The 72,089-nt window shown below is 34.4% G+C and overlaps 3 protein-coding genes across 3 annotated transcripts; 1 reads left to right on the forward strand and 2 right to left on the reverse strand.

Moving 5' to 3' along the window:
- Positions 1 to 24,566: 24,566 nt before the first annotated feature.
- Positions 24,567 to 30,800, reverse strand: LOC127719284 (uncharacterized). The gene is made up of 4 exons (XM_052225300.1): positions 30,767 to 30,800; positions 29,553 to 29,692; positions 28,445 to 28,606; positions 24,567 to 25,871 (listed from the first exon to the last, which is right to left on the reverse strand). The coding sequence occupies exons 1-4, from the start codon at positions 30,798 to 30,800 to the stop codon at positions 25,293 to 25,295; spliced, it is 915 nt and encodes a 304-aa protein (XP_052081260.1). The 3' UTR covers positions 24,567 to 25,292.
- On the reverse strand, positions 29,697 to 32,476 carry LOC127720568 (uncharacterized). The gene is made up of 2 exons (XM_052227180.1): positions 30,767 to 32,476; positions 29,697 to 29,750 (listed from the first exon to the last, which is right to left on the reverse strand). Exon 1 carries the CDS (start codon positions 32,435 to 32,437, stop codon positions 31,058 to 31,060), a length of 1,380 nt encoding a protein of 459 aa, XP_052083140.1. The 5' UTR covers positions 32,438 to 32,476; the 3' UTR covers positions 29,697 to 29,750; positions 30,767 to 31,057.
- Positions 32,477 to 32,615: 139 nt separating this feature from the next.
- Positions 32,616 to 36,626, forward strand: LOC127720570 (uncharacterized). Its single transcript, XM_052227184.1, has 3 exons — positions 32,616 to 32,823; positions 35,417 to 35,479; positions 36,160 to 36,626. The coding sequence occupies exons 1-3, from the start codon at positions 32,726 to 32,728 to the stop codon at positions 36,467 to 36,469; spliced, it is 471 nt and encodes a 156-aa protein (XP_052083144.1). The 5' UTR covers positions 32,616 to 32,725; the 3' UTR covers positions 36,470 to 36,626.
- Positions 36,627 to 72,089: the final 35,463 nt, after the last annotated feature.

Genomic DNA, 72,089 nt, shown 5'->3' on the forward strand with positions numbered 1-72,089 from the left:
CTACTGTCCATTCCATTTGCTTTCTTAGGATATATATAGAGATTATATACCTGTTATTAAGGGATTCAAGGGCTAAAAACTCGATCATATCGTGCTTGGTCATGTATTTTTTCTTTGGTGAGTTTGACCGTTTTCGGTATGTTGGCGCTCAGTTATCCTTAACCCGGACCAGTGCACTCTGTTCAATACTTAACATTTATTGCCCAGTATATTATCTTTCTTGGGATATATAGGGTATATCCGTTTTTTGAGGATTCAAGGGTTCAAAACTCGATCATATTGTGCTTGGTCATGTATTTTTTCTTAGGTTAGGTTCAGCCGTTTTCGATATGTTGTCAATCAATATTCCTTAACCCGGATCTGTACACTGTATTCAGTACTTAACTATTGTTGCCCATTTCATTTGCTTTATTAGGATATAGAGGATATACATGTTATTAGGGGATTCAAGGTCTAAAAACTCAATCATATCGTGCTTGGTCAGGTATTTTTTCTTAGGTTATGTTCGGCGATTTTCGGTATGTTGTCAGTCAATTTTCCTTAACCCGGATCTGTGCAATTTATTCAGTGCTTAACTTTTGTTGCCGAATCCATTTGCTGTCTTAGGATATATAGGATATACCTGTTATTAGGGTATTCCAGGGCTAAAAACTAGATCATATCATGCTTGTTCATGTATTTTTTATTTGGTAAGTTCGACCGTTTTCGGTATGTTGGTGCTCAGTAATCCTTAACCCGGATCAGTGCACTCTATTCAATATTTTACTTTTTTTGCCCAGTATATTAGCTTTCAAGGGATATATACCTGTTTTAAGAGGATTCACGGGTGCAAAACTCGATCATATCGTGCTTAGTCATGTATTTTTTCTTAGGTTAGGTTCGGCCGTTTTCGGTATGTTGTCAATCAATATTCCTTAACCAGGATCTGTGCACTTAATTCAGTACTTAGCTGTTGTTTCTCAGTCCATTTGCTCTCTAAGGATATATAGGATATACCTGTTATTAGTGGATTCAAGGGCTAAAAACTCGATTATATCGTGCTTGGTCATGTATTTTCTCTTTGGTAAGTTCGACCGTTTTCGGTATGTTGGTGCTGAGTAATCCTTAACCCAGATCAGTGCACTCTGTTCAATACTTAACTTTTGTTGCCTAGTATATTAGCTTTCTTGGGATATATAGGGTTTACCTGTTTTTAGGGGATTCACGGGTGCAAAACTCGATCATGTCGTGCTTGGTCATATGTATTTTTTCTTAGGTTTGGTTTGGCCGTTTTCGGTATGTTGTCAATCAATAATCCTTAACCCGGATCTGTGCACTTTATTTAGTACTTAACTTTTGTTTATTAGTCCATTTGCTTTCTTATGATATATAGGATATACCTGTTTTTAGGGGATTCAAGGGCTAAAAACTCGATCATATCGTGCATGGTCATGTATTTTTTCTTTGGTAAGTTTGGCTGTTTCCGGTATGTTGGCGCTCAGTTATCCTTAACCAGGAACTGTGCACTCTGTTCAATACTTAACTTTTGTTGCCCAGTATATCAGTTTTCTTGGGTTATAAAGAGTTTACCTGTTTTTAGAGGATTCAAGGGTTCAAAACTCGATCATGTCGTTCTTTGTCATGTATTTACTCTTATGTTAGGTTCGGCCGTTTTCGGTATGTTGTCAATCAAGTATCCTTAACCCTGATCTGTGCACTTTATTCAGTACTTAACGTTTGTTGCCCAGTCCATTTGCTTTCTTAGGATATATAGGGTATACCTGTTATAAGGGGATTCAAGGGCAAAAAACTCAATCTTATCGTGCTTGGTCATGTATTTTTCCTTTGGTAAGTTTTACCGTTTTCGGTATGTTTGCGCTCAGTTATCATTAACCCGGATCAGTGCACATTATTCCGTACTTAACTTCTGCTGCCCTGTCCATTTGCTTTCTTAGGATATATATAGGATATACCTGTTATTAAAGGATTCAAGGGCTGAAAACTCGATCACATCGTGCTTGGACATGAATTATTTCTTTTGGAATTTTGGCCGTTTTCGATATGTTGGCGCTCAGTTCTCCTTAACCCGGACCAGTGCACTCTGTTCAATACTTAACATTTATTGCCCAGTATATTATCTTTCTTGGGATATATAGGGTATATCCGTTTTTAGAGGATTCAAGGGTTCAAAACTCGATCATATTGTACTTGGTCATGTATTTTTCTTAGGTTAGGTTCGGCCCTTTTCGGTATACTAGTATTGTCAATCAATAATCCCTAAACCGGATCTGTGCCCTTTATTCAGCACTTACCTTTTGTTGCCTAGTTCATTTGCTTTCTTAAGATATGTAGGACATACCTGTTATTAGAGGGTTCAAGGGCTAAAAACTCGATCATATCGTGATTGGTCATGTAATTTTTCTTTGGTAAGTTTTGCCGTTTTCGGTATGTTGGCGCTCAGTTATCCTTAACCCGGATCATTGCACTCTGTTCAATACTTAACTTTTGTGGCCCAGTATATTAGATTTCTTGGAATATATAGGATATAACTGTTTTTAGATGATTCAAGGTTTCAAACCTCGATCACATCGTGCTTGGTCATGTATTTTGTCTTTGGTAAGTTGGCCGTTTTCGGTATGTTGGCGCTCAGTAATCCTTATTCAGGAACTGTGCACTTTATTCAGTACTTAACTTCTATTGCCCAGTCGATTTGCCTTCTTAGGATATATAGGATATACCTGTCATTAGGGGATTCAAGAGCTGTAAACTCGATCATATCGTGCTTGGACATGTAATTTTTCTTTTGGAATTTTGGCGGTTTTCGATATGTTGGCGCTCGGTTATCCTTAACCCAGATCAGTGCACTCTGTTAAATCCTTTACTTGTGTTGCCTTGTCCATTTGCTTTCTTCACGTATAGAGGATATGCCTGTTATTAGGGTACTAAAGGTCTAAAAACTCGATGATATCGTGCTTGGTCGTGTATTTTTTCTTTGGTAAGTTTTGCCGTTTTCGGTATGTTGGTGCTCAGTAATCCTTAACCCGGATCAGTGCACTCTATTCAATATTTTACTTTTTTTGCCCAGTATATTAGCTTTCAAGGGATATATACCTGTTTTAAGAGGATTCACGGGTGCAAAACTCGATCATATCGTGCTTAGTCATGTATTTTTTCTTAGGTTAGATTCGGCCGTTTTCGGTATGTTGTCAATCAATATTCCTTAACCAGGATCTGTGCACTTAATTCAGTACTTAGCTGTTGTTTCTCAGTCCATTTGCTCTCTAAGGATATATAGGATATACCTGTTATTAGTGGATTCAAGGGATAAAAACTCGATTATATCGTGCTTGGTCATGTATTTTCTCTTTGGTAAGTTCGACCGTTTTCGGTATGTTGGTGCTGAGTAATCCTTAACCCAGATCAGTGCACTCTGTTGAATACTTAACTTTTGTTGCCTAGTATATTAGCTTTCTTGGGATATATAGGGTTTACCTGTTTTTAGAAGATTCACGGGTGCAAAACTCGATCATGTCGTGCTTGGTCATATGTATTTTTTCTTAGGTTATGTTCGGCGATTTTCGGTATGAAGTCAGTCAATTTTCCTTAACCCGGATCTGTGCAATTTATTCAGTGCTTAACTTTTGTTGCCGAATCCATTTGCTGTCTTAGGATATATAGGATATACCTGTTATTAGGGTATTCCAGGGCTAAAAACTAGATCATATCATGCTTATTCATGTATTTTTTATTTGGTAAGTTCGACTGTTTTCGGTATGTTGGTGCTCAGTAATCCTTAACCCGGATCAGTGCACTCTATTCAATATTTTACTTTTTTTGCCCAGTATATTAGCTTTCAAGGGATATATACCTGTTTTAAGAGGATTCACGGGTGCAAAACTCGATCATATCGTGCTTAGTTATGTATTTTTTCTGAGGTTATGTTCGGCCGTTTTCGGTATGTTGTCAATCAATATTCCTTAACCAGGATCTGTGCACTTAATTCAGTACTTAGCTGTTGTTTCTCAGTCCATTTGCTCTCTAAGGATATATAGGATATACCTGTTATTAGTGGATTCAAGGGATAAAAACTCGATGATATCGTGCTTGGTCGTGTATTTTTTCTTTGGTAAGTTTTGCCGTTTTCGGTATGTTGGTGCTCAGTAATCCTTAACCCGGATCAGTGCACTCTATTCAATACTAAAATTTTGTTGCTCAGTATATTAGATGTCTTGAGATATATAGGGTATACCTGTTTTTAGAGGATTCAAGGGAGCAAAACTCGATCATATCGTGCTTGGTCAGATATTTTTTTCGGTTAGGTTCGGCCGTTTTCGGTATGTTGTCAATCAATAATCCTTAACCTGGATCTGTGCACTTAATGCAGTGCTTAACGTTTGTTGCCCAGTCCATTTGCTTTCTTATGATATATAGGATATACCTGTTTTTAGGGGATTCAAGGGCTAAAAACTCGATCATATCGTGCATGGTCATGTATTTTTTCTTTGGTAAGTTTGGCTGTTTCCGGTATGTTGGCGCTCAGTTATCCTTAACCAGGAACTGTGCACTCTTTTCAATACTTAACATTTATTGCCCAGTATATTATCTTTCTTGGGTTATATAGGGTATATCCGTTTTTTGAGGATTCAAGGGTTCAAAACTCGATCATATTGTGCTTGGTTATGTATTTTTTCTTAGGTTAGGTTCAGCCGTTTTCGATATGTTGTCAATCAATATTCCTTAACCCGGATCTGTACACTTTATTCAGTACTTAACTATTGTTGCCCATTTCATTTGCTTTATTAGGATATATAGGATATACATGTTATTAGGGGATTCAAGGTCTAAAAATTCAATCATATCGTGCTTGGTCAGGTATTTTTTCTTAGGTTATGTTCGGCGATTTTCGGTATGTTGTCAGTCAATTTTCCTGAACCCGGATCTGTGCAATTTATTCAGTGCTTAACTTTTGTTGCCAAATCCATTTGCTGTCTTAGGATATATAGGATATACCTGTTATTAGGGTATTCCAGGGCTAAAAACTAGATCATATCATGCTTGTTCATGTATTTTTTATTTGGTAAGTTCGACCGTTTTCGGTATGTTGGTGCTCAGTAATCCTTAACCCGGATCAGTGCACTCTATTCAATATTTTACTTTTTTTGCCCAGTATATTAGCTTTCAAGGGATATATACCTGTTTTAAGAGGATTCACGGGTGCAAAACTCGATCATGTCGTGCTTGGTCATATGTATTTTTTCTTAGGTTTGGTTTGGCCGTTTTCGGTATGTTGTCAATCAATAATCCTTAACCCGGATCTGTGCACTTTATTTAGTACTTAACTTTTGTTTATAAGTCCATTTGCTTTTTTAGGATATATAGGATATACCTGTTTTTAGTGGATTCAAGGGCTAAAAACTCGATTATATCGTGCTTGGTCATGTATTTTTTCTTTGGTAAGTTCGACCGCTTTCGGTATGTTGGTGCTCAGTAATCCATAACCCAGATCAGTGCAATCTGTTCAATACTTAACTTTGGTTGCCCAGTATATTAGTTTTCTTGGGATATATAGGATATACTTGTTTTTAGAGGATTCATGGGGTTCAAAACTCTATCACATCGTGCTTGGTCATGTATTTTTTCTTAGGTTATGTTCGGCCGTTTTCGTTATGTTGTCAATCAATAATTCCTAACCCAGATCTGTGCACTTTATGCAGTATTTAGTTTTTGTTGCCCATTCCATTTGCTTTCTTATGTTATTCAGGATGTACCTGTTATTAGGGGATTCTAGGACTAAAAACTCGATCATATCGTGATTGGTCATGTATTTTTTCTTTGGTAAGTTTGGTTGTTTTCGGTATGTTGGCGCTCAGTTATCCTTAACCCGGATCAGTGCACTCTGTTCAATAGTTAACTTTTGATGCCCAGTATATTAACTTTCTTGAGATATACAGGGTATACCTGTTTTTAGAGGATCCAAGGGTTCAAAACTCGATCATATCGTGCTTGGTCATGTATTTTTTCTTAGGTTATGTTCGGCCGTTTTCGGTATGTTGTCAATCAATAATTCTTAACCCGGATCTGTGCACTTTAGTCACTACGTAACTTTCGTTGCCCATTCCGTTTGCTTTCTTATTCTATTCAGGATGTACCTGTTATTAGGGGATTCTAGGGCTAAAAACTCGATCATATCGTGCTTGGTCATGTATTTTTTATTTGGTAAGTTCGACCGTTTTCGGTATGTTGGTGCTCAGTAATCCTTAACCCGGATCAGTGCACTCTATTCAATATTTTACTTTTTTTGCCCAGTATATTAGCTTTCAAGGGATATATACCTGTTTTAAGAGAATTCACGGGTGCAAAACTCGATCATATCGTGCTTAGTCATGTATTTTTTCTTAGGTTAGGTTCGGCCGTTTTCGGTATGTTGTCAATCAATATTCCTTAACCAGGATCTGTGCACTTAATTCAGTACTTAGCTGTTGTTTCTCAGTCCATTTGCTCTCTAAGGATATATAGGATATACCTGTTCTTAGTGGATTCAAGGGCTAAAAACTCGATTATATCGTGCTTGGTCATGTATTTTCTCTTTGGTAAGTTCGACCGTTTTCGGTATGTTGGTGCTGAGTAATCCTTAACCCAGATCAGTACACTCTGTTCAATACTTAACTTTTGTTGCCCAGTATATTAGCTTTCTTGGTATATATAGGGTTTACCTGTTTTTAGGGGATTCACGGGTGCAAAACTCGATCATGTCGTGCTTGGTCATATGTATTTTTTCTTAGGTTTGGTTTGGCCGTTTTCGGTATGTTGTCAATCAATAATCCTTTACCCGGATCTGTGCACTTTATTAAGTACTTAACTTTTGTTTATTAGTCCATTTGCTTTTTTAGGATATATAGGATATACCTGTTTTTAGTGGATTCAAGGGCTAAAAACTCGATTATATCGTGCTTGGTGATGTATTTTTTCTTTGGTAAGTTCGACCGCTTTCGGTATGTTGGTGCTCAGTAATCCATAACCCAGATCAGTGCAATCTGTTCAATACTTAACTTTGGTTGCCCAGTATATTAGTTTTCTTGGGATATATAGGATATACTTGTTTTTAGAGGATTCATGGGGTTCAAAACTCTATCACATCGTGCTTGGTCATGTATTTTTTCTTAGGTTATGTTCGGCCGTTTTCGTTATGTTGTCAATCAATAATTCCTAACCCAGATCTGTGCACTTTATGCAGTATTTAGTTTTTGTTGCCCATTCCATTTGCTTTCTTATGTTATTCAGGATGTACCTGTTATTAGGGGATTCTAGGACTAAAAACTCGATCATATCGTGATTGGTCATGTATTTTTTCTTTGGTAAGTTTGGTTGTTTTCGGTATGTTGGCGCTCAGTTATCCTTAACCCGGATCAGTGCACTCTGTTCAATAGTTAACTTTTGATGCCCAGTATATTAACTTTCTTGAGATATACAGGGTATACCTGTTTTTAGAGGATTCAAGGGTTCAAAACTCGATCATATCGTGCTTGGTCATGTATTTTTTCTTAGGTTATGTTCGGCCGTTTTCGGTATGTTGTCAATCAATAATTCTTAACCCGGATCTGTGCACTTTAGTCACTACGTAACTTTCGTTGCCCATTCCGTTTGCTTTCTTATTCTATTCAGGATGTACCTGTTATTAGGGGATTCTAGGGCTAAAAACTCGATCATATCGTGCTTGGTCATGTATTTTTTATTTGGTAAGTTCGACCGTTTTCGGTATGTTGGTGCTCAGTAATCCTTAACCCGGATCAGTGCACTCTATTCAATATTTTATTTTTTTTGCCCAGTATATTAGCTTTCAAGGGATATATACCTGTTTTAAGAGAATTCACGGGTGCAAAACTCGATCATATCGTGCTTAGTCATGTATTTTTTCTTAGGTTAGGTTCGGCCGTTTTCGGTATGTTGTCAATCAATATTCCTTAACCAGGATCTGTGCACTTAATTCAGTACTTAGCTGTTGTTTCTCAGTCCATTTGCTCTCTAAGGATATATAGGATATACCTGTTATTAGTGGATTCAAGGGCTAAAAACTCGATTATATCGTGCTTGGTCATGTATTTTCTCTTTGGTAAGTTCGACCGTTTTCGGTATGTTGGTGCTGAGTAATCCTTAACCCAGATCAGTACACTCTGTTCAATACTTAACTTTTGTTGCCCAGTATATTAGCTTTCTTGGTATATATAGGGTTTACCTGTTTTTAGGGGATTCACGGGTGCAAAACTCGATCATGTCGTGCTTGGTCATATGTATTTTTTCTTAGGTTTGGTTTGGCCGTTTTCGGTATGTTGTCAATCAATAATCCTTTACCCGGATCTGTGCACTTTATTAAGTACTTAACTTTTGTTTATTAGTCCATTTGCTTTTTTAGGATATATAGGATATACCTGTTTTTAGTGGATTCAAGGGCTAAAAACTCGATTATATCGTGCTTGGTGATGTATTTTTTCTTTGGTAAGTTCGACCGCTTTCGGTATGTTGGTGCTCAGTAATCCATAACCCAGATCAGTGCAATCTGTTCAATACTTAACTTTGGTTGCCCAGTATATTAGTTTTCTTGGGATATATAGGATATACTTGTTTTTAGAGGATTCATGGGGTTCAAAACTCTATCATATCGTGCTTGGTCATGTATTTTTTCTTAGGTTATGTTCGGCCGTTTTCGTTATGTTGTCAATCAATAATTCCTAACCCAGATCTGTGCACTTTATGCAGTACTTAATTTTTGTTGCCCATTCCATTTGCTTTCTTATGTTATTCAGGATGTACCTGTTATTAGGGGATTCTAGGACTAAAAACTCGATCATATCGTGATTGGTCATGTATTTTTTCTTTGGTAAGTTTGGTTGTTTTCGGTATGTTGGCGCTCAGTTATCCTTAACCCGGATCAGTGCACTCTGTTCAATAGTTAACTTTTGATGCCCAGTATATTAACTTTCTTGAGATATACAGGGTATACCTGTTTTTAGAGGATTCAAGGGTTCAAAACTCGATCATATCGTGCTTAGTCATGTATTTTTTCTTAGGTTATGTTCGGCTGTTTTCGGTATGTTGTCAATCAATAATTCTTAACCCGGATCTGTGCACTTTAGTCACTACGTAACTTTCGTTGCCCATTCCGTTTGCTTTCTTATTTTATTCAGGATGTACCTGTTATTAGGGGATTCTAGGGCTAAAAACTCGATCATATCGTGCTTGGTCATGTATTTTTTATTTGGTAAGTTCGACCGTTTTCGGTATGTTGGTGCTCAGTAATCCTTAACCCGGATCAGTGCACTCTATTCAATATTTTACTTTTTTTGCCCAGTATATTAGCTTTCAAGGGATATATACCTGTTTTAAGAGGATTCACGGGTGCAAAACTCGATCATATCGTGCTTAGTCATGTATTTTTTCTTAGGTTAGGTTCGGCCGTTTTCGGTATGTTGTCAATCAATATTCCTTAACCAGGATCTGTGCACTTAATTCAGTACTTAGCTGTTGTTTCTCAGTCCATTTGCTCTCTAAGGATATATAGGATATACCTGTTATTAGGGGATTCAAGAGCTGTAAACTCGATCATATCGTGCTTGGACATGTAATTTTTCTTTTGGAATTTTGGCGGTTTTCGATATGTTGGCGCTCGGTTATCCTTAACCCAGATCAGTGCACTCTGTTAAATCCTTTACTTTTGTTGCCTTGTCCATTTGCTTTCTTCACGTATAGAGGATATGCCTGTTATAAGGGTACTAAAGGTCTAAAAACTCGATCATATCGTGCTTGGTCGTGTATTTTTTCTTTGGTAAGTTTTGCCGTTTTCGATATGTTGGTGCTCAGTAATCCTTAACCCGGATCAGTGCACTCTATTCAATATTTTACTTTTTTTAACCAGTATATTAGCTTTCAAGGGATATATACCTGTTTTAAGAGGATTCACGGGTGCAAAACTCGATCATATCGTGCTTAGTCATGTATTTTTTCTTAGGTTAGGTTCGGCCGTTTTCGGTATGTTGTCAATCAATATTCCTTAACCAGGATCTGTGCACTTAATTCAGTACTTAGCTGTTGTTTCGCAGTCCATTTGCTCTCTAAGGATATATAGGATATACCTGTTATTAGTGGATTCAAGGGCTAAAAACTCGATTATATCGTGCTTGGTCATGTATTTTCTCTTTGGTAAGTTCGACCGTTTTCGGTATGTTGGTGCTGAGTAATCCTTAACCCAGATCAGTGCACTCTGTTCACAACTTAACTTTTGTTGCCCAGTATATTAGCTTTCTTGGTATATATAGGGTTTACCTGTTTTTAGGGGATTCACGGGTGCAAAACTCGATCATGTCGTGCTTGGTCATATGTATTTTTTCTTAGGTTTGGTTTGGCCGTTTTCGGTATGTTGTCATTCAATAATCCTTAACCCGGATCTGTGCACTTTATTTAGTACTTAACGTTTGTTTATTAGTCCATTTGCTTTTTTAGGATATATAGGATATACCTGTTTTTAGTGGATTCAAGGGCTAAAAACTCGATTATATCGTGCTTGGTGATGTATTTTTTCTTTGGTAAGTCCGACCGCTTTCGGTATGTTGGTGCTCAGTAATCCATAACCCAGATCAGTGCACTCTGTTCAATACTTAACTTTGGTTGCCCAGTATATTAGTTTTCTTGGGATATATAGGATATAACTGTTTTTAGATGATTCAAGGTTTCAAAACTCGATCACATCGTGCTTGGTCATGTATTTTTTCTTTGGTAAGTTGGCCGTTTTCGGTATGTTGGCGCTCAGTAATCCTTATTCAGGAACTGTGCACTTTATTCAGTACTTAACTTCTATTGCCCAGTCGATTTGCCTTCTTAGGATATATAGGATATACCTGTCATTAGGGGATTGAAGAGCTGTAAACTCGATCATATCGTGCTTGGACATGTAATTTTTCTTTTGGAATTTTGGCGGTTTTCGATATGTTGGCGCTCGGTTATCCTTAACCCAGATCAGTGCACTCTGTTAAATCCTTTACTTTTGTTGCCTTGTCCATTTGCTTTCTTCACGTATAGAGGATATGCCTGTTATAAGGGTACTAAAGGTCTAAAAACTCGATCATATCTTGCTTGGTTGTGTATTTTTTCTTTGGTAAGTTTTGCCGTTTTCGATATGTTGGTGCTCAGTAATCCTTAACCCGGATCAGTGCAGTCTGTTCAATACTAAACTTTTTTTGTGGCCCAGTATATTAGATTTCTTGGGATATATAGGGTATACCTGTTTTTAGAGGATTCAAGGGTTGAGAATTCGATCATATCGTGCTTGCCCATGTATTTTTTCTTAGGTTAGGTTCGGCCGTTATCGATATGTTGTCAATCAATAATCCTTAATCGGGATCTGTACACTTTATTCAGTAGATAACTTCTACTGTCCATTCCATTTGCTTTCTTAGGATATATATAGAGATTATATACCTGTTATTAAGGGATTCAAGGGCTAAAAACTCGATCATATCGTGCTTGGTCATGTATTTTTTCTTAGGTTATGTTCGGCCGTTTTCGTTATGTTGTCAATCAATAATTCCTAACCCAGATCTGTGCACTTTATGCAGTACTTAATTTTTGTTGCCCATTCTATTTGCTTTCTTATGTTATTCAGGATGTACCTGTTATTAGGGGATTCTAGGACTAAAAACTCGATCATATCGTGATTGGTCATGTATTTTTTCTTTGTTAAGTTTGGTTGTTTTCGGTATGTTGGCGCTCAGTTATCCTTAACCCGGATCAGTGCACTCTGTTCAATAGTTAACTTTTGATGTCCAGTATATTAACTTTCTTGAGATATACAGGGTATACCTGTTTTTAGAGGATTCAAGGGTTCAAAACTCGATCATATCGTGCTTGGTCATGTATTTTTTCTTAGGTTATGTTCGGCCGTTTTCGGTATGTTGTCAATCAATAATTCTTAACCCGGATCTGTGCACTTTAGTCACTACGTAACTTTCGTTGCCCATTCCGTTTGCTTTCTTATTTTATTCAGGATGTACCTGTTATTAGGGGATTCTAGGGCTAAAAACTCGATCATATTGTGCTTGGTCATGTATTTTTTATTTGGTAAGTTCGACCGTTTTCGGTATGTTGGTGCTCAGTAATCCTTAACCCGGATCAGTGCACTCTATTCAATATTTTACTTTTTTTGCCCAGTATATTAGCTTTCAAGGGATATATACCTGTTTTAAGAGGATTCACGGGTGCAAAACTCGATCATATCGTGCTTAGTCATGTATTTTTTCTTAGGTTAGGTTCGGCCGTTTTCGGTATGTTGTCAATCAATATTCCTTAACCAGGATCTGTGCACTTAATTCAGTACTTAGCTGGTGTTTCTCAGTCCATTTGCTCTCTAAGGATATATAGGATATACCTGTTATTAGTGGATTCAAGGGCTAAAAACTCGATTATATCGTGCTTGGTCATGTATTTTCTCTTTGGTAAGTTCGACCGTTTTCGGTATGTTGGTGCTGAGTAATCCTTAACCCAGATCAGTGCACTCTGTTCAATACTTAACTTTTGTTGCCCAGTATATTAGCTTTCTTGGTATATATAGGGTTTACCTGTTTTTAGGGGATTCACGGGTGCAAAACTCGATCATGTCGTGCTTGGTCATATGTATTTTTTCTTAGGTTTGGTTTGGCCGTTTTCGGTATGTTGTCATTCAATAATCCTTAACCCGGATCTGTGCACTTTATTTAGTACTTAACTTTTGTTTATTAGTCCATTTGCTTTTTTAGGATATATAGGATATACCTGTTTTTAGTGGATTCAAGGGCTAAAAACTCGATTATATCATGCTTGGTGATGTATTTTTTCTTTGGTAAGTTCGACCGCTTTCGGTATGTTGGTGCTCAGTAATCCATAACCCAGATCAGTGCACTCTGTTCAATACTTAACTTTGGTTGCCCAGTATATTAGTTTTCTTGGGATATATAGGATATACTTGTTTTTAGAGGATTCATGGGCTTCAAAACTCGATCATATCGTGCTTGGTCATGTATTTTTTCTTAGGTTATGTTCGGCCGTTTTCGTTATGTTGTCAATCAATAATTCCTAACCCAGATCTGTGCACTTTATGCAGTACTTAATTTTTGTTGCCCATTCCATTTGCTTTCTTATGTTATTCAGGATGTACCTGTTATTAGGGGATTCTACACTAGTAACCCGAATTTAGCTTGAACGGACAAAAACGTATTAACGCTATTTGAATGAGATTAATCGACATTTGATAAAGATTGACAAAAATTAAAAATTATTTTTAATTCATTTCAATCCATATCAAATTATTTTAATGCCAGTCAAATAGATTCGCTTGCAGTCATTCAATTTAATTTCAGATGGTGGTAAGTTGCGTCAAAATAATAGGCCACGCCCCCGTTAAACTATTTCAAACTGGCATCAATTCGTTTTAAACATTGTTGAGACCCGAGCTTTGTACAGGTAAATCACTCAAGCAAAACAACCTCGATGTATCTATCGTTTATGTGTTTCAAATTTTATCGACTTTAGTTAAATGCGTGTATTCTTAGTAAAGTCACATGCTTCACAATTTAAACAAATGAATGAACAAAACACGTGACATATAAGGAATTTAAATAAAAACATTAAAATATTGATGCACGGTTTAAAAAATGAAAAACTCGTGAATCTGTTGAAAATAAAATAGTTAGATGTATAACATAATTTTAATTTGCCCAAATGCAGTAGATCTTTATCTCACATATTCGTTTCAAAAATTGCTAAGTGCTATGAAAACTCGTGGCATGTAAGTAACGTGTGGTCCCTTGCAATTACTTACGAAACTTTATGTATTCCTGTATATTTACCGTTTCTCTTTTTTCTGTTTTACTATATTGTACTCGTAAATTAAATGTCACGGAAATAAAAGTAACTTCACAGAAATTATTCATTGTGTACATAATTTAAATCGATGTATCTTATATTTTCGGTAAACAACAAATATTCATTAGCTGTAAATTGATATATGGAATAGCATGTAATGAAAAAAATGTTTTGTTAAATAATAAAATTGATGAAGATAATGTTGACATTTGTTGAATTTAATAAACAGTTTAGTCTTGCTCAAAATTGTAAATGAAGTAACAGTTCAATGAACCTTTAAAACTGTGTTAAATTGTTACCGGTCACTGGAGCAAAACAGGCGTAAATTGTGGAAGAGCAGCAAAATCAAACGAAAATATTGAAGCGTGGTTACGATTCTGGAAAGGGATTTTCGTGCTGTCATGCACCGTGACGTACAAAAATTCTTGCAATAAATGAACATGTGTTCTGTATATATGAGATAAATTTTAGTCTGCGATAACGATGGGTAGGTTTAAGTTTAACGATTTGACTGGCTATTAGTCGGCATTCTCTTACGCCTTTTAATGCATTTCAAAAAACTGATATTTACGGTTGGGGCATTTTATATAATTCTACCTTATAAATTAAAATGAAAGTAAATATTGTAAAAAAAACAAGAATGGAAAAGAAACAATTCTGCAATGTTGCTCTCATATAATTTTATTAACTATATTTTAGCGGTAATTTCTAAATAAAAAACTAATATTTCATCTAGGTGCTCTCGTTGAAGTCCGCGTTACATATTGAAATGAATTTCATTGGTCGGAACGTTTGCAAACTTTCAATCCAGGTGTTCTCATCGAAGTCCGCGTTCATGTTTCAATTCGATAGATACACAATATGAAGTCCAATATGGTAAAAAATTTCAATTTTAGACTCTACGATGTCCGAGTTAACAAATAGAATTTAGAAAAATAACACTTTTACGATTCTTCCAACACAAAAAAAGTAACTATCTTTTTCGCTGGTGAAAATTATTACTATTTATATTAGAACAAGCTAGGATTTGTATACTATGCAATTTATTCCTCGAGAAAATAAATAGTATTTATTCACTTAAATCAATAATTGATCAACTTGAACTTTGAAACAGTTACATTAATATATCGTTTCGCACCCTTTAATCTAAGGCAATTAAATCCAAATAACTAAATAAAATTAATTGTATATTTAATTAAATAAACTAAAAGAATTGCTTCGATATACCATAATCTGGGACTATCCTATAGGTATACTAGTCAGGAGACTGTACAGTGGCGGATCCAGTGGTTGTTCCATAGATAAGAACTCCCGTTTGTTTGACGAGAAATGCTTTTTAATTGGGACATATGGTTTTTTTGCTGTAATCAGTGGTTGTCGTTGTTGTATATTATTTTTTTTATAAGTGTCGTACATCAATCAGGCCGTTAGTTTTCTCGTTTGAATTGTTTGAATTTATATTTGTAATTTTGGGAACTTTTATAAATGATTATGCGGTTTGGGTTTTGCTCTTTGTTGAAGGCTGTATGGTGATCTAATTATATAAATGTCTAAGAATATAACTTAAACACGCTAAATAATACATTAAAAAAGTTCTATTAGATTTAAATAGAAATGCGCAATATTTCGCTAAACAAATTAGCTTCATCAGGCGTGTGCATCTCTCAAGGTGAAATCATATATAAAGGCACTTATTTATAACTTATCTTTTTATATATCTGTTATAAAACAGACAAGATTTTACGACCTAATGTAACATATATATACGTCCGCGTTACACATGCCATAGATGTAATGGTATTACGTCTATGCACATTTTAATGTCTCTCAAACGACGAAAGATTATCGTTAATTATGTCGTATACGTATTAAGTGATTGTTTTATGAAAAAGCTTTTTAAGGGGGTGTTTGTTTATGTCAAAAAAACTATGAATATCTACCACCACTGTCGCCAGCTTTAGGTATCGGCTAACACCAGCTGTTCTCTCGAGCTTTGAATAAACAAATTCAAACCAAAACATGTACATAAAATGCATATTTTTTATCACAATCTGTATATACAAACACTAAATTATTATTACATATTTTTATGAATTTGATCAAGGATTTGTATAGTTAACTATACAAATCCTTGATTTGATTAAATCTTTGTCAATCGCGCATGCGCAGCAACATGTATTCTTCCATATTGTGACCTTATTTGACCTAAAAGAAAAAGAAGAAGAAGAAGCCTGAGATCCTGGCTAACTGTACGACGATCTATTATAGTGTGTTTTCGATCTAGGTGTTCTCGTTGAAGTCCGCGTTCAAAATTCAAAGCATTTCATTGGTCGGTAGATTTGCAATCTTTCAATCCAGGTGTTCTCAAAGGGGTCCGCGTTCATGTTTCAATATGATGAACCAGATTGTAAAAGTTTTCTATCCGAGTTAACAAAATAAAATTTGAGCTGTTTTATAAGTATATAATAACTTGGACTTGTATAACAGTCCCAGATAATAGTGCCTCATAAGTCTTTATAAGGCTGGGTGCTGAAATTTTTTCAGCGATTGTAACTTTAATAAAAATAAATTTATCTATTTATCCATATACATTTTTTTGTTAAAATACACTGTTTCTCCTTTTTTTGTCTTTTGGAAAATGTATTTTTCTGTGCTGTATTTAGACCCCTATATCAAGAATGTTGTTTTGCATGAATACGCATGAAAATTGCGGTTTTTATCCAACGTAACCCTAGGTTTGAACGTTGTTTTCAATTTAGACTTTTAAAATATGTAATATGGTTCATCAGTAGTTATATTTATGATAACTTATAATTATCGGTAGATGTGTAAATATTGACACCTGTGTGTATAGATTAGTATGTAAAGATTAATAGGTAAAATCTTCTGATCAGGAAAGAAATTACAAACTAAAATCTGTTTTAAATGAATATGTACAAATAAATGTTGAGTGGCCAGTAGTACCGATATGCATGTCTTCATAATACAATTCTCGCATTACCATTTCTTGCATTTTTTTTATATTTCGAAACTGTCTCTTTTGTGAATTTATTCCACAACAAACTTTTTTCATACACGATTTGTTTTTAGAACTGAAGGTCGTACTTTGTTCTTATGTTGAAAAGAAACCAACAAATGTTTTGTTTTAAAAAACACTGACCCCCAACCCAAATGGATTGGCATTGTCTAGTGTATGATTTTAAATAAAATGCGCCTGTATTTTTATAAGAAATACTTTATAACACAATCTGGGACTTATAAAATTATATGCATCTATTAGTCCAAGCATATGCATACAGTAATATATGACGGTATATTTTTCCTGTTCCAAATACCATGTACATGTACATATATGAGGCTATGAAAGGGTGTATATAAATGGTATTTACAGAAATAAAGAGAATAATGGGATAAACACAATAAACAGAATAAAGAGATGAAATATAAAGAATAGATTAATTGATTGATGGTTGCTTAACGCCCAGTGACAAATATTTCATGCATGTCTAGGACGAATGACGAATAAAATAGGCATAATAATAAAGAATAGAGTGGGATGGTGAATTTTTTAATGTCATAGAACTATAGAAACTATTATCTGACACCCCTCCCATATAACCACCTACACTCGCACTTATACATCTCTAAATCAATATCTAATTTTCGTTTACTGGTGACCCCTAACCCCCACCCCCGGACATCAAGGTTCTAAATCCGCCCCTGCTTCTTGTCATCTGTTTTAACATCTTTTTCATGATATTTTATATGAATATTGCTTAATACAAACACAAATAAGAGTGCTAACTATTCTACAATTCTCTACTTCTCCATTTCTTGTAAAGCTGTATGTTGGTTCGGGGACAGATAAAAATCACTATTTGTTGCTTTATATTTCGGTGTATAAAAATGTTTAATAATAATATATAGTGACATGTGTAATAGGTAATATATAGTGTATATATCCTTGGACTATTATACTAACAGTATGATAGTCCTAGATATATCTCAATGTTATGAACATCACGTGCTATTATACACTTCTATGCTGTCGATTTAAAAATCAAATTACGACAAAACTACATTATGTACTGGCAAAAATATCAGAAATATTATATTGAGGAAATACTACATCCGGCAGTATATTTTTTTTAATTCGTAACACCATCCCATCATGGGCTTAGTGCAGTTTCAAGTGCCGAGTGCACTAAGGCCGCCTAGGTGGTGTTTAGACGTCCCATTAAGCTTATATGTATACTTTATCATGTGTTGATCCCTTAAGCTTGTACACATTTGTGTCTGAGGAAATAAAATAAATTGTGACGTCTTGTCTTTGTCTTGTATATCAACAGTAATTACTTTTAGTTATAGTTTTTCTTTTAATTAGTATGTGGACATTGATATTACAAGGACAAGTTCTTACGACCTTATTTGTGTTTGTGTCCCATAAGTGATCATAAGTAGGCCTAGTTGATCTAATAAAACAAAAAAGGATTAACCGTTTATCATGTTGTTAACTATTTCGATTGGATATAAGTGTTAGTTTTACAACTAGTTTTCGTTAATGATATTCATTAGGGAAATCATTTTATGAAGAAAGAATAAAATAAAAAAAAAGGAATAATTTCCAATGATACAACTCTCCACCACAGACCTAATGACATATAAAGTTAACAACTATGGGTCACCGTACGGACTTTAACAATGAGCAAATTCAGTTATATATATGTTTTTAATGCTTAAAAATATCACAAATATGGTATTGATGTTATAGTAAAATTATGAATAGCCAAAGACAAAATTGTAACATAACATTTTTTTTCGAAATGCACTGTAACTATTGGTATCGACTATTTATCCACATCAAAATTAATATCCAAATTGTAATTCTTAAATTCAATTTGTCGTCAAATACATCATAAACAAAATGACAGTATTTTCACGGTATTTATAAGAATCGATCTTGTCAGGGCATGTATCTATTTTACTTATAAAAATAAATTATATAAAACATTTCGTTTTAATGACTTCCTCTAATTTATTTTTGGAAGATCAAGGAGATTCTATTTGAAAGAAACCTTATCGGCAATGGACAGATGCGCCGCATTGTAGTAGTATTTTTAATGAGGCAAATGTATTAAAGAACTGCCGAAATATAATAAAATAATCAGTTCTCTTTGTGATAATTCTAGTTATAGACCAATATTTAATGATGTATACTAAAATTAGATGAGATTGAATATTAACTTTTTATTAGAACACTGTAATTTATTAAATAGTAAATCTAGATCCAGAAAGCACAACTTAAACCCATGATTAAATACTATTTTCTTTTTTCATTACTTAATTTGTACACTAAAAAACGCTTTTCAAATGCAGAACTAAGAAGACATAAAAATGCATGAATTAATTAAAATATTCTAAGAATCGTTCTCTGACTAATTTAAAGTTTATTAGATTGTTTGTTCTGCATTCGATGAAAATTTTCAATTGATATTGCGTAATTATTGTGCGTACCCCTTTGTATAATCAAAACATGACATGTATGCAAGCCATAATGAAAGTTCCGGACGCGAGTAATTGCCTATTAATCAGCTATAAAAACAATGTCAAATCCGAAGCCATAGTGAGAAATTATTGAGACTTTCTCCTTGACCATAAAAACAAAAATATGTACCACTATCGACATAACACTATGAATAGCTCAAGTATGCAGCCACGTACTTTCTGTAACCTCGGTTGCGTGTGTTGTGCTCGGTTAGTTGCTCATAATCAAACCTGTCCATGTTGGAGACCTCCTGTAACGGTATCAGTTGGCATACAGACAGATGATGGCATCAATTATGGTTACGATTCAGATTCTTACTTCACTAAGGGCACAGCAGCACATACTATGTTACACGTAAGTTTAGTTTAATGCATTAATTGATTCAAGTTGTTTATATTTTAAATAAATAGTATTAATACTATCATAGAATATATTGTATTTATCTGGGGTTTTATTTTAACATGTCATTTTAACAAATCCTACTGAAAATTCATAAACTTCGCTCAAGTTTTTTGTGATAAATAGGGATTTTTTTACATGTATAATAGATGTGTTGTTTACGTAAACGACGACAGCAACACAACGAGAAATTAACTCAATGAACAACATAGTCTTCGTCAAAGGAAAAGTATATTGTCAAGAAAGTATAGTGACTATTTAATATAAACAAAAAAATTTAAAGATACTCTATTAAATGTTTTTATTGTTTTCACTATTTTTCCTATTTTGTCATAAACAATGGTTTAATCTGGTTATATGTAAGAGAACCACATTCAATAAAAAAGTTTTATATCGATAACATTTACATACGTGGGTTGTAGACAAGTAGGATATTTGATTTTAATATAGAAATAAAACTTATATTAACAAATAAGAATAAGAAATTTTATCTTTGCTTAACACTTTTAATGAAAAGTTACCTTATAATATAAAAAGCTTTTGACTTTTCGAAAGTAAAATGAAAGTAATAATCAACTATAGAATTCAATATATTAGAATGTTGTCAATTTTCGTTACCGCACCTACATTGAACGCTTCAAAGGAATAAGTTTAATATCATTTTGTATATACACATTTGGTTTTAATTCGATTATTATAAAAATATTTTGTTTAGTTTACTATCCATCTTGTGATATATTATTTTTTCTGTTTTGCATATTTCGAAACGACAAATTTAGCAATAGAATATACAACATTATCTCAATCATAGGTTTTTACAAGGCTGGTATATATATGGGGGTAATGAAGGGGTTTACAGAATAGAGAATATCGAGTAAAAACTATAAAAAATAGAAAAAAATAGGCAAAATAACAATATGTAAAGTATTAGTGTCCTAAAATAGAAAAGAATTGTTAAAAAAGTGTAAATTTAAAGAAAAAATAGAATTAAAAAATGAACGAATGACACCCGTCCAGACCCTCGTACATATAATTTCTTTATCACCACAGGTAAATAACTTTGCATAAATCCGAGTTTTAGAAATATATATCTTAAACATGTACATCACAACCCAATAGATGAGAAAAAAATAAAAATACCACCTGTGAATATCGGTGATAATAACTTTCGATATAAACACTTGATGTAAAATTGACACTTTTCATTAAGAGTGGTTATTACAAAATATTCAGAAAAAAAATCTAAATTTTCTGAACACGTAGAAATTATTCAAATAGAATTGCGAAATAGGAAGAAGGAAAGAACTTAATATAGAGAATAGATTGTTTGTGGTAAAGCAATTGATTCGAATGGAAGACGAACTCCATTATGTAATTGCAAGTCGTAAACTATGCACATGAAAATATAAAAAAGAATTATGTTATAAACTTTTAAAGAAAACTTTGAATTTAAAAAATATTTGAACTTATTACCTTATTAATTACGATGGAATAACGTTTTGTGGTTTAGAACTGGAAATCATCGGTTAGCTGTAGAAACCGGTAGATGACTTGAAAAATGTTGGACAGGAAATTAAAGATTTTGTAGTAACGCTCGAGAGATAGGTGATGAATTTCTTTATATTCTAAACTGTACACCCCTAACAGAAAGTTGGGAGAACTTTTATTAAACCCTACTATGTAAGCCGAGCAAGTGTTTTCAATTCAGCAGTTTTTTTGTTTAAAACATGTTCGAGTATTGAAAACTTTGTGTAAATCAATTAGAATTTTGAATACAGACAATAAATTACATGTTTAAATCAGTAGTAAATTTTCATGAAAGATGATACAAAGTTATTATCAAAAATATAAGGTCCTCGTGCTTTATAAACCGTAAATATATTTCCAACACTTTCAATGTACATTAAATACTGCAATACCTATCAAAAAAATGTTGTTTTTTTATATTTTGAAAGCATTTTGTGAAGCAGCATAATATAAGATCATGTGCTGACTGTTGTTATTCTATATTCTTTTGAAATAGACATATACAAAAAAAAACTGTGATGACTACTGTTTTTGAGTTCATTTGACATATGCATAAACTAACACTATTTTCTAGTATACATCATTGTAAAGGGGGTAGGTCAAAATCGCCAATGATACTGGATTTTTTTCCTGTGTTAAAACAACCCTTCGGTGGCCTTAGTCATTTTGTACTCGGTTTTTTTTTTAATCTCTGACACATTCTCAATTCTATGTAAAAATTTCAAAAAAAATCCACCATTACGTCAGGATAGAATATTCAGCAGAAAGGACATAAGCCAATTGCCAATACAACTGTATACAATTGACCTTTGCAGAATCGAGATCTATTGAGCATGAATGAGTGAACTTTGTAAAATAACTTCAAGGGAAATGTTGTGTGGTAATACTTCTGCATGCCTAATATCAATGACAATTGTGGTTACCATTCAACTGACCTCACCACGAACTTTTCCAAAAACAATAAAAAAAAAAAAAATGGGGAATGTGTCTATGGGACTCAAATGATGCCCCTGCTTATATATTATATAGAATTGTAAAGGGACTTAAGTGATTAACAATAAAAGATAGGCTACCTAAATTTGTAATTGATCAGAGTTTTGCAGTAATAAGTAGTGTGTATAACATGTATAAGATTTATACTATAAGTTTCATAACATTTGGTAGAGAATGGAAACTAAATTCAGCATTTTTTCCTTCCATAAAGGGGCATAACTCTAGAACAGTAAAAGTGACACCACCAAAAATCCAACTTGATCCGTTTTTTGTGGTAATAAGCATTGTATATAAGCTTCAATACGTTTGATTGAGGCAAACTTAAGTTAGGGAACAGACACGAACAATTCAGCAATTTTTCCTTTTGTAAAGGGTTTTACACTAGAATGGTTAAAGTGACACCACCAAAATTCAAACTTGATCTCTATTGTGTGGTAATAAGCATTGTGTACAAGTTTCATAGTATTTGATTGAGGCAAACTGAAGTAAGAGAGATAATAATTTTTTTTTGCACTTTTCTTCTTTGAAAGGGGCATAACTCTAGAACGGTTTTAGTGACACCACTAAAATTCAAACTTAATCTGTGTTTTGTGGTAATTACCATTATGTATAAGTTGTATAACATTTGGTTTAGGTAAACTAAAGTTTAACTTTCGGACAGACCTATGTACATGGGCAATATTTCATGCATCCAATACGGCAGGATATAATAGTCTATTTCAATAGAATGTGACTCAGAGATGAGACAAATGACAACCATAAGAACATCTATTAAAACAGACCTAATCACAATCTTAAACAAAGCGTTAATGGTGCCAATACCAATACCAAAATACACAGGAAATAGCATATTGATGAGAAACACAAAATTTGTAGCCGATATTGTTTGGATATTATCAAAGCTAAGACTACTGGATGCTTGATGAAGGGATATTAAAGAAGACAATATAGCTGCATAGAACAAATTTATTATATATATATATATATTATATTATAACATTATAACACAGCTTTTATGAAATGCATATCACTTTGAATAAAAACAGTAAAACTGTTATTATCTAGAACATCTATACACATATGAACAATAAAGAGATGAAAGTTACCAAACAACTTGACTTAATTTGAATCATTTATATACAAGCTACTAAATGAAAATATTATGTGGTACTAAATGGAGCAACTGGCAGCCAGACATTTGTTATTTGTATTTTCAATATTTATTTTCTGAAATATTAAACCAGACTGAAAAGAACCCAAAAACCGAATGAGCAGGAAAGTAGTTTTTGGAATAAAAGTATTTATAATATAAATAAAAAGAAGATGTGGTATGATTTCCAATGAGACAACTCTCCACAAGAGACCAAAATGACACAGAAATTAACAACTATAGGTCACCGTACGACCTTCAACGATGAGCAAAGCCCATACCGCATAGTCAGCTATAAAAGGCCCCGGAATGACAATTCAAACGAGAAAACTAACGTCCTTATTTATATAAAAAAATGAACGAAAAACAAATATGTAGCACATTAAAAAACGACAACAACTGAATTACAGGCTCCTGACTTGCAATATAAAATAAAACACATATATATACATACATGTAAAACAAAGCATATCAGAAGAGCAAAATTTCATATACTTAAATACTAATATATACAAAAGTACCACTCTGAGAATTATGAGAGACTATTTAACAAGTTATAATATTTCAATATTTTACATAATTTTAAAACTATATACATAAATATATTTAAGATTTACATTTAATTGAGTCCTTAATTACTTTACTGATTATTTCTATAGAGCATATACAAATAAAACATAATGGCTTATCTGTATTAATTTGATAAAATGTTTTTACTATTACAAATTTTCTTTCTGTAATGAAATAAATCTTTAAATTGTTCATGTCTGTAATCAGTCTTGTATACCCATATTATTTTTTCCACAGGTACTTAATGCTTGCACACCGTCTTATTCTCTTTACTTTATATATTTTGAAAAAATTTCTGTATTATCTATTCCGTAAAGCTCACTAAGACCCTCATACATGATTTGCATTTTTATTACAATTCAATTAAATAATATTAACTGAGTATGAAATTTAATACCATAAGTTGGTGTAACCTATACAAGTTTATACATTTAGTAATATTAGACAAAATATACAAATTCAGTTGTACAGAAACACATACATGGCATACAGATAAATGAGTCAAAAAGATTTTTTTTTATTTTACATGTTTTTAGTCCAAAATTAAAAGGTGATGAATAAAAATAAAAATAAGAAAGTTGACATTTCCAAATGTTTGTCATACTGTAAATAGTATTCAAATTCAAAAAATATTTTTTCCTTTAAACTTTTTTACAAGAGAATAAAATCATTTTTGGATTGAGTGTTAATCTATTTTAGTCAGTTATTTTCTCATAGCCCTAAGTTTAACCATAGGGTGGGTTTGTCAGCCATTATTTAGAAAAATCCTGGTCATGAATAGTTGATAAAATGACAAAGTTTTCCATAAAAAATAATGACAATTAATGGAAAATGAGAAAAGCTCTTTCCAGCATATTGGTCACGCCAGCAAACATAATTGACATAATTTAAAGACGATCTTTTCATATCTAAAACATTGACCATGTACATATAGTCAATGTACCTTGTATCATTATTTGTCTAAGTCAATGCATGATTGGAGTATACCACCATTGTGGACCTAAATGTTAAGATTTCTGTTTGCACATTGTTGTTTTACCTCCTTTGATGTTAATTTACATGACCAAGCTAAAAACAAGATAAGTGACAGATAACCAATCTCTAGATTATGGTCATGATGATGGACATATAATTATAAACAGACCAAATTGTATCTGCTGAGTCTAGAAATCAATTACTTGCAATGATTTAACAAAAATATCTAAATTTGATTCTTTTCTCATTTCTCAAGTCTACAAAACATTACAACATTAATTTCACATCAACACCAATGAAAACCAATCTATCATTGTCTCTTCCTATAACTTGTGGTTCACTGATATCATCTAGGAGGAAGGGCTTACAACAACTCACTCGTTCTGAAACGTTCCAAAACCCATCTGTATATGCAACATCACTGAACAAATCAAGAAGTACCCAAGTGTACATTTTACCACGCCAATCATGTTCGAAAATCAATTTCACACGACCAAAGACCATATCATCTTCTTCCCTCACACAGGGATGGTGGTCTTTTAAATTCCTGACAAGGTAAACATGTGATGGTGACTGTTTATTGCTGGAAACTCGACTGGTTTTTCCATTTACTTTTTTCTCTACACTCTTCAAAACTAACCCTTGTTTGTTCATTCTTGAAGTTAATGCAAAGTCATAAACCTCAGACATATCATCTAGAATCTTTTCCTCTAATAATTTTGGGGTCTTCTTCGTGGTTTCCTTTTTGGGCTCATTCAAATTGCAAATATCTTCAAATTTACCAAGTGTTAAATCATCCGTATCAATAATGTCTGACATGAGCATAAATACACACCAGTCATATATCTGAAAATTAAAAAAAAATATTCAATTAACATCTGGTAATTAAGTTTCAACAACTGATATACAATGTAATACATTAGAAAATTAGTGTTCGAATGTGATTTAAAATACAAAACAGTCTCTTTACACTTTTCAATGTTTACATGTTTTTAAAATGTAGTATACATTTAACAGTTTTAATAGGTTTACCATTTTCAGTAAAATTTTGGATTAGTTAATATAAAAAGTATTTTCAAATTCATTTTTTAATTTAACATAAAAACAGCTTATCTTTTTGATTCGTATACTTATTGAGATGATTTTAACTTTACCTTTTCTGGCATATTAAGAATACAAAATTTGAGTTGACAAGATATATATATATATTGTGTCTACAACTATGTATATAGGTGTAATACCACCAAATCATAGTACGTCACATCCGGTTGCATACGAAAATAGGTCGAAAAAAAATATTCCCTTGAATTTGACAGTTGTAGGTAATTGATCCTACATTTCATTGCAGTAAAACATTTCTGAGTCATAAACATATATCTTGGGTATTTCAAAGCACCATTATTTCTTTATTTGGGGTTTCTATAGAATATTTTGGAAACTTGAGGTTACATGGTTACTAAAGCTTGTACACAGGTTAAAAAAGGGGGAAAATTTGATTGGTTAACTTCCAGTGATGGTTATTTTCTTATATGCAATGAAATGTTATGTGAAATTTTTTCTATAGTACTGGACAGGATAAAACTTTACTCATGCCAAGTATTTCTTTATTTGAAACAAAGATAAATTCTGCACAATTTTTTGAAAAGTGCAAATTTAACAAAGACTAATAGGGGAAAATCAATGGTGGTATTACACCTAATATGGGAAGCTGTACATGCACCTTTGACCTTGTGAGTACTCTCATGTGTTAAAATTTCTTGCTATTTAAGTGAAATATTACAAATAATGAAATATTCTGAGTGGATTGAGTCTCCAAAATACATTTTATGAGAAAATTTCCTTGAAATAGGACTTTACCATGAATATTAGTTGACAGAACAAGCCATACTTAGAGTCTTGGGGAGCTTTTTCTCCTTATTTCTTATATTCTGCTATACTAGAAAATTTTTCCTAAGAAATACTTTAATAAATATATAGTTTTAAGTAAATGAAATTATTTTTAAAGCAGTAACAACAAATTATTCACCAAAAGAGAAGTTTTTTATGTCCCTCTCTGGAACGCGGCGTAAATTTAAGTTTTACGAAAGGACTTATTGAAACCTCCTTGGAGACAGTAAACTTTTATACGGATAGTTCAAGCAGCTTGAATACTTCAATTAATCATTTATAATAACATTTCTATCATAAATGAGTGAAAGTTACCCCAAAATTTTTATTTATTGGCCTAAAAAGTAGAAATTTTGAGGAAATGAGAGGTATAAATGGACCAAAAGAGACTTTATAAGGAAGAATAAGAGGTCCATTAGTAGTATTTATCATCCTAAAGTCATCTTTTGTATCATATTCAACTGTTTGTAGGCAGATGAGATAAATATTTGATCATTTATTAGTCCACACTATATTCTATCATGATGCGGCTTGGTTTGAATTTTTCGAAGAAATTTTGCTCGAATCGCTGTAGATGTCATCTTACATTATACTAGATTTTTCTCAAACTATTGAACTGATTATGACAAAACTTGACAGGAATGCTTGAAATAACCAGTATTACAAAGGAAAAAAGTCACATTCAGTTTATTCAACAAAAAAGTCTTCTTTAGGTGTAATACCACCAAATCATAGTACGTCACATCCGGTTGCATACGAAAATAGGTCGAAAAAAAATATTCCCTTGAATTTGACAGTTGTAGGTAATTGATCCTACATTTCATTGCAGTAAAACATTTCTGAGTCATAAACATATATCTTGGGTATTTCAAAGCACCATTATTTCTTTATTTGGGGTTTCTATAGAATATTTTGGAAACTTGAGGTTACATGGTTACTAAAGCTTGTACACAGGTTAAAAAAGGGGGAAAATTTGATTGGTTAACTTCCAGTGATGGTTATTTTCTTATATGCAATGAAATGTTATGTGAAATTTTTTCTATAGTACTGGACAGGATAAAACTTTACTCATGCCAAGTATTTCTTTATTTGAAACAAAGATAAATTCTGCACAATTTTTTGAAAAGTGCAAATTTAACAAAGACTAATAGGGGAAAATCAATGGTGGTATTACACCTATACACTCAAATATATATAAAAAAAATAATTGAAAAAAATATATCAATATTACATACCAGGATTAAAATTTTATAATTACTTGAGACGCACGTTTCGTCTACAAAAGACTCATCAGTGAAGCTCGAATCAAACAATGTTTAAAAGGCCAAATAGAGTATGTAAGTAAGTTGAAGAGCATTGAGGACCAAAAATTCCTAAAAGTTTTTTACCACAGTTCTTTAAATAGTTTTTTTTTCCATTGTATATCTTAAAGACAGACAAAAAATTACTATTCATGAGAACAGAAATAAAATTTCAATAAAAATTATTTGTAGAATAAAAAATCCTGTATATTGTCATGATTGAGTACTTACTGCATATGTTTCCATGACGGTAGATTCAATTCTGTGTTTGTTGAGTACTTGTCTTGTAATCCAACAGTTAACCCTCTCATAAGGAAAAAGCCATCTCCCATATAATGGTCCATATCTAGGAAATCCCTCCGGAATATGATGTAGAAGATGCATGGTTATTGTCTATTATAAAAAAATATAAAGGAATATTGAATAAACAATTATTATATATTTGCAGGAATAAATATATGAATCATAATCAATATCCTTTTAAATAAAGCAACATACATTGTACTATAAAGAATAATGGTACACTTGTACTTGTAGATTTAAGTTAATCTTTTCTCTTACCCAAGGTATTGTTAACACAAGTTCATGTTGCATTTTGTACGAACTGTTGAAAATGATAAAACTTATAAAATCCCTGAATCCAAATTTCAGAAATCCTTGTAATGTAGTTCTTGAGAAAAATGTGACGAAAATTTAACTTGAATGTCATGCAAGTATTCAGTAAATATAAAATATGATCAGTAATGAATCTGAATACACATCACACAGTATAGCTTAGCTGACTTGTATAAACTTTGAAACCAAATTTCAGAAATCCTTGTAATGAAATTCCTAAGAAAGATGTGACAGAAATATAAATGGGACGACAGATTGACTGATGTATGGACAGAAAGAGGTAAAACAGTATACCCCCACTTATTTTAAAGCGGGGGTATAATACATGGAGAATGTGTCCATGGGTCAGATATGATGTCCCTGCTTGCATATATATCGTATTAAGTTATAAGGGGACATAACTGAAGAAAGGTAATAGTGACCCTACCTGAATTTGTCCTTGAATCAAATTTTATGGTAATAAGTATTGTAATAAGATTCATATGTTTGGTTGAGGCAAACCATAGTTAGGGAACGATTACTAAAATTCTGCAATTTTTTAACTTGCAAAGGGGCATAACTCTGGAACAATTGAATTAACGCCACCAAAATTCAAACTTGACCCGTGTTTTGTGGAAATATGCATTGTGCATGAGTTATATAATAAAATTGAGAATGGTCAAAAGCAAATTCTTATTTCTTTTTTTTTATGTATCATGTATATAGCAGGACAAATCAAACTTACTTGTAAGGATAAAGGGAAATCTCTTTCAATCAAAGCAAGAGCTTCGTGGGTTTCTTCCTGTAACTGTTCTAAATCAGCAACTTTGTATTCTTCTTTTGTAAGCTTTTTCAATACTTCAAACAACTTCAGCAATGTACGCTCTTATTCTGGTCCTAACAAACCATGCAAACACCAAGCAGCAGCATTGCTCGTGACAAACTGAAAGAAATACATTTAATGAATGGCTATTATTTATTTTGAATTTATTGAACCATAAAATCAATTTTTGACTCTTCACATTGAATAATCCGCGATGTAATTATAAATTTCTATCAAAAATAAGGCTCAAAGAATTTTTTATATTATTTATATTAACAATAACAACGTACAAAAATGTTGGCGTATGAATACACAATGTCAGAGTGGGCGTGTCCCCATAAAAATGGACAACATTGAAAATAAAACTAATACTTTTAACCAATCAGAAGACAGTAAATACACCAAATTTATTTATTATAATATAAATGACTATATATGAAAGATGACATGTGGATTCTTTGTTGAAATGATGGATTAAGAGATTGACATAATTTCTGCAACTTTTGTAGAATACAATATATTTACAACTATCTCACGGAGTCAAGTTCTAGAGTACCAGTATGATCATGATGATATATATATTTGTCTCATTGACTCTCATTAAACCATCTTTAAAATTTTTTAAATGTATTCATAGTCAAGTAAATTTCAATACTAAATTTAAAAATGGTGAAACAGTTAGTGTGTGTAAACCATATAAAAACAAATTTCTCAGGCCAAATAAAAATATATGTGTAATTCCAGTTACCATGCATACAATGTACCTTTCCTATTTTTTAAGTCTTCATAATGATAATAGCCTCCCTTAAGATTATTATTTTAATTTTTCATTAACAGTCAGGGGACTTACTGAAATAAGTGTTTTATAAATCACTAACATGACTTAGAAAAGTCATGTTAGTAGCAAATTCAAAGTTAAGTGACAAATTGTGATTTTGTAGTTTTACCAAAATTTTAAACACATAGGTTTAGGTAGTATCTTTTCATAAATAAAATAGAAGCTTTTGCTTCTGTAAAGAAGCTAGTAATCATTCCAGCTGTAAATTCTATTTAGTTAATAAAAAGCTATAAAAAAGGCTTACCATAATCGTAATTTATGTAACTGGAACCACACATTCTATTTTATTTAAACATACCTGAAGCTTCCCATGCATAGTTCTGAGTGTCCATGGCTTCGAGAAATGTTTGTCTGGGTGGTAGTCATAACCTGGTGGGTATTGCAAACTTTTGGCTCTCTTATCTGCAACTGCTAGAGCTGTACGATCTAACCTCCAAGGAGCAGGTGGTAATACACATTGTACAACATCATTACTCTTTTTCTTTTTCTGCTGCACATTTATCTGAGTAACTGATTTCCTTTTCTGACCCACTACTTCATTGCTGGAATCGTCTGTTAACTCTTCTGTCACATCTGTATTTTCTTTCACCTAAGTGTCTTTAAAACGATCGAACTCTTGTTCACATAGCCTTACTTTCTTTGAATCATCTTTTCCAGTAACAGTGTCCAAAACATTACCAATAACATCAGCAATTGTGTGCATTCCATCTGGTTGCATCTGTTCTGATCTCTTATGATATGGTAGTTTCATGAAGCTGTATGTACCTTTCAAACCAGTTCTTTTTTGCATATTGTTTTTCTGATTTTTGTTTGGTAGATCATCATATTGCTTCCTTAGGTCATACTCTTCTTCGTTGGTATACATGTGCTGAGTAGTTGAAGATTCTTCCCTCTTTGATGCATAGTTTGTGGTATCTGATCGTAGATGATGGTTGGTAGGTAAAAATGATCTGTTGTTTAAGTGGACGACTTTGTGCAGGTTTTTACAGTATTCCCCAGTTTCTCTACAGTATGGGCATCCTCTTAATGCTGCCTGACTTGACACATGTAACAGCTTGCCAAATGCTGGTATATCACACTGATATTGTAATAGTGCCACTTTAACTTTGCAGGGTGCTCCTTTGTAGGTGTTAAAAAGTTTAGATTCGGATAATGTCAATAGTTCATCCACAATTAATTCTAAATAAGGATCAAGATGTTTTGGTTCTTCTGTTTTGGTTCCTGGAATAATACCAACAAGCATCATTGGGCCAAGAATTTGTCTAACATTTACAGGCAAATTTAACCATGTCAAAATAAGTGGCCACATGGACTTTTGGGTAGCCATACTTTTATTCGGGTTAAGTCCATCTGTAAATAAAGCTAATGGAACGGTTAACGATTCTTCCATGTTTTCAAAGACGCCCCCTTCTTCATACCAAGATTGATATATGGATCCATCTGTAAAATCCCCTAGTTTTCCATTTGCAACCTCCTGTTTGGAATACAGAAGTTTACAGACATTGTCTGTGCCATACCATCTTGCTAGTCTAGGACCTAAGGGTATATAGGTAAACGTCTTTCTTGGATTCTGGGAGTTGGTCAAGTACCTATCCTCATCACAAACAGCACACTTTATATCATCTGAATGTTGAAGTCTAAATATCTGACAGTCATTGACACAACAATGATAGGTTGTTGTTGGTATCAAAAGGTGTTTCACCATGTCATGTGCTTCTTTGTAACTTTTAGGTAGCTTGTTTGGTTGAGGAAGTACTTTTTTTTCATTTGACAAACACATGCTCACTGCAGACTTTGACATTCCATTGTTCGAGCAAAAAGTCACAAAATGGCGCAACACTGATTGTAGGATTGTGGTTTTACTTCCATCATACAATGGTTCATTAAGTCTAGGTTCTTTATATGGTCTGGTAGTGAAGTTTATTGTGGGCTTCTCGTTTTTCCATGCAGTGTTCATAACGTTTATCATTTTTGCCTGGTGTCTTCTATTAGCCCTATCACAATTGAGACCACCTGAAAAAAAAATATGAATAAACAAATATCCTTAACTCTGCAATGGCATATGATATGTGTTATTGAAAAAATATGAATTACAAAATGTACATTGTACCATGGAAGTATTATAAACAGGCATATTTTATAAAAACAAGTCAACAGTTAAATTAATATTGATAAACATATTTGTTTACTTTTTCAGAGAAGTATTCGAGAGGTTGCCAGCTGTTCAACAAACATTGGAGTCAACCTGATTCAAGATATGTTTCCAGAATTAAAAAAGACTCCAAGATCAACAAAGAAACTAGCAACTGCCATATCCACCAGAAGAAGAAACAAAAGGCAGTACTTGCAACTGAAGTAGACATAAAAATAACAAATATAAATCAATTGCTTTAAAGAGCAATTGTAAACGGTCTTTCCCCCACCTGAAACATGAAACATGATTGACTGATATATGTGTATGTTTGTTTTGTTTGTTTGTTTGTTTGTTTGTTTGTTTGTTTCTTCTTTCTTTTTTTCTTTCTTTAAAGGGTCCATATTAGTGTGTTGGTTAAGTTTCTATATTTAGTTTGGAAAGTTTTTATTCTATTTCAGGGTCCGCGCGCGTCTTTGTCTCGCGCCAGGTTTTGGCGTCACGTGACGAGGCTTTATATTAGCGAAAACTTAGTATTTTTATTTCTTTTTAGGTGGGAACGTTGGACAGACAACATGTATAGCGACGGAATACACACAATGTATTTCTTTTGTCATTGTAGGTAATTGACATTTCGATCACAGTTCACGAGCAGTGCATGCTTTGGATTTAATTGATCCTGTGTAACTTTAAAACACGTTTATCGATTGTTTTCATACAATGTACATTTTTCAGCAGCAGTTTGTAACACAGATTTGTATTTCAATCTAGGAGCGGACATTTTATTGTAGGATTTCACTGAGATTTACGGAACTAGCAAGCGAATTTTACGGCATTGCAATTTCTTTTCTCTAGGAAAATTCTTAAGAGATATCTGCACCACGTTCTTTTATGAAGATGTAATACGTGTATACCCTGCTGACTGCAGTTTTTAAGGTCAATTGGACATGTAGTTTCCCAGAACATCTGATAACAAGCATGTGGATTTTTTTTTCTTCAGAAGAGATGTAAATACAATATTACACACATGAGACGGAAACATGCATACAATGAATGATTGATTGGTTGGTTGGTTGGTTGGTTGGTTGGTTTGTTTGTTTATTTATTGGTTGGTTGGTTGGTTGATTGATTGATTAGTTGAATAATTAAACACGTGGGATAGGGTCTCTTGAAACAAGCGAAAAAGAAACAAAGGAGATCTTGGACCCCGTGTTAAACACATAAGACGGAAACATGCATACAATGAATGATTGATTGGTTGATTGGTTGGTTGATTGGTTTGTTGGTTTATTGATTGGTTGGTTGGTTGGTTAATAAATTTAACATGTGGGATATGGTGGTCTCTTGAAACAAGCGAAAAAAAAACAAAAAACAAATGAGATCTTGGACCCCATATTAAACACATGAGACGGAACCATGTATGCATGCAATGATTGATTGAATGGTTGGTTGGTTGGTTGGTTGATTGATTGATTGATTGATTGATTGATTGATTGATTGATTGATTGATTGATTGATTGATCAATTAATTAAACACGTGGGATATGGTCTCTTTAAACAATCGAAATAGAAACAAATAAGATCTTGGTCCCAATATTAAACACACGAGACAGAAACATGCATGCATGCAATGATTGACTGACTGACTGACTGACTGATTGATTGGTTGGTTGGTTGGTTGGTTGGTTGGTTGGTTAACACAGAGACCGGATCCACTTTGATCACGCAAAGACGGAATAGAAAGCCTAAATACTATATCTAAACACATGGGATTTATCTTTTGAGAGATCACTTAACAAGTAGTAAGGTTAAAGGTCAATGTCAACCTACAAAAGCACTAAACCACACATAAAACTCTTTAAATAGTGCCAAAAACACATAATTTGCCTTTTTTACATGACCTTGACCATTGACCTTGACCTATATTTTCAAGTTATGGTCCAATGATCTCAAATCAAAATACCATAGGTCTTTACAACTTGCGGTTCATGAGATTCATATGCATATTGAAAAGTAAAATATTCAAGGGGTAATAACTCCTATAAGAAGTCACTGGATCGCTTCGGTTGAAATTATTTAAAGTTGCGACATGTGACAAGGAACATTTTAAAAAAAACCATTTGCCGCTAACTCTTATAGTTTATGAAGAGTAGCGATAACAATGGTTTTTGTAATTGGGGAGATAACTCCTATAAGGTAAATAGTACACTTTGGTGCCCCTAATACAAGATAGATTTTATTAACCCGATACTTAATACCAAAGATCATTTGGATCTGTCGCGTACTTTTTTTGACTTTTGACTTTGAAATCGGACGAGGAAAAAGAACAATAATAATAATAAACAAACGAAATACAGTAAGGTCTTTCCATTAAGAAAGGAAAGACCTTAAAAATTACCTTCCAAACTTGTTTTTTGACCTCAATCAACTCACTGCTTTAAGCAATTTTGTTAAAACTATTTAATATTTAAGTATTTAGTACATTATTGTTTATAGTAAAAAAAAATCAAAAGTGACAAGATTCCAACTCAGCCAATTTCACAGATTTTATCAGTAAGGGGATTCACTCAAACAAGTATCTTTTAAAATACCTATACATGTACCAGTAATGTTGCAAACAAGGCTTTTTTTAAATATTACTTATATAATTTTATATCAGTAACTTTTCTAAATATTATTTTTATAGGTGTCCAACTGTACAGGTTTTACTAGCTTTAACAAATTGTCAAGTTATCTGGTTATTTTTCCCATTGGCATCTGCAGCTATTCATTTTTTCTATTGGTCAATATTAATTTTATGAACTTCTATATTTTCAGAGACAAAGCAGGCAGTCAAGGCAAAACTGTTAAAAGACTACTGAAAGACCGCAAGGATCAAAAGTAAGTACTATCCACTGTTTCTGTGTACATGGGTCTTGCAACCGAGAACTTTAGATAAAGTTAAAACTTGTAATTGTAGGGACTTGGATGAAGTAAACTCCTTGAAGCCCTTGATTCAAAATTTAAAAAAAAATTAAGAATATTTTAATTTTTTTGAAAATAGTTAACTTACTTTATAAAAATTTTAAATTTTAAGTTAGATTGAGAATTTAATTTAGTGTCCAGCTGAAACTAACATGATTTTACCACTTAAGTGCAATACTGATTTCCCTTTAAATCAAATAAACTATTTTCTGTAAAATACCTTGTGTATTAATTAAGCAATACGGGTAATAATGACGAATAGGCTTTGTTTTTATGATCAGAGTACTGTATATCACAGGTAGTACTGTTACTAATTTGGACAATTTTGTAAACATGGTCAACATGGTCAAGTTTTACATTTTTTAAGCAAATCTATATTAGCATACTATTACTAAAACTGTGTAATACTGACTCAATAAACATGACAGTTAGTCCAGTAACTTAACCAGAGAAAACCAAAAAGTTGGTTAAATTGAATAGACCTAAATAACAACATTAAGTTTTGCAATAGTTTATTCTTAATTCTACATTCATAAGACAAAAGAAGAAACACAATGCAGCAGTTTTCTCTGTATTCATAATTCTCTTTTTTCCAGATTACAACTTAATGTACCTATTGGTTCACCACCAAGTATTGAAACTACAGAAGACTTGGTGTCTTTGTCCCCAAGGCCAGAATCTCCATATCCAAATGAGCAAGATTCTTTTGAAGAGACCACCACAGTAGAAGAGACCCTAAACATCACAACTATAGAGGAGAGCTTCAACGCATCACCAATTAGCTCACCAACTAGTGTCATTCCTTTAGCACATTTAGCATCTACTAATCAAGACCTTACTACTGAAGACTGGGACACATCAGATGAAGAAATGGACAAAAGGCTGATAGACTTTGTTAGGCATTAAATAAGTCCACTAAAATCTGTATCATATAATGTATACATGTATATACTTTGTACATATATAACATATAAATATTTATAAGCCTAGGTACTTAATATATTATGAATTGTTGGAATTAAAATTGAATTATTTATTAAACATTTACATGTTTTATTCGACCGGGGTACATATATGTACATGTATTTTTTTTATTTGCTGGTATAATATCACGTTCACCTGTTAGACATTCAGATTGTTATAACTTATATAAGTTCAAATGTTTTATTTCTTCTTTTCATGAAATTTTATACACCATAATATGTGAAAATTGTATGCACTTTTGTGAGGTTAATGTTTTATCTAAAAGTTAGTAAATTTGCAATAGGTCTTACTTAGTTAATAGTCAGAGCTGATAAATGGTTGTTTTTCATTAACAATAGTGAAATATGTGCATGCATGGACACTTATTTTTATTATAAACATGATAAATAAATATTTAAATGATAATGAGTTGTTATTATTGCATCTTTCTTATAACCTTTTACTTACAAACAAGTTGTACTAGGAGAACAAGGACATGTGTTTTTTCAGTTTATGCAGATAACGTTATAAAATCTGATGCATGTCTATTTAATCCATTAAGAGAAGTATACATGTATATTATGCTTACAATGTCAGTCAGGGGTACTACTTGTACAAGTATTTTTTATTTACTTGAAGAAGTAAAAAAAAATAGTCACATATAAGTTAATTGTAATGTTTGAATAATCTCCCCTTAATATGCTCAAAAATTCACTTGTATAAGTAAATTTTTCTTACAATGAATCCCACAAAAATTCTCAAGTTTTGATATGTAAAATCATGCCTTTAATGATTTTTCCCAGGTTAGCTCATAATTTTTGATTAGAGTTCAATGTTTCATCTCATTAATTCAACAAAGAAACTAATGTGCAAAGATCTTAAGTATTTGCTATCTTTGCCGCAAGGCCTTCAAAAATTGCTCCTTAGGGGCTTGTAAATGAGCAGTGTTCTGAAGATAACAGACAAATGGGATTTTCATTGTCCATGAAATTCCACTTAAATGATTAGTAAAGACATCTGCAAAGGGCAGACAATTTAAAATTCTATTTGGCCACAGACCACAATTAAATTCCCGTATTAGTTCTTTATAACGTTTTGGTTCATTAAAAAAATTGCACCATGCATTTTTGTCAAATCTTTTGTGTGTGTAATGTATAGTACTAGTCCAAAAATATATACAAAATTCAGAAAGATTGAACCAATGACTCTTACAAATTTAGCCAATACACATCCATGACCCTATGGAAAAGTCAAGAGATGTTCCGAAAACTGTAAATATCACCTTTTTGCACCTGGCCTAATCACTCTTTCCATATCAAAATCAGTTAAAATACAACATCCAAAAGTTTATTTCACCTCTCTTCTTTTATTTCCACCCAAAAAAAAATAAGAAATGAGTGAGGAAAGGAAAGAAAAAAAATTAAGAAAAAATACACTCTAATTAAAAGGAACTATAGCTATTCGTGGACAACGAAAAGCGGGATCATTAATTGTGGTCTTATGCCTATTAGGGGTCTAAAACTTGACCAATTCTAATGAAACTTGGCATGATTTAAGCTTAGTGTATTATAAAACAGTTTACAAAGTTTCAAAGCCATATGATACCAATTATAAATAAAATGCTCCGCTGGGGCGCAGCTTGATACGACCGCAGAAGTCGAACCCTGAACAGTTGGGGCAAGTATGGACACAACATTCAAGCTTGATACAGCACTGAATTTGAATTGTAATTAAATATTTGACACAGCATAGATTTCTGACACAGAATGAATGTGGTCCAAGAACTTAAAAAATTTTAATTTACCTATTCAAACCATATCATTATTATTTGCTTTTATATATAAATCAGAAATACATGTAACCAATTTAAAATGGAAAAAAAAATCCCCCCCCAAATTTTTTGAACCCCCTTATGATTTATCATCCGCAAACTCAATCCCAGCCTTCCCTTTGTTGTATGGTACCTTGCAGTACAATTTCAGAGAGATCCATACACTTGACCACAAGTTATTGTCTGTAAACTAGAAAAATGCTTATTTTTGGCCCCTTTTTGGCCCCAAATTCCTAAACATTTAGGGCAATTACCCCAAAACTCAAACCCACCTTTCCCTTTGTGATATGGAACCTTGCAGTACAATTTCATAAAGATCCATACACTTACACAAAGGTAATGTCCTGAAACTAGAAAAATGCTTGTTTTTTTGCCCTTTTATGGCCCCTAATTACTAAAAATTTGAGGAAATTACCCCCAAAATCAATCCCAGCCTTCCCTTTGTTGTATGGTACCTTGCAGTACAATTTCAGAGAGATCCATACACTTGAACACAAGTTATTGTCTGGAAACTAGAAAAATGCTTATTTTTGGCCCCTTACTCCTAAACCTTTTGGGCAATTACCCCCAAACTCAATTCCAGCTTTCCCTTTGTGATATGGAACCTTGTTGTACAATTTCATAAAGATCCATACACTTACACACAAGTTATTGTCATGAAACTAGAAAAATGCTTGTTTTTTGCCCCTTTTTGGCCCCTAATTCCTAAAATTTGGAGGCCATTACCCCGGATTCAGTAAAGATTGATATATTACCAAGGTAGCTGTATAGTTAGATATAAATCTAAGTTGATTTGAAAAAGTTATAAAAAGAATTAAAGTGTACTATCTGAATATAGTCCGAACTGTAAATTCAAGCTATTTTGACCTAGATTAATTTAATCCTTAAATCTGACAGCAATACACAAAACTACATAATGACCTATGATTCAGTAAGATCAATATATCACTAAGATAGCTGTATAGTTTGATGAAAATCCTAGTTGATTTGAAAAAGTTATAAAAAAAAATTAAAGTGTACTATCTCTATTTTGTCTGAACTGCAAATCCTAGCTTTTTGGACCTAGATTAATTTAATTCTTAAATTTGACAGCAATACACCAAACTTCTTAAAAACCTGGGATTCGGTAAGATTAATATATTACCAAGGTAGCTGTATAGTAAGAAGAAAATCTAAGCTGATTTGAAAAAGTTATAAAAAGAATTAAAGTGTACTATCTGAATATAGTCCAAACTGCAAATTCAAGCTTTTTTGACCTAGATTAATTTAATCCTTAAATTTGACAGCAATACACCAAACTTCTTAACAACCTGGGATTCAGTAAAGATTGATATATTACCAAGGTAGCTGTATAGTTAGATGAAAATCTAAGTTAATTTGAAAAAGTTATAAAAAGAATTAAAGTGTACTATCTGAATATAGTCCGAACTGCAAATTCAACCCTTTTTTTACCTAGATTAATTTAATTCTTAAATTTGACAGCAATACACCAAACTACATAATGACCTGTGATTCAGTAAGATCAATATATTACTAATATAGCTGCATAGTTTGATGAAAATCCAAGTTGATTTGAAAAAGTTATAAAAAAAATTAAAGTGTACTATCTGAATTTTGTCCAAAATTGCAAATCCTAGCTTTTTTGACCTAGATTAAATTTGACAGCAATACACCGAACTACATTATGACCTTTGATTCAGTAAGATCAATATATTACCAAGGTAGCTGTATAGTTAGATGAAAATCCAAGTTGATTTGAAAAAGTTATAAAAAGATTTAAAGTGTACTATCTGAATATAGTCCGAAATGCAAATTCAAGCTTTTTTACCTAGATTAATTTAATCCTTAAATTTTACAGCAATACACCAAACTGCATAATGACCTATGATTCAGTAAGATCAATATATTACTAAGATAGCTGTATAGTTTGATGAAAATCCTAGTTGATTTGAAAAAGTTATAAAAAAAATTAAAGTGTACTATCTCTATTTTGTCTGAACTGCAAATCCTAGCTTTTTTTACCTAGATTAATTTAATTCTTAAATTTGACAGCAATACACCAAACTTCTTAACAACCTGGGATTCAGTAAGATTAATATATTACCAAGGTAGCTGTATAGTTTGATGAAAATCCAAGTTGATTTGAAAAAGTTATAAAAAAAATTAAAGATGCCTATCTGAATTTAATCTTTTTTTTTTTACCTATTAATTAAATTCTTTCATTTCACAGCAATGAATCAAAACTAACAAATAAACTGGAATTTTGTATGATCTTTATTTAATTTAGTTAGATGGACTGATTTATACCAGTGAAGACTTAATTTGAAGGTCCAGACTAGTCGAGACAGGTCGAGACTGGTTAAGACTGAGTTGAGACTAGTCAAGACAGGTCGAGACTGGTTGAGACAGGTCGAGCCTTCGTCGAGACCATTTCAGACTACACTAAGATCATCAAGTACTGAATCAGACTAATTAAGTAAAGTCGAGACCTAGTCGAGTACAATTAAGTACAGTTAAGTACTGTCGAGACAATGTCGAGACTAGTCGAGTAAAATGTGTGCTCGACTTAACTGGTCGAGCACAAAAACTGGTCTTTTCAGACTCTGAGCAGTTTGTAGTGAACTCTATAGGGTTATTACAGAAAATAACTTGCATGTGTTATTACAGATACTTTTATGAGTTGTCTATTCTTTAATCCTTAAATTTACCAAATCTGTAATAACATATGTTTGTTATTTGTAAAATAAATCATAAATATTTTTATTTTTAGTGGGCTCTAGTATAGGGAACTCTTGAAACTTTGCCAGAATCTAAATGCATAGCCTTGATAACTAACTATTAATTTAGATTAATACATTTTTCATTAACCATGGTAAATCAATGAGACAAGGCTTTTAAGTGATTAACTTAGCTGTAATAACAAGGCTTAGTTATTAAAGGCATGTAACTTATTAAATGAGATACTTGGGAATTACTGGGAAGCTTGCGCAGAACCTCATTACATGCTCTGATCATTACTTCTTACAATAAATTAAAATACATTGTAATTGAGCATGATCTATGTCTGAGCAAATGCTTTGAAGTGATGTAGAGAAGCTATAATAACACCCTTTAGTTATTACAGGCATATTTGTTCTGTAATAACATAGGTGTGATATGCATGATTGGCAAACTATGAACTGTTATAGAGAATCACTGAAGCATGACCGGAGCGGGCCCCTCTGAGGCAGTCAGTGGGTCCCCACTTATGAAAATTTCTGGATCCGCCACTGCCACTGGTTATATCTTTCTATAGTTAAGTTTACATAAAGACAGTAGCATTGTGGCGTCAGATATTTTGTATTGTGACATCAAAATTTTATGGGAACCTGTGTGATGGCCAGTAATGGCGGACAAATAGCGATAAGGTGTATTATCACTGAACTAGTATATATATTTGTTTAGGGGCCAGCTGAAGGACGCCTCCAGGTGCAGGAATTTCTCGCTGCATTGAAGACCTACATGTATTGGTGACCTTCTGCTGTTGTCTGTTCTATGGTCGGGTTTTTGTCTCTTTGACACATTCCCCATTTCCATTCTCAATTTTATTGCATATATTTTTCACGATTTACAATTCGTACAAGCCTTCAACTTTAAAATGTTTCAAAGTCTTTTATTAGTTTGAAGAATATATACCATATAAAGATCTGAATAAGTTTATTCTACTTCAATGCCCTGAATATTAATAATTAATATATATTTTTTTTCAATGTAGGGCGAACGGACTGGATCGCTGCTGTAGGCAGTACAAAAACATGACGATTCATGCAATTTAATGCTTTCATAAACTTCATTAATCTTACCTTTAGAAAGTCATAAGCTTCTCTGTGCCTTTTAAGATTACTGATATATCCAATTAATATCGATGGTCAAATAAATCTGTGAATTTAATTTTTGTACAAACGGATGCTGAAGATGAAAATATCAAATATGGCGCTTGATTCTATACCACGTCATCACTGTATCCCCAACACGAGGGGACCACACACGGGATTTCTTTTTATACAAAGACTGTTAATCGTATTTTTTAAAATCATTTATCAAACTATTATTAAAAAATAATCAATCGTTTGATTTCACATGACAATTGAATTACCGCGATAACACACAATAACGGTTTTTATTTTATTATATAGATATCCCTAGTTTCGCCCCAATGGCTAATCATTTGGAAAAGATTAAAATAATGATTAATTTTAATAGAAACTCAAAGTGTCTTTTCTAAAACTTGTTTTTGCCATTTTGGGGAATGACATCATGCAGATATGAGTTTTTAAAAGTTGCACACATAAACGAAATTATTTTCGATCGTCAAACTTGGTGTTGAACTAAAATGTAGATCTCGTTCTCAAACTACGCACGGAAAATTTACAAGGAATAGATGTTCGCACTTCCCAGATCTTGAACTCAAGTACCATTTAAACGCCGAGATTTAATATTTTAAAAAAAGCCTGGCTTATGATAAAACTTTCAATTAAAATTCTTTTTCAGCAGCCTGAAGAAGTCATGAGTCGGCAAATATTTCTTACAATCAATTTGATCTAATATATTTGATTATTTCACAACACATATGAACCGTTTCGTTCGTATACTTTAAAGATCGATGCGATTGAACTAGATTGACAGTAGCTGAATATGGCTTGTTGTTTATTTTACCTATAAATCGACACAGACAGTTAAACGACTCAACGATGTTTAAAACGAATTGATGCCAGTTTGAAATAGTTTAACGGGGGCGTGGCCTATTAGTTTGACGCAACTTACCACCATCTGAAATTAAATTGAATGACTGCAAGCGAATCTATTTGACTGGCATTAAAATAATTTGATATGGATTGAAATGAATTAAAAATAATTTTTAATTTTTGTCAATCTTTATCAAATGTCGATTAATCTCATTCAAATAGCGTTAATACGTTTTTGTCCGTTCAAGCTAAATTCGGGTTACTAGTGTTAGGTTCAGCCGTTTTCGATATGTTGTCAATCAATATTCCTTAACCCGGATCTGTACACTTTATTCAGTACTTAACTATTGTTGCCCATTTCATTTGCTTTATTAGGATATATAGGATATACATGTTATTAGGGGATTCAAGGTCTAAAAACTCAATCATATCGTGCTTGGTCATGTATTTTTTCTTAGGTTATGTTCGGCCATTTTCGGTATGTTGTCAGTCAATTTTCCTTAACCCGGATCTGTGCAATTTATTCAGTGCTTAACTTTTGTTGCTGAATCCATTTGCTGTCTTAGGATATATAGGATATACCTGTTATTAGGGTATTCTAGGGCTAAAAACTAGATCATATCATGCTTGTTCATGTATTTTTTATTTGGTAAGTTCGACCGTTTTCGGTATGTTGGTGCTCAGTAATCCTTAACCCGGATCAGTGCACTCTATTCAATATTTTACTTTTTTTGCCCAGTATATTAGCTTTCAAGGGATATATACCTGTTTTAAGAGGATTCACGGGTGCAAAACTCGATCATATCGTGCTTAGTCATGTATTTTTTCTTAGGTTAGGTTCGGCCTTTTTCGGTATGTTGTCAATCAATATTCCTTAACCAGGATCTGTGCACTTAATTCAGTACTTAGCTGTTGTTTCTCAGTCCATTTGCTCTCTAAGGATATATAGGATATACCTGTTATTAGTGGATTCAAGGGCTAAAAACTCGATTATATCGTGCTTGGTCATGTATTTTCTCTTTGGTAAGTTCGACCGTTTTCGGTATGTTGGTGCTGAGTAATCCTTAACCCAGATCAGTGCACTCTGTTCAATACTTAACTTTTGTTGCCTAGTATATTAGCTTTCTTGGGATATATAGGGTTTACCTGTTTTTAGGGGATTCACGGGTGCAAAACTCATGTCGTGCTTGGTCATATGTATTTTTTCTTAGGTTTGGTTTGGCCGTTTTCGGTATGTTGTCAATCAATAATCCTTAACCCGGATCTGTGCACTTTATTTAGTACTTAACTTTTGTTTATTAGTCCATTTGCTTTTTTAGGATATATAGGATATACCTGTTTTTAGTGGATTCAAGGGCTAAAAACTCGATTATATCGTGCTTGGTGATGTATTTTTTCTTTGGTAAGTTCGACCGCTTTCGGTATGTTGGTGCTCAGTAATCCATAACCCAGATCAGTGCAATCTGTTCAATACTTAACTTTGGTTGCCCAGTATATTAGTTTTCTTGGGATATATAGGATATACTTGTTTTTAGAGGATTCATGGGGTTCAAAACTCTATCATATCGTGCTTGGTCATGTATTTTTTCTTAGGTTATGTTCGGCCGTTTTCGTTATGTTGTCAATCAATAATTCCTAACCCAGATCTGTGCACTTTATGCAGTACTTAATTTTTGTTGCCCATTCCATTTGCTTTCTTATGTTATTCAGGATGTACCTGTTATTAGGGGATTCTAGGACTAAAAACTCGATCATATCGTGATTGGTCATGTATTTTTTCTTTGGTAAGTTTGGTTGTTTTCGGTATGTTGGCGCTCAGTTATCCTTAACCCGGATCAGTGCACTCTGTTCAATAGTTAACTTTTGACGCCCAGTATATTAACTTTCTTGAGATATACAGGGTATACCTGTTTTTAGAGGATTCAAGGGTTCAAAACTCGATCATATCGTGCTTGGTCATGTATTGTTTCTTAGGTTATGTTCGGCCGTTTTCGGTATGTTGTCAATCAATAATTCTTAACCCGGATCTGTGCACTTTAGTCACTACGTAACTTTCGTTGCCCATTCCGTTTGCTTTCTTATTTTATTCAGGATGTACCTGTTATTAGGGGATTCTAGTGCTAAAAACTCGATCATATCGTGCTTGGTCATGTATTTTTTATTTGGTGAGTTCGACCGTTTTCGGTATGTTGGTGCTCAGTAATCCTTAACCCGGATCAGTGCACTCTAATCAATATTTTACTTTTTTTGCCCAGTATATTAGCTTTCAAGGGATATATACCTGTTTTAAGAGGATTCACGGGTGCAAAACTCGATCATATCGTGCTTAGTCATGTATTTTTTCTTAGGTTAGGTTCGGCCGTTTTCGGTATGTTGTCAATCAATATTCCTTAACCAGGATCTGTGCACTTAATTCAGTACTTAGCTGTTGTTTCTCAGTCCATTTGCTCTCTAAGGATATATAGGATATACCTGTTATTAGTGGATTCAAGGGCTATAAACTCGAATATATCGTGCTTGGTCATGTATTTTCTCTTTGGTAAGTTCGACCGTTTTCGGTATGTTGGTGCTGAGTAATCCTTAACCCGGATCAGTGCACTCTGTTCAATACTTAACTTTTGCTGCCTAGTATATTAGCTTTCTTGGTATATATAGGGTTTACCTGTTTTTAGGGGATTCACGGGTGCAAAACTCGATCATGTCGTGCTTGGTCATATGTATTTTTTCTTAGGTTTGGTTTGGCCGTTTTCGGTATGTTGTCAATCAATAATCCTTAACCCGGATCTGTGCACTTTATTTAGTACTTAACTTTTGTTTATTAGTCCATATGCTTTTTTAGGATATATAGGATATACCTGTTTTTAGTGGATTCAAGGGCTAAAAACTCGATTATATCGTGCTTGGTGATGTATTTTTTCTTTGGTAAGTTCGACCGCTTTCGGTATGTTGGTGCTCAGTAATCCATAACCCAGATCAGTGCAATCTGTTCAATACTTAACTTTGGTTGCCCAGTATATTAGATTTCTTGGGATATATAGGATATACTTGTTTTTAGAGGATTCATGGGGTTCAAAACTCTATCATATCGTGCTTGGTCATGTATTTTTTCTTAGGTTATGTTCGGCCGTTTTCGTTATGTTGTCAATGAATAATTCCTAACCCAGATCTGTGCACTTTATGCAGTACTTAATTTTTGTTGCCCATTCCATTTGCTTTTTTATGTTATTCAGGATGTACCTGTTATTAGGGGATTCTAGGACTAAAAACTCGATCATATCGTGATTGGTCATGTATTTTTTCTTTGGTAAGTTTGGTTGTTTTCGGTATGTTGGCGCTCAGTTATCCTTAACCCGGATCAGTGCACTCTGTTCAATAGTTAACTTGTGATGCCCAGTATATTAACTTTCTTGAGATATATAGGGTATACCTGTTTTTAGAGGATTCAAGGGTTAAAAACTCGATCATATCGTGCTTGGTCATGTATTTTTTCTTAGGTTATGTTCGGCCGTTTTCGGTATGTTGTCAATCAATAATTCTTAACCAGGATCTGTGCACTTTAGTCACTACGTAACTTTCGTTGCCCATTCCGTTTGCTTTCTTATTTTATTCAGAATGTACCTGTTATTAGGGGATACTAGGGCTAAAAACTCGATCATATCGTGCTTGGTCATGTATTTTTTCTTTGGTAAGTTCGACCGTTTTCGGTATGTTGGCTCTCAGTAATCCTCATTCCGGATCAGTGCACTCTATTCAATACTAAAATTTTGTTGCTCAGTATATTAGATGTCTTGAGATATATAGGGTATACCTGTTTTTAGAGGATTCAAGGGAGCAAAACTCGATCATATCGTGCTTGGTCAGATATTTTTTTCGGTTAGGTTCGGCCGTTTTCGGTATGTTGTCAATCAATAATCCTTAACCTGGATATGTGCACTTTATGCAGTGCTTAACGTTTGTTGCACAGTCCATTTGCTTTCTTATGATATATAGGATATACCTGTTTTTAGGGGATTCAAGGGCTAAAAACTCGATCATATCGTGCATGGTCATGTATTTTTTCTTTGGTAAGTTTGGCTGTTTCCGGTATGTTGGCGCTCATTTATCCTTAACCAGGAACTGTGCACTCTGTTCAATACTTAACTTTTGTTGCCCAGTATATCAGTTTTCTTGGGTTATAAAGAGTTTACCTGTTTTTAGAGGATTCAAGGGTTCAAAACTCGATCATGTCGTTCTTTGTCATGTATTTACTCTTATGTTAGGTTCGGCCGTTTTCGGTATGTTGTCAATCAAGTATCCTTAACCCTGATCTGTGCACTTTATTCAGTACTTAACGTTTGTTGCCCAGTCCTTTTGCTTTCTTAGGATATATAGGATATACCTGTTATAAGGGGATTCAAGGGCAAAAAACTCAATCTTATCGTGCTTGGTCATGTATTTTTCCTTTGGTAAGTTTGACCGTTTTCGGTATGTTTGCGCTCAGTTGTCATTAACCCGGATCAGTGCACTCTGTTCAGTATTAAACGTTTGTTGCCTAGTATATTGGCTTTCTTGGGATATATAGGGTATACCTGTTTTTAGAGAATTCAAGGGTTCAAAACACGATCATATCGTGCTTGGTCATGTATTTTTTCTTATGTTAGGTTCGGCCGTTTTCGTTATGTTGTCAATCAATAATCCTTAACCCGGATCTGTGCACTTTATTCCGTATTTAACTTCTGCTGCCCTGTCCATTTGCTTTCTTAGGATATATATAGGATATACCTGTTATTAAAGGATTCAAGGGCTGAAAACTCGATCACATCGTGCTTGGACATGAATTATTTCTTTTGGAATTTTGGCCGTTTTCGATATGTTGGCGCTCAGTTCTCCTTAACCTGGACCAGTGCACTCTGTTCAATACTTAACATTTATTGCCCAGTATATTATCTTTCTTGGGATATATAGGGTATATCCGTTTTTAGGGGATTCAAGGGTTCAAAACTCGATCATATTGTACTTGGTCATGTATTTTTCTTAGGTTAGGTTCGGCCGTTTTCGGTATACTAGTATTGTCAATCAATAATCCCTAAACCGGATCTGTGCCCTTTATTCAGCACTTACCTTTTGTTGCCTAGTTCATTTGCTTTCTTAAGATATGTAGGACATACCTGTTATTAGAGGGTTCAAGGGCTAAAAACTCGATCATATCGTGATTGGTCATGTAATTTTTCTTTGGTAAGTTTTGCCGTTTTCGGTATGTTGGCGCTCAGTTATCCTTAACCCGGATCATTGCACTCTGTTCAATACTTAACTTTTGTGGCCCAGTATATTAGAATTCTTGGGATATATAGGATATAACTGTTTTTAGATGATTCAAGGTTTCAAAACACGATCACATCGGTCTTGGTCATGTATTTTTTCTTTGGTAAGTTGGCCGTTTTCGGTATGTTGGCGCTCAGTAATCCTTATTCAGGAACTGTGCACTTTATTTAGTACTTAACTTCTATTGCCCAGTCGATTTGCCTTCTTAGGATATATAGGATATACCTGTCATTAGGGGATTCAAGAGCTGTAAACTCGATCATATCGTGCTTGGACATGTAATTTTTCTTTTGGAATTTTGGCGGTTTTCGATATGTTGGCGCTCGGTTATCCTTAACCCAGATCAGTGCACTCTGTTAAATCCTTTACGTTTGTTGCCTTGTCCATTTGCTTTCTTCACGTATAGAGGATATGCCTGTTATTAGGGTACTAAAGGTCTAAAAACTCGATCATATCGTGCTTGGTCGTGTATTTTTTCTTTGGTAAGTTTTGCCGTTTTCGGTATGTTGGTGCTCAGTAATCCTTAACCCGGATCAGTGCAGTCTGTTTAATACTAAACTTTTGTGGCCCAGTATATTAGATTTCTTGGGATATATAGGGTATACCTGTTTTTAGAGGATTCAAGGGTTGAGAATTCGATCATATCGTGCTTGCCCATGTATTTTTTCTTAGGTTAGGTTCGGCCGTTATCGATATGTTGTCAATCAATAATCCTTAATCGGGATCTGTACACTTCATTCAGTAGATAACTTCTACTGTCCATTCCATTTGCTTTCTTATGATATATATAGAGATTATATACCTGTTATTAAAGGGTTCAAGGGCTAAAAACTCGATCATATCGTGCTTGGTCATGTATTTTTTCTTTGGTGAGTTTGACCGTTTTCGGTATGTTGGCGCTCAGTAATCCTTAGCCCGGACCAGTGCACTCTGTTCAATACTTAACATTTATTGCCCAGTATATTATCTTTCTTGGGATATATAGGGTAAATCCGTTTTTCGAGGATTCAAGGGTTCAAAACTCGATCATATTGTGCTTGGTCATGTATTTTTTCTTAGGTTAGGTTCAGCCGTTTTCGATATGTTGTCAATCAATATTCCTTAACCCTGATCTGTACACTTTATTCAGTACTTAACGTTTGTTGCCCAGTCCATTTGCTTTATAAGAATATATAGGATATACATGTTATTAGGGGATTCAAGGTCTAAAAACTCAATCATATCGTGCTTGGTCAGGTATTTTTTCTTAGGTTATGTTCGGCGATTTTCGGTATGTTGTCAGTCAATTTTCCTTAACCCGGATCTGTGCAATTTATTCAGTGCTTAACTTTTGTTGCCGAGTCCATTTGCTGTCTTAGGATATATAGGATATACCTGTTATTAGGGTATTCCAGGGCTAAAAACTAGATCATATCATGCTTGTTCATGTATTTTTTATTTGGTAAGTTCGACCGTTTTTCGGTATGTTGGTGCTCAGTAATCCTTAACCCGGATCAGTGCACTCTATTCAATATTTTACTTTTTTTGCCCAGTATATTAGCTTTCAAGGGATATATACCTGTTTTAAGAGGATTCACGGGTGCAAAACTCGATCATATCGTGCTTAGTCATGTATTTTTTCTTAGGTTAGGTTCGGCCGTTTTCGGTATGTTGTCAATCAATATTCCTTAACCAGGATCTGTGCACTTAATTCAGTACTTAGCTGTTGTTTCTCAGTCCATTTGCTCTCTAAGGATATATAGGATATACCTGTTATTAGTGGATTCAAGGGCTAAAAACTCGATTATATCGTGCTTGGTCATGTATTTTTTCTTAGGTTATGTTCGGCCGTTTTCGGTATGTTGTCAATCAATAATTCTTAACCCGGATCTGTGCACTTTAGTCACTACGTAACTTTCGTTGCCCATTCCGTTTGCTTTCTTATTTTATTTAGGATGTACCTGTTATTAGGGGATTCTAGGGCTAAAAACTCGATCATATCGTGCTTGGTCATGTATTTTTTATTTGGTAAGTTCGACCGTTTTCGGTATGTTGGTGCTCAGTAATCCTTAACCCGGATCAGTGCACTCTATTCAATATTTTACTTTTTTTGCCCATTATATTAGCTTTCAAGGGATATATACCTGTTTTAAGAGGATTGACGGGTGCAAAACTCGATCATATCGTGCTTAGTCATGTATTTTTTCTTAGGTTAGGTTCGGCCGTTTTCGGTATGTTGTCAATCAATATTCCTTAACCAGGATCTGTGCACTTAATTCAGTACTTAGCTGTTGTTTCTCAGTCCATTTGCTCTCTAAGGATATATAGGATATACCTGTTATTAGTGGATTCAAGGGCTAAAAACTCGATTATATCGTGCTTGGTCATGTATTTTCTCTTTGGTAAGTTCGACCGTTTTCGGTATGTTGGTGCTGAGTAATCCTTAACCCAGATCAGTGCACTCTGTTCAATACTTAACTTTTGTTGCCCAGTATATTAGTTTTCTTGGTATATATAGGGTTTACCTGTTTTTAGGGGATTCACGGGTGCAAAACTCGATCATGTCGTGCTTGGTCATATGTATTTTTTCTTAGGTTTGGTTTGGCCGTTTTCGGTATGTTGTCAATCAATAATCCTTAATCCGGATCTGTGCACTTTATTTAGTACTTAACTTTTGTTTATTAGTCCATTTGCTTTTTTAGGATATATAGGATATACCTGTTTTTAGTGGATTCAAGGGCTAAAAACTCGATTATATCGTGCTTGGTGATGTATTTTTTCTTTGGTAAGTTCGACCGCTTTCGGTATGTTGGTGCTCAGTAATCCATAACCCAGATCAGTGCAATCTGTTCAATACTTAACTTTGGTTGCCCAGTATATTAGTTTTCTTGGGATATATAGGATATACTTGTTTTTAGAGGATTCATGGGGTTCAAAACTCTATCATATCGTGCTTGGTCATGTATTTTTTCTTAGGTTATGTTCGGCCGTTTTCGTTATGTTGTCAATCAATAATTCCTAACCCAGATCTGTGCACTTTATGCAGTACTTAATTTTTGTTGCCCATTCCATTTGCTTTCTTATGTTATTCAGGATGTACCTGTTATTAGGGGATTCTAGGACTAAAAACTCGATCATATCGTGCTTGGTCATGTATTTTTTATTTGGTGAGTTCGACCGTTTTCGGTATGTTGGTGCTCAGTAATCCTTAACCCGGATCAGTGCACTCTATTCAATATTTTACTTTTTTTGCCCAGTATATTAGCTTTCAAGGGATATATACCTGTTTTAAGAGGATTCACGGGTGCAAAACTCGATCATATCGTGCTTAGTCATGTATTTTTTCTTAGGTTAGGTTCGGCCGTTTTCGGTATGTTGTCAATCAATATTCCTTAACCAGGATCTGTGCACTTAATTCAGTACTTAGCTGTTGTTTCTCAGTCCATTTGCTCTCTAAGGATATATAGGATATACCTGTTATTAGTGGATTCAAGGGCTAAAAACTCGAATATATCGTGCTTGGTCATGTATTTTCTCTTTGGTAAGTTCGACCGTTTTCGGTATGTTGGTGCTGAGTAATCCTTAACCCAGATCAGTGCACTCTGTTCAATACTTAACTTTTGTTGCCCAGTATATTAGCTTTCTTGGTATATATAGGGTTTACCTGTTTTTAGGGGATTCACGGGTGCAAAACTCGATCATGTCGTGCTTGGTCATATGTATTTTTTCTTAGGTTTGGTTTGGCCGTTTTCGGTATGTTGTCAATCAATAATCCTTAACCCGGATCTGTGCACTTTATTTAGTACTTAACTTTTGTTTATTAGTCCATTTGCTTTTTTAGGATATATAGGATATACCTGTTTTTAGTGGATTCAAGGGCTAAAAACTCGATTATATCGTGCTTGGTGATGTATTTTTTCTTTGGTAAGTTCGACCGCTTTCGGTATGTTGGTGCTCAGTAATCCATAACCCAGATCAGTGCAATCTGTTCAATACTTAACTTTGGTTGCCCAGTATATTAGATTTCTTGGGATATATAGGATATACTTGTTTTTAGAGGATTCATGGGGTTCAAAACTCTATCATGTCGTGCTTGGTCATGTATTTTTTCTTAGGTTATGTTCGGCCGTTTTCGTTATGTTGTCAATCAATAATTCCTAACCCAGATCTGTGCACTTTATGCAGTACTTAATTTTTGTTGCCCATTCCATTTGCTTTTTTATGTTATTCAGGATGTACCTGTTATTAGGGGATTCTAGGACTAAAAACTCGATCATATCGTGATTGGTCATGTATTTTTTCTTTGGTAAGTTTGGTTGTTTTCGGTATGTTGGCGCTCAGTTATCCTTAACCCGGATCAGTGCACTCTGTTCAATAGTTAACTTTTGATGCCCAGTATATTAACTTTCTTGAGATATATAGGGTATACCTGTTTTTAGAGGATTCAAGGGTTAAAAACTCGATCATATCGTGCTTGGTCATGTATTTTTTCTTAGGCTATGTTCGGCCGTTTTCGGTATGTTGTCAATCAATAATTCTTAACCAGGATCTGTGCACTTTAGTCACTACGTAACTTTCGTTGCCCATTCCGTTTGCTTTCTTATTTTATTCAGAATGTACCTGTTATTAGGGGATACTAGGGCTAAAAACTCGATCATATCGTGCTTGGTCATGTATTTTTTCTTTGGTAAGTTCGACCGTTTTCGGTATGTTGGCTCTCAGTAATCCTCATTCCGGATCAGTGCACTCTATTCAATACTAAAATTTTGTTGCTCAGTATATTAGATGTCTTGAGATATATAGGGTATACCTGTTTTTAGAGGATTCAAGGGAGCAAAACTCGATCATATCGTGCTTGGTCAGATATTTTTTTCGGTTAGGTTCGGCCGTTTTCGGTATGTTGTCAATGAATAATCCTTAACCTGGATGTGTGCACTTTATGCAGTGCTTAACGTTTGTTGCCCAGTCCATTTGCTTTCTTATGATATATAGGATATACCTGTTTTTAGGGGATTCAAGGGCTAAAAACTCGATCATATCGTGCATGGTCATGTATTTTTTCTTTGGTAAGTTTGGCTGTTTCCGGTATGTTGGCGCTCAGTTATCCTTAACCAGGAACTGTGCACTCTGTTCAATACTTAACTTTTATTGCCCAGTATATCAGTTTTCTTGGGTTATAAAGAGTTTACCTGTTTTTAGATGATTCAAGGGTTCAAAACTCGATCATGTCGTTCTTTGTCATGTATTTACTCTTATGTTAGGTTCGGCCGTTTTCGGTATGTTGTCAATCAAGTATCCTTAACCCTGATCTGTGCACTTTATTCAGTACTAAACGTTTGTTGCCCAGTCCATTTGCTTTCTTAGGATATATAGGATATACCTGTTATAAGGGGATTCAAGGGCAAAAAACTCAATCTTATCGTGCTTGGTCATGTATTTTTCCTTTGGTAAGTTTGACCGTTTTCGGTATGTTTGCGCTCAGTTATCATTAACCCGGATCTGTGCACTTTATTCCGTATTTAACTTCTGCTGCCCTGTCCATTTGCTTTCTTAGGATATATATAGGATATACCTGTTATTAAAGGATTCAAGGGCTGAAAACTCGATCACATCGTGCTTGGACATGAATTATTTCTTTTGGAATTTTGGCCGTTTTCGATATGTTGGCGCTCAGTTCTCCTTAACCCGGACCAGTGCACTCTGTTCAATACTTAACATTTATTGCCCAGTATATTATCTTTCTTGGGATATATAGGGTATATCCGTTTTTAGAGGATTCAAGGGTTCAAAACTCGATCATATTGTACTTGGTCATGTATTTTTCTTAGGTTAGGTTCGGCCCTTTTCGGTATACTAGTATTGTCAATCAATAATCTCTAAACCGGATCTGTGCCCTTTATTCAGCACTTACCTTTTGTTGCCTAGTTCATTTGCTTTCTTAAGATATGTAGGACATACCTGTTATTAGAGGGTTCAAGGGCTAAAAACTCGATCATATCGTGATTGGTCATGTAATTTTTCTTTGGTAAGTTTTGCCGTTTTCGGAATGTTGGCGCTCAGTTATCCTTAACCCGGATCATTGCACTCTGTTCAATACTTAACTTTTGTGGCCCAGTATATTAGATTTCTTGGGATATATAGGATATAACTGTTTTTAGATGATTCAAGGTTTCAAAACTCGATCACATCGTGCTTGGTCATGTATTTTTTCTTTGGTAAGTTGGCCGTTTTCGGTATGTTGGCGCTCAGTAATCCTTATTCAGGAACTGTGCACTTTATTCAGTACTTAACTTCTATTGCCCAGTCGATTTGCCTTCTTAGGATATATAGGATATACCTGTCATTAGGGGATTCAAGAGCTGTAAACTCGATCATATCGTGCTTGGACATGTAATTTTTCTTTTGGAATTTTGGCGGTTTTCGATATGTTGGCGCTCGGTTATCCTTAACCCAGATCAGTGCACTCTGTTAAATCCTTTACTTTTGTTGCCTTGTCCATTTGCTTTCTTCACGTATAGAGGATATGCCTGTTATTAGGGTACTAAAGGTCTAAAAACTCGATCATATCGTGCTTGGTCGTGTATTTTTTCTTTGGTAAGTTTTGCCGTTTTCGGTATGTTGGTGCTCAGTAATCCTTAACCCGGATCAGTGCAGTCTGTTCAATACTAAACTTTTGTGGCCCAGTATATTAGATTTCTTGGGATATAAAGGGTATACCTGTTTTTAGAGGATTCAAGGGTTTAAAATTCGATCATATCGTGCTTGCCCATGTATTTTTTCTTAGGTTAGGTTCGGCCGTTATCGATATGTTGTCAATCAATAATCCTTAATCGGGATCTGTACACTTTATTCAGTAGATAACTTCTACTGTATATTCCATTTGCTTTCTTAGGATATATATAGAGATTATATGTCTGTTATTAAGGGATTCAAGGGCTAAAAACTCGATCATATCGTGCTTGGTCATGTATGTTTTCTTTGGTGAGTTTGACCGTTTTCGGTATGTTGGCGCTCAGTAATCCTTAAACCGGACCAGTGCACTCTGTTCAATACTTAACATTTATTGCCCAGTATATTATCTTTCTTGGGATATATAGGGTATATCTGTTTTTTGAGGATTCAAGGGTTCAAACTCGATTATATTGTGCTTGGTCATGTATTTTTTCTTAGGTTAGGTTCAGCCGTTTTCGATATGTTGTCAATCAATATTCCTTAACCCGGATCTGTACACTTTATTCAGTACTTAACTATTGTTGCCCATTTCATTTGCTTTATTAGGATATATAGGATATACATGTTATTAGGGGATTCAAGGTCTAAAAACTCAATCATATCGTGCTTGGTCATGTATTTTTTCTTAGGTTAGGTTCAGCCGTTTTCGATATGTTGTCAATCAATTTTCCTTAACCCGGATCTGTGCAATTTATTCAGTGCTTAAATTTTGTTGCCGAATCCATTTGCTGTCTTAGGATATATAGGATATACCTGTTATTAGGGTATTCTAGGGCTAAAAACTAAATCATATCATGCTTGTTCATGTATTTTTTATTTGGTAAGTTCGACCGTTTTCGGTATGTTGGTGCTCAGTAATCCTTAACCCGGATCAGTGCACTCTATTCAATATTTTACTTTTTTTGCCCAGTATATTAGCTTTCAAGGGATATATACCTGTTTTAAGAGGATTGACCGGTGCAAAACTCGATCATATCGTGCTTAGTCATGTATTTTTTCTTAGGTTAGGTTCGGCCGTTTTCGGTATGTTGTCAATCAATATTCCTTAACCAGGAGTTGTGCACTTAATTCAGTACTTAGCTGTTGTTTCTCAGTCCATTTGCTCTCTAAGGATATATAGGATATACCTGTTATTAGTGGATTCAAGGGCTAAAAACTCGATTATATCGTGCTTGGTCATGTATTTTATCTTTGGTAAGTTCGACCGTTTTCGGTATGTTGGTGCTGAGTAATCCTTAACCCAGATCAGTGCACTCTGTTCAATACTTAACTTTTGTTGCCTAGTATATTAGCTTTCTTGGGATATAGAGGGTTTACCTGTTTTTAGGGGATTCACGGGTGCAAAACTCGATCATGTCGTGCTTGGTCATATGTATTTTTTCTTAGGTTTGGTTTGGCTGTTTTCGGTATGTTGTCAATCAATAATCCTTAACCCGAATCTGTGCACTTTATTTAGTACTTAACTTTTGTTTATTAGTCCATTTGCTTTTTTAGGATATATAGGATATACCTGTTTTTAGTGGATTCAAGGGCTAAAAACTCGATTATATCGTGCTTGGTGATGTATTTTTTCTTTGGTAAGTTCGACCGCTTTCGGTATGTTGGTGCTCAGTAATCCATAACCCAGATCAGTGCAATCTGTTCAATACTTAACTTTGGTTGCCCAGTATATTAGTTTTCTTGGGATATATAGGATATACTTGTTTTTAGAGCATTCATGGGGTTCAAAACTCTATCATATCGTGCTTGGTCATGTATTTTTTCTTAGGTTATGTTCGGCCGTTTTCGTTATGTTGTCAATCAATAATTCCTAACCCAGATCTGTGCACTTTATGCAGTACTTAATTTTTGTTGCCCATTCCATTTGCTTTCTTATGTTATTCAGGATGTACCTGTTATTATGGGATTCTAGGACTAAAAACTCGATCATATCGTGATTGGTCATGTATTTTTTCTTTGGTAAGTTTGGTTGTTTTCGGTATGTTGGCGCTCAGTTATCCTTAACCCGGATCAGTGCACTCTGTTCAATAGTTAACTTTTGATGCCCAGTATATTTACTTTCTTGAGATATACAGGGTATACCTGTTTTTAGAGGATTCAAGGGTTCAAAACTCGATCATATCGTGCTTGGTCATGTATTTTTTCTTAGGTTATGTTCGGCCGTTTTCGGTATGTTGTCAATCAATAATTCTTAACCCGGATCTGTGCACTTTAGTCACTACGTAACTTTCGTTGCCCATTTCGTTTGCTTTCTTATTTTATTCAGGATGTACCTGTTATTAGGGGATTCTAGGGCTAAAAACTCGATCATATCGTGCTTGGTCATGTATTTTTCATTTGGTAAGTTCGACCGTTTTCGGTATGTTGGTGCTCAGTAATCCTTAACCCGGATCAGTGCACTCTAATCAATATTTTACTTTTTTTGCCCAGTATATTAGCTTTCAAGGGATATATACCTGTTTTAAGAGGATTCACGGGTGCAAAACTCGATCATATCGTGCTTAGTCATGTATTTTTTCTTAGGTTAGGTTCGGCCGTTTTCGGTATGTTGTCAATCAATATTCCTTAACCAGGATCTGTGCACTTAATTCAGTACTTAGCTGTTGTTTCTCAGTCCATTTGCTCTCTACGGATATATAGGATATACCTGTTATTAGTGATTTCAAGGGCTAAAAACTCGATTATATCGTGCTTGGTCATGTATTTTCTCTTTGGTAAGTTCGACCGTTTTCGGTATGTTGGTGCTGAGTAATCCTTAACCCAGATCAGTGCACTCTGTTCAATACTTAACTTTTGTTGCCCAGTATATTAGCTTTCTTGGTATATATAGGGTTTACCTGTTTTTAGGGGATTCACGGGTGCAAAACTCGATGATGTCGTGCTTGGTCATATGTATTTTTTCTTAGGTTTGGTTTGGCCGTTTTCGGTATGTTGTCAATCAATAATCCTTAACCCGGATCTGTGAACTTTAGTCACTACGTAACTTTCGTAGCCCATTCCGTTTGATTTCTTATTTTATTCAGGATGTACCTGTTATTAGGGGATTCTAGGGCTAAAAACTCGATCATATCGTGCTTGGTCATGTATTTTTTCTTTGGTAAGTTCGACCGTTTTCGGTATTTTGGCTCTCAGTAATCCTCATTCCGGATCAGTGCACTCTATTCAATACTTAAATTTTGTTGCTCAGTATATTAGATGTCTTGAGATATATAGGGTATACCTGTTTTTAGAGGATTCAAAGGAGCAAAACTCGATCATATCGTGCTTGGTCAGATATTTTTTTCGGTTAGGTTCGGCCGTTTTCGGTATGTTGTCAATCAATAATCCTTAACCTGGATCTGTTCACTTTATGCAGTGCTTAACGTTTGTTGCCCGGTCCATTTGCTTTCTTATGATATATAGGATATACCTGTTTTTAGGGGATTCAAGGGCTAAAAACTCGATCATATCGTGCATGGTCATGTATTTTTTCTTTGGTAAGTTTGGCTGTTTCCGGTATGTTGGCGCTCAGTTATCCTTAACCAGTAACTGTGCACTCTTTTCAATACTTAACTTTTGTTGCCCAGTATATCAGTTTTCTTGGGTTATAAAGAGTTTACCTGTTTTTAGAGGATTCAAGGGTTCAAAACTCGATCATGTCGTTCTTTGTCATGTATTTACTCTTATGTTAGGTTCGGCCGTTTTCGGTATGTTGTCAATCAAGTATCCTTAACCCTGATCTGTGCACTTTATTCAGTACTTAACGTTTGTTGCCCAGTCTATTTGCTTTCTTAGGATATATATAGGATATACCTGTTATTAAAGGATTCAAGGGCTGAAAACTCGATCACATCGTGCTTGGACATGTATTATTTCTTTTGGAATTTTGGCCGTTTTCGATATGTTGGCGCTCAGTTCTCCTTAACCCAGACCAGTGCACTCTGTTCAATACTTAACATTTATTGCCCAGTATATTATCTTTCTTGGGATATATAGGGTATATCCGTTTTAGAGGATTCAAGGGTTCAAAACTCGATCATATTGTACTTGGTCATGTATTTTTCTTAGGTTAGGTTCGGCCCTTTTCGGTATACTAGTATTGTCAATCAATAATCCCTAAACCGGATCTGTGCCCTTTATTCAGCACTTACCTTTTGGTGCCTAGTTCATTTGCTTTCTTAAGATATGTAGGACATACCTGTTATTAGAGGGTTCAAGGGCTAAAAACTCGATCATATCGTGATTGGTCATGTAATTTTTCTTTGGTAAGTTTTGCCGTTTTCGGTATGTTGGCGCTCAGTTATCCTTAACCCGGATCATTGCACTCTGTTCAATACTTAACTTTTGTGGCCCAGTATATTAGATTTCTTGGGATATATAGGATATAACTGTTTTTAGATGATTCAAGGTTTCAAAACTCGATCACATCGTGCTTGGTCATGTATTTTTTCTTTTGTAAGTTGGCCGTTTTCGGTATGTTGGCGCTCAGTAATCCTTATTCAGGAACTGTGCACTTTATTCAGTACTTAACTTCTATTGCCCAGTCGATTTGCCTTCTTAGGTTATATAGGATATACCTGTCATTAGGGGATTCAAGAGCTGTAAACTCGATCATATCGTGCTTGGACATGTAATTTTTCTTTTGGAATTTTGGCGGTTTTCGATATGTTGGCGCTCGGTTATCCTTAACCCAGATCAGTGCACTCTGTAAAATCCTTTTACTTTTGTTGCCTTGTCCATTTGCTTTCTTCACGTATAGAGGATATGCCTGTTATTAGGGTACTAAAGGTCTAACAACTCGATCATATCGTGCTTGGTCGTGTCTTTTTTCTTTGGTAAGTTTTTCCGTTTTCGGTATGTTGGTGCTCAGTAATCCTTAACCCGGATCAGTGCAGTCTGTTCAATACTAAACTTTTGTGGCCCAGTATATTAGATTTCTTGGGATATATAGGGTATAACTGTTTTTAGAGGATTCAAGGGTTGAGAATTCGATCATATCGTGCTTGCCCATGTATTTTTTCTTAGGTTAGGTTCGGCCGTTATCGATATGTTGTCAATCAATAATCCTTAATCGGGATCTGTACACTTTATTCAGTAGATAACTTCTACTGTCCATTCCATTTGTTTTCTTAGGATATATATAGAGATTATATACCTGTTATTAAGGGATTTAAGGGCTAAAAACTCGATCATATCGTGCTTGGTCATGTATTTTTTCTTTGGTGAGTTTGACCGTTTTCGGTATGTTGGCGCTCAGTAATCCTAACCCGGACCAGTGCACTCTGTTCAATACTTAACATTTATTGCCCAGTATATTATCTTTCTTGGGATATATAGGGTATATCCGTTTTTTGAGGATTCAAGGGTTCAAAACTCGATCATATTGTGCTTGGTCATGTATTTTTTCTTAGGTTAGGTTCAGCCGTTTTCGATATGTTGTCAATCAATATTCCTTAACCCGGATCTGTACACTTTATTCAGTACTTAACTATTGTTGCCCATTTCATTTGCTTTATTAGGATATATAGGATATACATGTTATTAGGGGATTCAAGGTCTAAAAACTCAATCATATCGTGCTTGGTCAGGTATTTTTTCTTAGGTTATGTTCGGCGATTTTCGGTATGTTGTCAGTCAATTTTCCTTAACCCGGATCTGTGCAATTTATTCAGTGCTTAACTTTTGTTGCCGAATCCATTTGCTGTCTTAGGATATATAGGATATACCTGTTATTAGGGTATTCCAGGGCTAAAAACTAGATCATATCATGCTTGTTCATGTATTTTTTATTTGGGAAGTTCGACCGTTTTCGGTATGTTGGTGCTCAGTAATCCTTAACCCGGATCAGTGCACTCTATTCAATATTTTACTTTTTTTGCCCAGTATATTAACTTTCAAGGGATATATACCTGTTTTAAGAGGATTCACGGGTGCAAAACTCGATCATATCGTGCTTAGTCATGTATTTTTTCTTAGGTTAGGTTCGGCCCTTTTCGGTATGTTGTCAATCAATATTCCTTAACCAGGATCTGTGCACTTAATTCAGTACTTAGCTGTTGTTTCTCAGTCCATTTGCTCTCTAAGGATATATAGGATATACCTGTTATTAGTTGATTCAAGGGCTAAAAACTCGATTATATCGTGCTTGGTCATGTATTTTCTCTTTGGTAAGTTCGACCGTTTTCGGTATGTTGGTGCTGAGTAATCCTTAACCCAGATCAGTGCACTCTGTTCAATACTTAACTTTTGTTGCCTAGTATATTAGCTTTCTTGGGATATATAGGGTTTACCTGTTTTTAGGGGATTCACGGGTGCAAAACTTGATCATGTCGTGCTTGGTCATATGTATTTTTTCTTAGGTTTGGTTTGGCCGTTTTCGGTATGTTGTCAATCAATAATCCTTAACCCGGATCTGTGCACTTTATTTAGTACTTAACTTTTGTTTATTAGTCCATTTGCTTTTTTAGGATATATAGGATATACCTGTTTTTAGTGGATTCAAGGGCTAAAAACTCGATTATATCGTGCTTGGTGATGTATTTTTTCTTTGGTAAGTTCGACCGCTTTCGGTATGTTGGTGCTCAGTAATCCATAACCCAGATCAGTACAATCTGTTCAATACTTAACTTTGGTTGCCCAGTATATTAGTTTTCTTGGGATATATAGGATATACTTGTTTTTAGAGGATTCATGGGGTTCAAAACTTTATCATATCGTGCTTGGTCATGTATTTTTTCTTAGGTTATGTTCGGCCGTTTTCGTTATGTTGTCAATTAATAATTCTTAACCCAGATCTGTGCACTTTATGCAGTACTTAATTTTTGTTGCCCATTCCATTTGCTTTCTTATGTTATTCAGGATGTACCTGTTATTAGGGGATTCTAGGACTAAAAACTCGATCATATCGTGATTGGTCATGTATTTTTTCTTTGGTAAGTTTGGTTGTTTTCGGTATGTTGGCGCTGTTATCCTTAACCCGGATCAGTGCACTCTGTTCAATAGTTAACTTTTGATGCCCAGTATATTAACTTTCTTGAGATATATAGGGTATACCTGTTTTTAGAGGATTCAAGGGTTAAAAACTCGATCATATCGTGCTTGGTCATGTATATTTTCTTAGGTTATGTTCGGCCGTTTTCGGTATGTTGTCAATCAATAATTCTTAACCAGGATCTGTGCACTTTAGTCACTACGTAACTTTCGTTGCCCATTCCGTTTGCTTTCTTATTTTATTCAGGATGTACCTGTTATTAGGGGATTCTAGGGCTAAAAACTCGATCATATCGTGCTTGGTCATATATTTTTTATTTGGTAAGTTCGACCGTTTTCGGTATGTTGGTGCTCAGTAATCCTTAACCCGGATCAGTGCACTCTATTCAATATTTTACTTTTCTTGCCCAGTATATTAGCTTTCAAGGGATATATACCTGTTTTAAGAGGATTCACGGGTGCAAAACTCGATCATATCGTGCTTAGTCATGTATTTTTTCTTAGGTTAGGTTCGGCCGTTTTCGGTATGTTGTCAATCAATAATCCTTAACCTGGATCTGTGCACTTTATGCAGTGCTTAACGTTTGTTGCCCAGTCCATTTGCTTTCTTATGATATATAGGATATACCTGTTTTTAGGGGATTCAAGGGCTAAAAACTCGATCATATCGTGCATGGTCATGTATTTTTTCTTTGGTAAGTTTGGCTGTTTCCGGTATGTTGGCGCTCAGTTATCCTTAACCAGGAACTGTGCACTCTTTTCAATACTTAACTTTTGTTGCCCAGTATATCAGTGTTCTTGGGTTATAAAGAGTTTACCTGTTTTTAGAGGATTCAAGGGTTCAAAACTCGATCATGTCGTTCTTTGTCATGTATTTACTCTTATGTTAGGTTCGGCCGTTTTCGGTATGTTGTCAATCAAGTATCCTTAACCCTGATCTGTGCACTTTATTCAGTACTTAACGTTTGTTGCCCAGTCCATTTGCTTTCTTAGGATATATAGGATATACCTGTTATAAGGGGATTCAAGGGCAAAAAACTCAATCTTATCGTGCTTGGTCATGTATTTTTTCTTTGGTAAGTTTGACCGTTTTCGGTATGTTTGCGCTCAGTTATCATTAACCCGGATCAGTGCACTCTGTTCAGTATTAAACGTTTGTTGCCTAGTATATTAGCTTTCTTGGGATATATAGGGTATACCTGTTTTTAGAGAATTCAAGGGTTCAAAACACGATCATATCGTGCTTGGTCATGTATTTTTTTCTTATGTTAGGTTCGGCCGTTTTCGTTATGTTGTCAATCAATAATCCTTAACCCGGATCTGTGCACTTTATTCCGTACTTAACTTCTGCTGCCCTGTCCATTTGCTTTCTTAGGATATATATAGGATATACCTGTTATTAAAGGATTCAAGGGCTGAAAACTCGATCACATCGTGCTTGGACATGTATTATTTCTTTTGGAATTTTGGCCGTTTTCGATATGTTGGCGCTCAGTTCTCCTTAACCCGGACCAGTGCACTCTGTTCAATACTTAACATTTATTGCCCAGTATATTATCTTTCTTGGGATATTCAGGGTATATCCGTTTTTAGAGGATTCAAGGGTTCAAAACTCGATCATATTGTACTTGGTCATGTATTTTTCTTAGGTTAGGTTCGGCCCTTTTCGGTATACTAGTATTGTCAATCAATAATCCGTAAACCGGATCTGTGCCCTTTATTCAGCACTTACCTTTTGTTGCCTAGTTCATTTGCTTTCTTAAGATATGTAGGACATACCTGTTATTAGAGGGTTCAAGGGCTAAAAACTCGATCATATCGTGATTGGTCATGTAATTTTTCTTTGGTAAGTTTTGCCGTTTTCGGTATGTTGGCGCTCAGTTATCCTTAACCCGGATCATTGCACTCTGTTCAATACTTAACTTTTGTGGCCCAGTATATTAGATTTCTTGGGATATATAGGATATAACTGTTTTTAGATGATTCAAGGTTTCAAAACTCGATCACATCGTGCTTGGTCATGTATTTTTTCTTTGGTAAGTTGGCCGTTTTCGGTATGTTGGCGCTCAGTAATCCTTATTCAGGAACTGTGCACTTTATTCAGTACTTAACTTCTATTGCCCAGTCGATTTGCCTTCTTAGGATATATAGGATATACCTGTCATTAGGGGATTCAAAAGCTGTAAACTCGATTATATCGTGCTTGGACATGTAATTTTTCTTTTGGAATTTGGCGGTTTTCGATATGTTGGCGCTCGGTTATCCTTAACCCAGATCAGTGCACTCTGTTAAATCCTTTACTTTTGTTGCCTTGTCCATTTGCTTTCTTCACGTATAGAGGATATGCCTGTTATTAGGGTACTAAAGGTCTAAAAACTCGATCATATCGTGCTTGGTCGTGTATTTTTTCTTTGGTAAGTTTTGCCGTTTTCGGTATGTTGGTGCTCAGTAATCCTTAACCCGGATCAGTGCAGTCTGTTCAATACTAAACTTTTGTGGCCCAGTATATTAGATGTCTTGGGATATATAGGGTATACCTGTTTTTAGAGGATTCAAGGGTTGAGAATTCGATCATATCGTGCTTGCCCATGTATTTTTTCTTAGGTTAGGTTCGGCCGTTATCGATATGTTGTCAATCAATAATCCTTAATCGGGATCTGTACACTTTATTCAGTAGATAACTTCTACTGTCCATTCCATTTGCTTTCTTAGGATATATATAGAGATTATATACCTGTTATTAAGGGATTCAAGGGCTAAAAACTCGATCATATCGTGCTTGGTCATGTATTTTTTCTTTGGTGAGTTTGACCGTTTTCGGTATGTTGGCGCTCAGTAATCCTTAACCCGGACCAGTGCACTCTGTTCAATACTTAACATTTATTGCCCAGTATATTATCTTTCTTGGGATATATAGGGTATATCCGTTTTTTGAGGATTCAAGGGTTCAAAACTCGATCATATTGTGCTTGGTCATGTATTTTTTCTTAGGTTAGGTTCAGCCGTTTTCGATATGTTGTCAATCAATATTCCTTAACCCGGATCTGTACACTTTATTCAGTACTTAACTATTGTTGCCCATTTCATTTGCTTTATTAGAATATATAGGATATACATGTTATTAGGGGATTCAAGGTCTAAAAACTAGATCATATCATGCTTGTTCATGTATTTTTTATTTGGTAAGTTCGACCGTTTTCGGTATGTTGGTGCTCAGTAATCCATAACCCAGATCAGTGCAATCTGTTCAATACTTAACTTTGGTTGCCCAGTATATTAGTTTTCTTGGGATATATAGGATATACTTGTTTTTAGAGGATTCATGGGGTTCGAAACTCTATCATATCGTGCTTGGTCATGTATTTTTTCTTAGGTTATGTTTGGCCGTTTTCGTTATGTTGTCAATCAATAATTCCTAACCCAGATCTGTGCACTTTATGCAGTACTTAATTTTTGTTGCCCATTCCATTTGCTTTCTTATGTTATTCAGGATGTACCTGTTATTAGGGGATTCTAGGACTAAAAACTCGATCATATCGTGATTGGTCATGTATTTTTTCTTTGGTAAGTTTGGTTGTTTTCGGTATGTTGGCGCTCAGTTATCCTTAACCCGGATCAGTGCACTCTGTTCAATAGTTAACTTTTAATGCCCAGTATATTAACTTTCTTGAGATATACAGGGTATACCTGTTTTTAGAGGATTCAAGGGTTCATAACTCGATCATATCGTGCTTGGTCATGTATTTTTTCTTAGGTTATGTTCGGCCGTTTTCGGTATGTTGTCAATCAATAATTCTGAACCCGGATCTGTGCACTTTAGTCACTACGTAACTTTCGTTGCCCATTCCGTTTGCTTTCTTATTTTATTCAGGATGTACCTGTTATTAGGGGATTCTAGGGCTAAAAACTCGATCATATCGTGCTTGGTCATGTATTTTTTATTTGGTAAGTTCGACCGTTTTCGGTATGTTGGTGCTCAGTAATCCTTAACCCGGATCAGTGCACTCTATTCAATATTTTACTTTTTTTGCCCAGTATATTAGCTTTCAAGGGATATATACCTGTTTTAAGAGGATTCACGGGTGCAAAACTCGATCATATCGTGCTTAGTCATGTATTTTTTCTTAGGTTAGGTTCGGCCGTTTTCGGTATGTTGTCAATCAATATTCCTTAACCAGGATCTGTGCACTTAATTCAGTACTTAGCTGTTGTTTCTCAGTCCAGTTGCTCTCTAAGGATATATAGGATATACCTGTTATTAGTGGATTCAAGGGCTAAAAACTCGATTATATCGTGCTTGGTCATGTATTTTCTCTTTGGTAAGTTCGACCGTTTTCGGTATGTTGGTGCTGAGTAATCCTTAACCCAGATCAGTGCACTCTGTTCAATATTTAACTTTTGTTGCCCAGTATATTAGCTTTCTTGGTATATATAGGGTTTACCTGTTTTTAGGGGATTCACGGGTGCAAAACTCGATCATGTCGTGCTTGGTCATATGTATTTTTTCTTAGGTTTGGTTTGGCCGTTTTCGGTATGTTGTCAATCAATAATCCTTAACCCGGATCTGTGCACTTTATTTAGTACTTAACTTTTGTTTATTAGTCCATTTGCTTTTTTAGGATATATAGGATATACCTGTTTTTAGTGGATTCAAGGGCTAAAAACTCGATTATATCGTGCTTGGTGATGTATTTTTTCTTTGGTAAGTTCGACCGCTTTCGGTATGTTGTCAATCAATAATTCCTAACCCAGATCTGTGCACTTTATGCAGTACTTAATTTTTGTTGCCCATTCCATTTGCTTTCTTATGTTATTCAGGATGTACCTGTTATTAGGGGATTCTAGGACTAAAAACTCGATCATATCGTGATTGGTCATGTATTTTTTCTTTGGTAAGTTTGGTTGTTTTCGGTATGTTGGCGCTCAGTTATCCTTAACCCGGATCAGTGCACTCTGTTCAATAGTTAACTTTTGACGCCCAGTATATTAACTTTCTTGAGATATATAGGGTATACCTGTTTTTAGAGGATTCAAGGGTTAAAAACTCGATCATATCGTGCTTGGTCGTGTATTTTTTCTTAGGTTATGTTCGGCCGTTTTCGGTATGTTGTCAATCAATAATTCTTAACCCGGATCTGTGCACTTTAGTCACTACGTAACTTTCGTTGCCCATTCCGTTTGCTTTCTTATTTTATTCAGGATGTACCTGTTATTAGGGGATTCTAGGGCTAAAAACTCGATCATATCGTGCTTGGTCATGTATTTTTTCTTTGGTAAGTTTGGTTGTTTTCGGTATGTTGGCGCTCAGTTATCCTTAACCCGGATCAGTGCACTCTGTTCAATAGTTAACTTTTGATGCCCAGTATATTAACTTTCTTGAGATATATAGGGTATACCTGTTTTTAGAGGATTCAAGGGTTCAAAACTCGATCATGTCGTTCTTTGTCATGTATTTACTCTTATGTTAGGTTCGGCCGTTTTCGGTATGTTGTCAATCAAGTATCCTTAACCCTGATCTGTGCACTTTATTCAGTACTTAACGTTTGTTGCCCAGTCCATTTGCTTTCTTAGGATATATAGGATATACCTGTTATAAGGGGATTCAAGGGCAAAAAACTCAATCTTATCGTGCTTGGTCATGTATTTTTTCTTTGGTAAGTTTGGTTGTTTTCGGTATGTTGGCGCTCAGTTATCCTTAACCCGGATCAGTGCACTCTGTTCAATAGTTAACTTTTGATGCCCAGTATATTAACTTTCTTGAGATATATAGGGTATACCTGTTTTTAGAGGATTCAAGGGTTCAAAACTCGATCATATCGTGCTTGGTCATGTATTTTTTCTTTCTTAGGTTATGTTTTCGGCCGTTTTCGGTATGTTGTCAATCAATAATTCTTAACCAGGATCTGTGCACTTTAGTCACTACGTAACTTTCGTTGCCCATTCCGTTTGCTTTCTTATTTTATTCAGGATGTACCTGTTATAGGTATAGAACCACTAATTCAGGCCCGGTCGGAAAGAACATACAAGAAAGTAGTACATATTTTAAACAAAATAGTTCCTACGCATAGCTGTATCTTTGTCAATAGTGGGGATATTTGGGTAGTTTTAGTATCAAATAAAAGCTTGGGGACTTGGGATCACTGTAGAACCCTTGTTGAAAGTTTTATTTGAATAATAAAGAAGTATATGAAATTTTAATAGGAGGGCTCATTTGGCCTGGTGTTCAGATCAGAAGTTCCTGTTTTTGTACTATCAAACTTCCGGGAACCAGTACACTCTAATATGCAATTAAAGGTATGTTGATTTTTTCAGCACAAGTCAGCATAAGGTACAGTTTTGACATGAAATAACTGCCACTTTATTTGAACTTAAGACAAAGTAGCCATTTATGCTTGAAATTGCAGAATTTAACATAGAAAGCAATGGGGCTATGAATTAGTGGTTTTATACCTATTACTGACAGGCATGTGAAATTCTATTTTTAGAAATCATACCCTTTACAGTGAAAATTGGTCACATTTGTTGTCAGAAATCATGTTACATTATTTTTTTTTATTTAACAATTATGTTAGTGTCAAATTACAGCCCTCAAATTGCTACAATAAGGTAGTTTAGCCTTTTTTGGTCATTTAGCATGCACACAGTTAAGATTTTACCTGAAATTTAAATTTTTGGATTATCTAACACTGAAACCAATGAAACTTGTATATTATGACTAGTTTATAGTATAAATATTGTTTTTGGTCAAATTATCTAGTGAGTGTTCAAGTTTTATTGTGTTTCTTGGTGAATTATTTATTTCAAGGAAAATTGGTGTATACTTATATAGGAATTCCAAAATCTCTCTTGAAATGCATTTTATAACCATTTTAGCAAGTTGTCTAGCTTAGAAATACATAAATTGCTCTTGTTGATCCATGTTTATACATAAAAGTATGTTTTTTTTACCAAATCACTCTCTTTTTCCAACATGTAGAAAAAAGGGGGGACAAAATTATCAATTATATTTTATGTTTGGACCACTGTATTTATATTCAAGGAAGAATCTCTGATAAAAATAAGACATATAGGTAAAAACACTGTTATTTGAGTAGATATTAACAAATCAGAACTGGTAAAAATTGAAAAAGTGTCATATCTGTCACTATTGGTATCCATATGTAGTTTTCTTTGTTTAACGCATACGTTACTACCAGTCCAATTTGAGCTTGAATTCAGTGATATAGTGTTTTGACAAAGCTTTATGTGTTTTTCTATGCTAGAAATAGATCATAGAAGGAAATTAAGTCAAGCAGAAGTCAATATAACAAGTTTGGTGCTGTTATAGGTATAGAACCACTAATTCAGGCCCGGTCGGAAAGAACATACAAGAAAGTAGTACATATTTTAAACAAAATAGTTCCTACGCATAGCTGTATCTTTGTCAATAGTGGGGATATTTGGGTAGTTTTAGTATCAAATAAAAGCTTGGGGACTTGGGATCACTGTAGAACCCTTGTTGAAAGTTTTATTTGAATAATAAAGAAGTATATGAAATTTTAATAGGAGGGCTCATTTGGCCTGGTGTTCAGATCAGAAGTTCCTGTTTTTGTACTATCAAACTTCCGGGAACCAGTACACTCTAATATGCAATTAAAGGTATGTTGATTTTTTCAGCACAAGTCAGCATAAGGTACAGTTTTGACATGAAATAACTGCCACTTTATTTGAACTTAAGACAAAGTAGCCATTTATGCTTGAAATTGCAGAATTTAACATAGAAAGCAATGGGGCTATGAATTAGTGGTTTTATACCTTATTAGGGGATTCTAGGGCTAAAAACTCGATCATATCGTGCTTGGTCATGTATTTTTTCTTTGGTAAGTTCGACCGTTTTTGGTATGTTGGCTCTCAGTAATCCTCATTCCGGATCAGTGCACTCTATTCAATACTAAAATTTTGTTGCTCAGTATATTAGATGTCTTGAGATATATAGGGTATACCTGTTTTTAGAGGATTCAAGAGAGCAAAACTCGATCATATCGTGCTTGGTCAGATATTGTTTTCGGTTAGGTTCGGCCGTTTTCGGTATGTTGTCAATCAATAATCCTTAACCTGGATCTGAGCACTTTATGCAGTGCTTAACGTTTGTTGCCCAGTCCATTTGCTTTCTTATGATATATAGGATATACCTGTTTTTAGGGGATTCAAGGGCTAAAAACTCGATCATATCGTGCATGGTCATGTATTTTTTCTTTGGTAAGTTTGTCTGTTTCCGGTATGTTGGCGCTCAGTTATCCTTAACCAGGAACTGTGCACTCTTTTCAATACTTAACTTTTGTTGCCCAGTATATCAGTTTTCTTGGGTTATAAAGAGTTTACCTGTTTTTAGAGGATTCAAGGGTTCAAAACTCGATCATGTCGTTCTTTGTCATGTATTTACTCTGATGTTAGGTTCGGCCGTTTTCGGTATGTTGTCAATCAAGTATTCTTAACCCTGATCTGTGCACTTTATTCAGTACTTAACGTTTGTTGCCCAGTCCATTTGCTTTCTTAGGATATATAGGATATACCTGTTATAAGGGGATTCAAGGGCAAAAAACTCAATCTTATCGTGCTTGGTCATGTATTTTTTCTTTGGTAAGTTTGACCGTTTTCGGTATGTTTGCGCTCAGTTATCATTAACCCGGATCAGTGCACTCTGTTCAGTATTAAACGTTTGTTGCCTAGTATATAAGCTTTCTTGAGATATATAGGGTATACCTGTTTTAAGAGAATTCAAGGGTTCAAAACACGATCATATCGTGCTTGGTCATGTATTTTTTCTTATGTTAGGTTCGGCCGTTTTCGTTATGTTGTCAATCAATAATCCTTAACCCGGATCTGTGCACTTTATTCCGTAATTAAATTCTGCTGCCCTGTCCATTTGCTTTCTTAGGATATTTATAGGATATACCTGTTATTAAAGGATTCAAGGGCTGAAAACTCGATCACATCGTGCTTGGACATGTATTATTTCTTTTGGAATTTTGGCCGTTTTCGATATGTTAGCGCTCAGTTCTCCTTAACCCGGACCAGTGCACTCTGTTCAATACTTAACATTTATTGCCCAGTATATTATCTTTCTTGGGATATATAGGGTATATCCGTTTTTAGAGGATTCAAGGGTTCAAAACTCGATCATATTGTACTTGGTCATGTATTTTTCTTAGGTTAGGTTCGGCCCTTTTCGGTATACTAGTATTGTCAATCAATAATCCCTCAACCGGATCTGTGCCCTTTATTCAGCACTTACCTTTTGTTGCCTAGTTCATTTGCTTTCTTAAGATATGTAGGACATACCTGTTATTAGAGGGTTCAAGGGCTAAAAACTCGATCATATCGTGATTGGTCATGTAATTTTTCTTTGGTAAGTTTGGTTGTTTTTGGTATGTTGGCGCTCAGTTATCCTTAACCCGGATCAGTGCACTCTGTTCAATAGTTAACTTTTGATGCCCAGTATATTAACTTTCTTGAGATATACAGGGTATACCTGTTTTTAGAGGATTCAAGGGTTCAAAACTCGATCACATCGTGCTTGGTCATGTATTTTTTCTTTGGTAAGTTTGGTTGTTTTCGGTATGTTGGCGCTCAGTTATCCTTAACCCGGATCAGTGCACTCTGTTCAATAGTTAACTTTTGATGCCCAGTATATTAACTTTCTTGAGATATACAGGGTATACCTGTTTTTAGAGGATTCAAGGGTTCAAAACTCGATCATATCGTGCTTGGTCATGTATTTTTTCTTAGGTTATGTTCGGCCGTTTTCGGTATGTTGTCAATCAATAATTCTTAACCCGGATCTGTGCACTTTAGTCACTACGTAACTTTCGTTGCCCATTCCGTTTGCTTTCTTATTTTATTCAGGATGTACCTGTTATTAGGGGATTCTAGGGCTATAAACTCGATCATATCGTGCTTGGTCATGTATTTTTTATTTAGTAAGTTCGACCGTTTTCGGTATGTTGGTGCTCAGTAATCCTTAACCCGGATCAGTGCACTCTATTCA

This window comes from Mytilus californianus, unplaced genomic scaffold, assembly GCF_021869535.1.
Source record: "Mytilus californianus isolate M0D057914Y unplaced genomic scaffold, xbMytCali1.0.p SCAF_11, whole genome shotgun sequence".
NCBI classification, from domain to species: Eukaryota; Metazoa; Mollusca; class Bivalvia; order Mytilida; family Mytilidae; genus Mytilus; species Mytilus californianus.

Coding starts and splice junctions, on each gene's coding strand:
- LOC127719284 (XM_052225300.1), bottom strand. CDS start 30,800: ATGGACACTCAGAACTATGCATGGGAAGCTTCAG. Junction 29,693..30,766: donor CTATGCATGGGAAGCTTCAG/GTATGTTTAAAT, acceptor GACCAGAATAAG/AGCGTACATTGCTGAAGTTG. Junction 28,607..29,552: donor ATTTCCCTTTATCCTTACAA/GTAAGTTTGATT, acceptor TTTTTATAATAG/ACAATAACCATGCATCTTCT.
- LOC127720568 (XM_052227180.1), bottom strand. CDS start 32,437: ATGATAAACGTTATGAACACTGCATGGAAAAACGAGAAGCCCACAATA.
- LOC127720570 (XM_052227184.1), top strand. CDS start 32,726: ATGTTTCCAGAATTAAAAAAGACTCCAAGATCAACAAAGAAACTAGCA. Junction 32,824..35,416: donor AGGCAGTACTTGCAACTGAA/GTAGACATAAAA, acceptor CTATATTTTCAG/AGACAAAGCAGGCAGTCAAG. Junction 35,480..36,159: donor AAAGACCGCAAGGATCAAAA/GTAAGTACTATC, acceptor TCTTTTTTCCAG/ATTACAACTTAATGTACCTA.